This window comes from Staurois parvus, unplaced genomic scaffold (genome assembly GCF_062004578.1).
Source record: "Staurois parvus isolate SC_StPar_1 unplaced genomic scaffold, SC_StPar_1.0 ptg000090l, whole genome shotgun sequence".
Classification (NCBI taxonomy): domain Eukaryota; kingdom Metazoa; phylum Chordata; class Amphibia; order Anura; family Ranidae; genus Staurois; species Staurois parvus.
Window position 1 is genome coordinate 14,045,379 of NW_028317886.1, and position 72,089 is coordinate 14,117,467.

General features: G+C 39.7%; 3 protein-coding genes across 3 annotated transcripts in view; 2 read left to right on the forward strand and 1 right to left on the reverse strand.

Moving 5' to 3' along the window:
- Nucleotides 1–4,337: 4,337 nt before the first annotated feature.
- Nucleotides 4,338–22,477, forward strand: FGA (fibrinogen alpha chain). Its single transcript, XM_089670430.1, has 6 exons — nt 4,338–4,476; nt 15,150–15,269; nt 18,765–18,948; nt 19,837–19,982; nt 20,084–21,134; nt 21,652–22,477. The coding sequence occupies exons 1-6, from the start codon at nt 4,423–4,425 to the stop codon at nt 22,356–22,358; spliced, it is 2,262 nt and encodes a 753-aa protein (XP_089526556.1). The 5' UTR covers nt 4,338–4,422; the 3' UTR covers nt 22,359–22,477.
- Nucleotides 22,478–23,231: 754 nt separating this feature from the next.
- LOC149468269 (fibrinogen alpha chain-like) lies at nt 23,232–45,127 on the forward strand. The gene is made up of 4 exons (XM_089670523.1): nt 23,232–23,300; nt 23,590–23,773; nt 37,258–37,403; nt 41,603–45,127. The coding sequence occupies exons 1-4, from the start codon at nt 23,232–23,234 to the stop codon at nt 41,900–41,902; spliced, it is 699 nt and encodes a 232-aa protein (XP_089526649.1). The 3' UTR covers nt 41,903–45,127.
- A 15,924-nt stretch (nt 45,128–61,051) lies between these two features.
- The window catches only part of FGB (fibrinogen beta chain), an 11,547-nt gene continuing 509 nt past the window's right edge, over nt 61,052–72,089 (reverse strand). The window contains exons 3-9 of the mRNA XM_089670431.1: nt 67,807–68,013; nt 67,375–67,558; nt 66,771–66,998; nt 64,906–65,019; nt 63,724–63,846; nt 62,183–62,468; nt 61,052–61,792 (exon numbers count right to left, since the gene is read on the reverse strand). Coding sequence (XP_089526557.1) covers nt 61,567–61,792; nt 62,183–62,468; nt 63,724–63,846; nt 64,906–65,019; nt 66,771–66,998; nt 67,375–67,558; nt 67,807–68,013 — 1,368 coding nt within the window. The 3' untranslated portion in view covers nt 61,052–61,566. The remainder of the gene's footprint in view (nt 61,793–62,182; nt 62,469–63,723; nt 63,847–64,905; nt 65,020–66,770; nt 66,999–67,374; nt 67,559–67,806; nt 68,014–72,089) is intronic.

A 72,089-nucleotide genomic window follows, 5' to 3' on the forward strand; every position in this document is an offset into this window, starting at 1 on the left:
TAGTAAGGTTGGATGTCTCACTCACAGACTAGGAATTAAGGTATTGCAGCACTAAACCTGGTTAAATCAGTGCAAGGGAAAATAACATTTTATTACCAAACTCTTGTATGAGAATCCTTTCTAGTATGAGAATCCTTTTATTTCAGAAGAGACTCACTTAGGTTCTTAGACAATAAGTAAGTCAAATCTATGTTCAACACAGTTTTAGGTAAAAATTAAAAAAAATTTCTGGAAATCTACAGGTCCCAAGAATTATAGCTAGAAATTCCAGTATATTCAAATCTGATTTTTTAACCAGGGCACTGAAGTATAACCAAAACTTTTTTTTTTCATTTTGGATAGAGTAAGGTAGATAACCCATCAGTATTTGTTTTTTTTTATTTGGCCATCTGTGTCCTATTCGGGAGATTTACCTTCACTTCCTACCCCATAGCCAAACAGGAAGGAAGAGGAAATCCTTGCAAATGAAAGAAATACCTTGGGTACCCAAGTCACCAGAACTAGAGTCCCCATTGGAAGATTTCCCTTCTATTACTTTTCTTGGGACAACCCAAAATGTGGGATTTTCTTTTATTTTCACTATCAAAGATAATGGTAAACAGGAAAAATAGAGAGGGTGGCACTGACAGCAATAAAAACTGTCAGGTGTTCTAATCCCTCATCACATAATCCAAAAACTAAAAAAAAAGTTTTGGCTTTAGTTTGATACTTTAATACACACCATGTGACTTCTACAGTAAATGGCATCCCACTCCCACCCACCTCCTCCATGCCCATTAACCAGCTAAACACAATGAAGGTGGGATATTACATCTTGATTGATGGAGGCTTCACATCCCTGTTACTTTAAGACACATCCTGATGTTTGAGTCCCTGTGTGAAGAGAAAGCAAGGGGAGAAAAAAGGGGAAGTTCAGCTTTAAGGACTGGTCCCTGGCTCCCCATTAAGGATTGGCACCTTTTGGGGAGCAGAGGGCTGCTACCCGAAATTGACAGGCACTCGCTCCCACTTCCACTGGCGATCGGAAGTGGAAGTTTTCCTCCCCCCCTCCCTCCCCGTAGACGTCTGGGACACGTGACAGGTCTCAGAAGACTACAGGACCATTCAGGAAGCGCAGCGCTACTTGCGTATTTGCAGTGGGCATTCGGCTGTGAAGCTGCAAGCTGCCACAGCCGAGTGCCCACACTGAAGGTGTTGGCACCGGGAACACCGGACGGCTGGTGAAACGGGCTTTGGGGAGGACTCCATGGGATCGAGGGACAGGTGAGTGGCTGTTTTTTAAAAGTCAGCAGCTACAGTTTTTGTAGCTGATGTCTTTTATTTTTTCACAGTGCGACTGTGTTTTTTACCTTAATACAAGCAATGCATTATGGTAAAAAATGTTTTTAGGTGTAGTATCACTCTAAGCTCAATATTGTAAATGCATCAGTTCGGCTTATTTCCTTGAGCTGCCTATGTCTGTTGGTTGTCTATGACATTTGATAATATACAAAGAGCAGACTTGTTTCTCATATTACAGTATTCATACTTTAATGAGGATCCTAGCCAGGCACATACAGTATTTACTGACCAGAACGGATCACGTTTTTAAAAAAATATATGTACTTCAATGGTGATCTAAACCCTATCTGGACAAAATTCAGTTTTCTATAATGCTGCGTGTCATAAACAATTGCCATGTTTTTCTTTTTCATAAATATTGTTGTCACTTTTTTTTTCCATTTCAGTGTTGCTGATCTCCTTTTGCCTCCCTGAGCCATTTCCTGTCTATATGCACTTGTCTCAGCATTGGCTGTGCACCATTGCCCTGGACTGGTTTTCTGGTAGTGACAATGATGTACCATGCCTCCACAATGTGTGACTGCCAGGGGCAGACTGATCATTTGGAAACATCTCATGGGGTCAGTAGGGGACCCCATGAGATGCCCCTGGTACCTTTTTCATATGTTTTGTTGAGTTTGGGCAAGGACACAGGGGCCCCATGATCCCCTATTGCCCGGGGGCCCCATGAGTTGTCAGTCCGCCCCTGGTGACTGCACAAGTTATCACCCCATAACAGGAAGTGTCTAAACAAGGATTTTTATGGAAGAATAACTTCATTAAAATGTTATTTGCAGATTTAAAATGATTGAAAACAAATGATAAATCACATTGACATGTTAAACCTATGGAATTTTAGTGGTTTGGTTTACATACTGTTTAGAAGAAAAATCTAGGACTCAAACCCGGTTCACACTAATGTGGTGCAAACTTCATCCATTTTTGACTGTGAGGTTGGTGCCAATTCACAGTGCAATTTCTGTGTGTCAGGTGCAATTCTGATGCAAATTGTTCAGCAGTTCAGGTTCAATTCAGATGTGACTCTGATAAGCCTCCCATTGACCTCAATGTAAAATCGCATCCCATTGACTTCAAGGCAAAATTGGCTCCCATTAACTTCAAAGCAAAATCACCTCCCATTGGCTTCAATGCAAAATCACCTCCCATTGACTTCAATGCAAAATCGCCTTCCATTGACTTCAAACACCTGGATTTGCATTGATGTGAACACAGGATTGCAATTTCAATCTGGCCCCCCATTCAAGTCTATGGAGATGAATTTCGCACCGCATCGGACTAAACTCACACAGAGCCCTTTTTTTTTTAACTGGATCAGAATAGCACCCCATAGATGTGAATGGCCTTCATAGAAAACAGTGTTTTTTTTCAGATGACATGTGAATTTATGCCCCTCTGATCATATCAAACCCACATAGAATTTGCTTCAGTGTGAACCGGGCCTCAATGCTATTTCCAACCTAAAAACAAAATAGCACTGGTAGACATCATCCCTCTACCATAGCAAATGACCAGAAAACCTTGAAGGGAACATATGGGACTTTGAATATAACTTCCCAGTGCTATATATATATATATATATATATGGTTTGACAACAACATAGGGTTCAGCATAAAATAATTGTTATTGCTTACAAAATATAAAACCCGCTTTTCAAGGAACTTCCTGATAGGATAATAGGGCTAATGTGTCTAGAGTAAATTCATAACCCCTAAGCACAGGGTCATGTTTTTTACAGGGTTTTATATTTTGTATGTAATAAAACTGATTTTATGCTGAACCCTGTGTTGTTGTCAAACCATATGTGTGCATATCTATCTATCTATCTATCTATCTATCTATCTATCTATATATATATATATATATATATATATATATATACATATAGTGACAGTAGGCAGGTGACAATACATTTGTCCAAGGTTTAGACTCCATGGGGATTTGTATGGGGATTTGTTCCACTAGGAGGAAGTGCTGAGTCCTTCAGCACTGAGGTAATGAGCCCAGCTGAAGGTAGTGGGCTCCTTAAGGCCGTTATAAAACTTCCCAGCCTGCTTAGGGAGTTGCTCCAACCTGGAACCAGATCTCTGCCTGAACTGGCTGGGGAGCAACATACTATCTGAGTGCAGTGAGACAAAAGCCTGTGTGGCTAGCCTCCAACTAACAGGGACTAGGTATAGCACCAGCTTGTACCTAGTGGATAGCTAGGGAAGCTATTTTGTAGCCAAGTTGGCCAGGAGTTGATTTGATGTTTTCCTGTAAATATTGTAAATAAACTGCACCTTTTTGTTTTTCACCTCCACTGTTGTTGTGCTGTGCCTGTGTTTCTGTGTTGTGCACCCATTCTGGGGTGACACACACCCGCTGCCGAGCGAACCCCCGTTGCAATATATATATATATATATATATATATATATATGTGTGTTTAGCACTAGCAATATTTAACGCCCCATGTACTTTATTTCAGTATTTTGTGTCTTAATTGAAAATAGCAACCAATATCAAATTACAGGCTTACAGTATGCTTTTTACACATTAGCCTCTGTGCTGTAATAGTGCCATGTTTAGTTATAGTATTTTCTGCTGTACCTGTACTTTTCCAACGCTGTCTTTTTTTTTTATTATTATTTGACTATTAATTTTGGCTTAATGGTTTATATTGTTTAATGTTGTAATCTGTTGTTTCATCATCGTACAAGATGCATGACTACATTTCATTACCAGAAGTGCCATGAATCTGCAATACTGAGTACATTGTAATGTGTAGGAAGACTTTACCGTAAAATACCCTGGACTTTAATGTTCTTGTTTTCCCACTTGTTTGTCTCCATCCTCCCACACAGCACATCTTAGTGTTTTCACCATCTGAGAACATCAGGTCATCTCATTGAACCTTGGATACATTTACTCAGTGGCTTGAGCAATACTGCCCTGGGCAGTGACATTAGGCTGGTGCATAGGTCTTATTAGCTCTGTAAATAAAACATGGTCTAATGATTGATCTTACACTAGTGGCCAGGCTTAAAAAGCACATCTAGTGACTTTATCCTCACTATTGCCTTCACTCAGCCAAAGAAAAAAAGATGCTGAGAGCAACACTTGTAACCTTGTTCCTCTGCCTCGTGAGCACTGTATGGGTATGAAACATTCCATTATCTACTTTCTACAAAGAATTCTTTTCCTGTCTATATTTTCTAAAAGCTTCTTCACTGTATGTTTTACTTGGCTCACAAACGTATATTGATATATAAGCTAACATAGGCACGTACTTTTATTGGTAATTACAGTTCTATTATACTTACATTATGAATTAGTTGAAGTGTTTCCTCTCCCCTCCTCTTGTCTATCCTGCATACCCTGTATAAAAAGTATGTGTTCTTGCTTATTTTTAATCCGGTCTGGTCTGATCACATGATTCTGCAGCTCTAGCTCCCCTGTGTCAGTAAGTGGCTGCTACAGGGGAGTGGAGGGAGCGCTGACAACAGCTGGCTCACAGGAGCCTATGGGTGACGTCATGACTCCTGGAATTCACAACCCTTGTCAAGGGCTCCCTTACACAGTGGAGACAGAGCTACAGGATTACAAGTCCAGACTTGACTGGACCGGACAGGGCAAAAAAGGGTACATATACTGATTTTTTTTTATACAGGGTATGTAGGATAGATAGGAGAAGTGGAAAGGGAATGTTTTTAAGATTAGTTAGTCTTAGGATTTACAACCAGTTTAGGTCATTGTACTGTCTAGCTATCTATGTATTTATCTGTATGTGAATATGAATACACCAGAACAATAAACCTGTATTAACCCATAGGAGAGCCACACTGATAGAATTACTGAGAATGCCATTGCTGATCTCCTTTATTACTAAGCTGAAGTCAAAACCTCTGCATACTTGCTCCCGGTCACTTATTATTAAAGTCATAGGATTGGCAAGACAGCCAGACAATTAGTATATTTGCAAAGCAAGGTCACCATTGAGAGCGTAGGTCTTTTAGTCTGCACGGGCTTCCTTTAACAGCAGTTAATTGGCATTTTTAGATTCCATAGCCCTTTTGCTTCTCACGCAGATGACATATACATGGGCAATTGTATTCCTATAGTGACTACGGGGTGTTGGGCCATTAATAAAAATAGAAAAAATGGCCTTAAGGTGATGTTTACTTTATTCATAAACATGTTGATTTAGTAAAGGCTAATATACTGTTCACTTTGCAAGGGATTGTGTAACAATCAAGGGTAAAGAGATACTCCTGGAAGAAAGTTTCAAATGGGACCATGCAGCTTAATACAAAATGGCTTTACTGAAAAACAGTAACAAATTATGTACAAAAGTGAGCTAAATATTAAAAAGATAACGATGTCTTGTCACCCAAGCAGCTGCTCACTCGGCCACATTCATACATGGTAGGTGGTATATTGTATTATAAAGTTTGATAAAGCTACTGGAGGCCTCAGAGGATAATATGGTCAATAGTGGATATCATCCAGAGTGGTTATATAAGGTGTATCACTTATACCGTATCCTGGATATATGAATTGCTGATACATCACATCAGCACACCATGATTTATGGGCATATAAAGTAATGCAATAAAAATTACTAAGTAACTTGTGAGCCACTGAGGTATACTAACAAATATATATTAGATCGCTGGTTAATTTGCCCACTCTCATAAAATGTGCGTTTAACAACAATCAAATAATTAAATAATTACCGCGCTCTAATACTAACAAAAAGTGCAAAGTGAAAATAAATATATAATATATGATGTCTGATATAAATAAATAATAAAAATTCAAAATAAATTAATATAGTGATGACCTAATAACAAATCATTAATGTGCAATCCTCATGCAAATGTGCAAATGTTCCATATATAAACCACAGAGAAATTCATAATGAGATTACTAAAAAATATAAATATAATTCATAATGTGATTAATAAAAATATAAATAATTAATATAAATAATATATAATGTGGAAATGCAACGATACTGTCCCCAATGTGACTGTACAAATGGATATCCAGCCAAGGTAGATGTACTCTCCTTCAGTATAAAGATAAGACCTTTGCAATAATGCTGTGAGCCTGTGTAGCTGCAGGGCTGTGAGGGAACTCCCTCCTTTAATCCACTCCTTAGTCCTCTGTCTTTAGGAATATAAAGACAGAGGACTAAGGAGTGGATTAAAGGAGGGAGTTCCCTCACAGCCCTGCAGCTACACAGGCTCACAGCATTATTGCAAAGGTCTTATCGTTATACTGAAGGAGAGTACATCTACCTTGGCTGGATATCCATTTGTACAGTCACATTGGGGACAGTATCGTTGCATTTCCACATTATATATTATTTATATTAATTATTTATATTTTTTATTAATCACATTATGAATTATATTTATATTTTTTAGTAATCTCATTATGAATTTCTCTGTGGTTTATATATGGAACATTTGCACATTTGCATGAGGATTGCACATTTAGTGATTTGTTATTAGGTCATCACTATATTAATTTATTTTTAATTTTTATTATTTATTTATATCAGACATCATATATTATATATTTATTTTCACTTTGCACTTTTTGTTAGTATTAGAGCGCGGTAATTATTTAATTATTTGATTGATATAAAGTAATGCAGTCACAGATAATGCCTAAATGTATGGCCCTCCTAAATATTCTTGTTGAAAAGAAAGTTTGTTGGAATAAACAGCAATCTGAATTCAGAATGGTATTGGAGTATTGATAGCACGCAATAGATTACCACAAAGAAGATATACAATGCCAAGGGAATTTTCCCTAGAGATTAGTGAAGGAGGCAAAGTTCTGCTGACTTCTATCATCCAATCATGTGAAAGCAAAAATGCATTTTTTAATATTTTCTTTGCGCAGGATTGGGCATTCTTTGCAAAGTGTATTTTCGCCACGTTTACTAAGCTCTTGCAAATGTACCTTCCTTTACAAAATGAACAGCCTATTTGCTTTTAGTAAATCAACTTCATTGAATCTGCAAGACACATCTTATTGCTTTGTGTGTAAATTACTGGTTCTTAGATTCAGTATTGTATCAATAAATGTGGGAGTGGGGGCAATCATTTTGTCATAATAATCATTACCTGAAGTTGTACACTTCCCTGTGCAGACCTCAATATCTCATAGTAGATAAGCATGCCTAAACCATAGATGACAGTCTGGCCTGAGATATACCTGTGGGACTGTGCACAAGCAGGGCCCAACTACATATGGGAAGTAGACAAGAAACTGAAGTTGCACCTTGTTGAGTACCTCACTTTCCCACTCTTCATAGTACACCTAATGGGCATGGATGTCACTGACTTGGTTATACACATTACAATATCCTTTAGATTTACCAATTGTGTAGTGTGAATACCTTCTTAACCACTTCAGTAGCGGGCACTTTTATCCCTTCCTTCCCAGGCAAATTTTCAGGTTTCAGCACTCTCACACTTTGAATGACAATTGCGCGGTCATGCAACACTGTGCCCAAACTAAAATTTTATAATTTTGTTCACACAACTAGAGCTTTTGTTTGGTGGTATTTAATCACCACTGGGGGTTTTATTTTTTGCTAAATTAACAAAAAAAAGACCAAAAAATGTAAAAAAAAAAACACGTTTCTTTGTTTCTGTTAGAAAAATTTGCAAATAAATAATTGTTCTTCATAAATTTAGGCCAAGATGTATTCTTCTACATTTCTTTGGTGAAAATAACCCAAATCAGTATTTATTATTTAGCCTGTAGGAAAGTTATAGAGTTCACAAACTATGGGATATATCTGAAAATTGATCAATCTAATTTCTTGAGGCCCAAAAATGTCAGAACAGTATAGATATCCCCCAAATGACCCCTTTTTGCAAAGTAGATAGTCCGATGTATTTCATAAGAGGCATGACGAGGTTTTTGAAATTTGTAATTTTTTTTGCCATAATTTTTCGGAAAATGAGGAAATGAAAAAAATTATTTTCACTATTTTTTTTGCATCCTGTCACCAGTGCAGTACAGCATCATCATATAACTGGTGTGGCGGTGATCAGGGACTCTGACTGGTGACAGTATGGAAAAAAATTGATAATTTTTTTACAATTTTTTTTTTCTTTTTTTAAGATTTTTTTTCATATTACGCTATGACCAAAGTAGTATAATGTTACCATAGTAACATTGTACTACTTTGGGGAAGTGATCAGTATTTTTTTTTCCTTTTTTTTTTTTACACAATTTGATTTCTTTGCTATAAGCAAGCATTTACAGTTGCAAGAAAAAATATGTGAACCCCTTGGGATTACGTGGAGTTTTGCATGAATTGGGCATAAAATGTGCTCTGAACGTCATCTAAGTCACAACAATAGAAGAACACAGTCTGCTGAACATAATACTACACAAACATTAGATGTTGCCATGGTTGAATTGCACATAACATGTAAACATTCACAGTGCAGGGAGGAAAAAGTATGTGAGGCCCTAGCTTAATGACTTCTCCCAGAGCTAATTGAAGCCAGGAGTGAGCCAACCTTGACTCCAATCAGTGTGATGATATTGGATGTGTTGCTGACAGCTGTCCTGCCCTTAAAAAACACACGCATGTTTTGAGTTTACTGGTTTCAAGAAGCACTGTCTGATGTGAACCATGCCTCGCAGAAAAGAGCTCTCAGAAGACCTACCATCAAGAATTGTTGACTTGCATGAAGCTGGAAAGGGTTACAAAAGTGTCTCCAAAAGCCTTGATGTTCATGTGTCCACGGTAAGACAGACTGTCTACAAATGGAGAAAGTTTAGCACTGTTGCTACTCTCCCTAGGCGTGGTCGTCCTGTAAAAATGACTGCAAGAGCACAGCGCAGAATGCTGCATGAGGTAAAGAAGAATCCCAGAGTGTCAGCTAAAGACCTACAGAAATCTCTGGCACATGCTAACTTTTTTGTTGACACATCTACAATAAGGAAAACATTAAACAAGAATGGAGTACATGGGAGGACACCACGGAGGAAGCCATTGCTGTCCAAAAAGAATATTGCAGCACGTTTGAAGTTTGCAAAAGAGCACCTGGATGTTCCACAGCACTACTGGCAAAATATACTGTGGACAGATGAAACCAAGATTGAGTTGTTTGGGAAGAACACACAACACTATGTGTGGAGAAAAAAAGGCACAGCACACCAACATCAAAACCTCATCCCCACTGTAAAACATGGCGGAGGGAGCATCATGGCTTGGGGCTGCTTTGCTGCCTCAGGGCCTGGACAAATTGTTGTCATTGATGGGAAAATGAATTCCAGAGTTTATCAAGACATTTTGCAGGAAAACGTATGACCATCTGTCTGCCAACTGAAGCTCCGCAGAGGATGGGTGATGCAACAGGACAATGACCCAAAGCATACAAGTAATTCAACAAAACAATGGCTGCAACAGCACAGAATACGCCTTCTGGAGTGGCCCAGTCAGAGTCCTGACCACAACCCGATTGAAATGCTGTGGCATGACCTTAAGAGAGCGATTCACACCAGACATCCCAAGAATATTGCTACACTGAAACAGTTTTGTGAAGAGGAGTGGTCCAAAATGACTCCAGATCGTTGTGCAGGTCTGATCTGCAACCACAGGAAACGTTTGGTTGAGGTTATTGCTGCCAAAGGAGGGTCAACCAGTTATTAAGTCCAAAGGTTCACATACTTTTTCCTCCCTGCACTGTGAATGTTTACATGTTATGTGCAATTAAACCATGCAACATCTAATGTTTGTGTAGTATTATGTTTAGCAGACTGTGTTCTTCTATTGTTGTGACTTAGATGACGTTCAGAGCACATTTTATGCCCAATTCATGCAAAACTCCACGTAATCCCAAGGGGTTCACATACTTTTTCTTGCAACTGTAACTGAATGAAATCAATTAATTCAGGTTTTTTTGTTGTGATTACACAGATGGGCTGTGACTGGCCCAGCCTGTGCATGTGATCACCGTGACCATTCACAGCTAGACACACTTGTATACAATGGATGGCATGAAAGGACGCCATCCAATGTATACAACTGTCATGTGACCTGCTGTGATAGGTCACACGGTACTGGCAACGGGGCCGGTACACAGATCTGTCATCGGCCGTGTCCGAGGTACACAATAGGTGACAGATCTTGCCACAGCGTGGCTCTGCGGGCACGCGCAAAGCACGATCTGGGAAGGACGTCATATGACACCCTCCCGGAGGGACGAGAGGTTCGCCCGGCTGTCATTTTACTATAGGCCTGGCAGGAAGTAGTTAAACAATACATTGAGTTTATATTCAATCAGATAGTCTCAACCAATACATATATTAATAAATCTAAATAGGTTGTATATTCAGATTGAAAAGTATGAGGCCAGCCAAAGTGCCTATATTATGTGTGAAGCAATAGAAACAGACTAGTTTAATTACCCAGAACCTATATAATTACATCATTCATCCCAATCATTTCATATCAGCAGATATCTATCATTCTCAAAAGTCAGTCCATAAACAGGTCAACTACCAACAGAAAAAGGCATAAGGATACCATGCTTTGATAATTAGGTAACACTTATTAGATTAAAGACTTAAAGTAGAACTAAAGGCAAATCTTTTTTCTTTCATTTTGGATGGATTAAAGGTGGATTATAACCCCTGTCAATTTTTTTTTTCATTATCTATGTTCCATTGTTGAGATTTCCCTTCTCTTCCTGTCCCATAACCAAACAGGAAGTGAGAGAAAATCCCATGAAATGTGAAAGAATCCCTGTTTGTCACCAGGACTAATGTCCCCACTGCAGGGGTTGAATGACAACTCATGGGGCCCCTGGGCAATAGGGGATCATGGGGCCCCTGTGTCCTTGCCCAAACTCAAAAAAGCCTATGAAAAAGGTACCAGGGGCATCTCATGGGGCCCCTTACTGACCCCGGGCCCTCGGGCAGTGCCCGAGTTTCCAAGTGGTCAGTCCGCCCCTGCCCCACTGGAAGATTCCCCCTCTATTCCTCCTCTGGGGACAACCCACAATTTGGGATTTTCTTTCACTTTTGGTGATAATGGTAAACATGACAAATAGAGGATGTGAATCTCCCTAACGGGGACACAGAGAGCAATAAAAACTTGGCAAGTGTTCAAATCCCTCTCCACTCTGTACAAAACTAAAAAAGCCTTTCCTTTTAGTACTACTTTAATGAAACAAGGTTGGACTGGAGAACCAGAAGACTTCTTTGCCATTTTTAAATTACACCTATATCTATGTTCATTACCCTTTGTTTAAAGTGTATGTCTATGTATATTGAAAAACTAGTTTTGAATAGAGTAGGGAAGGATAAAAACACCTGCCAATTTTTGGTTATCCTATTGGGAGATGCTTCCACTCCGTTTGCTCTGGGTATCCTTGACACTAGGATAAAAAGTGATGGTAAATGCAGATTATTACATTTGGCATCAGATCAAGAAGTGAGGGTAAATCTTCCAATTGCTACACCTGTTCTGGTCACAACTTTCACAGAGGTGATATGAAGGTCAACAGAAGGAACCAGTGAGAGCTTTAGGGGAACTGAGAAGATAGGCACTCCTGGAAGTATTGCATTCCCAGACATTGGAGGCAGCAGAAGAGCTGTTTATTTCTTCTCTTCTTTTAACCGCTTCCCGACCACCCTATAACAGTAATACTGCTACAGGGCGGCATATGAGCGCAAAATCACATATATATATATATATATATATATATATATATATATATATATACAGTCAGGTCCATAAATATTGGGACATCGACACAATTCTAACATTTTTGGCTCTATATACCACCACAATGGATTTTAAATGAACTGAACAAGATGTGCTTTAACTGCAGACTGTCAGCTTTAATTTGAGGGTATTTACATCCAAATCAGTTGAACGGTGTAGGAATTACAACAGTTTGCATATGTGCCTCCCACTTCTTAAGGGACCAAAAGTAATGGGACAGAATAATAATCATAAATCAAACTTTCACTTTTTAATACTTGGTTGCAAATCCTTTGCAGTCAATTACAGCCTGAAGTCTGCAACACATAGACATCACCAGACGCTGGGTTTCATCCCTGGTGATGCTCTGCCAGGCCTCTACTGCAACTGTCTTCAGTTCCTGCTTGTTCTTGGGGCATTTTCCCTTCAGTTTTGTCTTCAGCAAGTGAAATGCATGCTCAATCGGATTCAAGTCAGGTGATTGACTTGGCCATTGCATAACATTCCACTTCTTTCCCTTAAAAAACTCTTTGGTTGCTTTTGCAGTCTGCTTTGGGTCATTGTCCATCTGCACTGTGAAGCGGCGTCCAATGAGTTTTGAAGCATTTGGCTGAATATGAGCAGATAATATTGCCCGAAACACTTCAGAATTCATCCTGCTGCATTTGTCAGCAGTCACATCATCAATAAATACAAGAGAACCAGTTCCATTGGCAGCCATACATGCCCACACCATGACACTACCACCACCATGCTTCACTGATGAGGTGGTATGCTTAGGATCATGAGTAGTTCCTTTCCTTTTCCATACTCTTCTCTTCCCATCACTGTGGTACAAGTTGATCTTGGTCTCATCTGTCCATAGGATGTTGTTCCAGAACTGTGAAGGCTTTTTTAGATGTCGTTTGGCAAACTCTAATCTAGCCTTCCTGTTTTTGACGCTCACGAATGGTTTACAACTTGTGGTGAACCCTCTGTATTCACTCTGGTGAAGTCTTCTCTTGATTGTTGACTTTGACACACATACACCTACCTCCTGGAGAGTGTTCTTGATCTGGCCAACTGTTGTGAAGGGTGTTTTCTTCACCAGGGAAAGAATTCTTCAGTCATCCACCACAGTTGTTTTCCGTGGTCTTGTGGGTCTTTTGGTGTTGCTGAGCTCACCGGTGCGTTCCTTCTTTTGAAGAATGTTCCAAACAGTTGTTTTGCCCACGCCTAATGTTTTTGCTATCTCTCTGATGGGTTTGTTTTGTTTTTTCAGCCTAATGATGGCTTGATTCACTGATAGTGACAGCTCTTTGGATCTCATCTTGAGAGTTGACAGCAACAGATTCCAAATGCAAATAGCACACTTGAAATGAACTCTGGACCTTTTATCTGCTCATTGTAATTGATATAATGAGGGAATAACACACACCTGGCCATGGAACAGCTGAGAAGCCAATTGTCCCATTACTTTTGGTCGCTTAACAAGTGGGAGGCACATATGCAAACTGTTGTAATTCCTACGCCGTTCTCCTGATTTGGATGTAAATACCCTCAAATTAAAGCTGACAGTCTGCAGTTAAAATACATCTTGTTCAGTTCATTTAAAATCCATTGTGGTGGTATATAGAGCCAAAAATGTTAGAATTGTGTCGATGTCCCAATATTTATGGACCTGACTGTATATATATATATATATATATATATATGTGATTTTGCACATTTGGGTAGGGGGTGCACGTGAGGCATGTACGCCCTACCTGGCGCCGCCGCAACTGTAAATCACTGGGTCCCGGCCAGTGATTACGCGCTGGTATCCAATGATTACCGGGGATCTCCGACGGAGAGGAGAACTGTTTTTTTTACTAACAGTTCTCCTCCCTGTCAGCTCGGACACACTGCTTTGGATGGTTTACGCAGCACAGCCATCCAAAGCAGTGTGCTTACAGTGAAGCACACAGACAGCACCCCATAGTAAAACACACCCAGCACACAATTAACCCTTTGATCGCCCCTCATGTTAACCCTTTCCTGCCCAGTGCCATTAGTACAATGTCAGTGCTTTTTTTTAGCACTGATCACTGTATTTGTGTCACTGAGGATGTCAGTGACACCAAGTTAGTTCCCCCCAGTGTCAGAATGTCTGCCGCAGTCCTGCTGTAAGTTGCTTGTCACCACCATTACTAATAAAAATAAAAAATCCCAGTATATATACTAACATTTGTAAACGCTATAACTTTCATGTAAACCAATTAATTTATACGTGTTTGGATTGTTTTTAGCAAAGACATGTAGCAAAATACATTTTGGCCTAAATTTATGACAAAATTTGATTTTTACATTTTTTTTACTGGACATATTTAATAGCAAAAAGTCAAAAATATAGTTTATTCTCAAAATTGTTTGTCTTTTTATTTATAGCGCAAAAAATTTAAAAATGCACAGGCGATTAAATACCACCGAAAGAAAGCTCAGTTCATGGGAAAAAAAGGTTGTAAATTTAATTTGGGTGCAGCTTTGCATGACCACGCAATCATCAGTTAAAGTAATGCAGCGCCGTAACACAAAAAATGGCCTGGTCAGGAAGGGGGGTAAATCCTCAGGAGGGCAAGTGGTTAAAAGTACAGCTTGCCTTGAAAACTTTAGAATAGCAACCAGATTGCTTTGAAGGAAACGTTAGCTGAAAGAAATATGTAGGCTTACCTTCCTCTGCTATCTGCCTGTCTGTCACTGACTCGCAACAAGCATGCAGCTAGTAAACTCAAACAAAAGTCATATTTCTGACTCAAAAGAGGGAGATTTACTAAAGCTGGAAAGTGCAAAATCAGCTGCAGCTCTGCACACAAAACAATCAGTTCCAGGTTTTATTGTGAAAGCTTAATTGAATAAACTGAACTTAAAAGCTGTTGGCTACCATGCAGAGCTGCGCCAGATTCTGAGTGATCCAGTGTTCATAAATCTCCCCCAAAGGGTTGTGTACTCTTTAAATATAAATACAACTAATAAAACTGCTGTGGCTATGAAGGACTATAAGATTTTATTCAAAAATAATTTCTTAAAAATGTTTATTGATCTTTTTATTTGTTTAATAAATAGACAGCTGAGGATTTTGCAGAGGCTGGTGCTTCTGGTCGTGGCCCCAGGATTGTGGAACAGAAAGCTGATGCTGGCTGTAAGCAAGAGAAAAGCTGGCAAGTGTGTTCAGATGAGGATTGGGTAAGTGAGCACTGTTTTAAAGCAGAGCCTTTGTATCAGCAATTACCGTTTTTTTTGCTCCATAAGATGCACCTAACCATAGGATGCACCTACGATTTAGAGGAGGAAAAAAAATATTCTGAACAAAGACTACAGACATAGTACAGGAGATGACCAGAGACTGCAGACATGGTACAGGAGATGACCCAAGACTACAGATATAGTACAGGAGATGACCAGAGACTACAGATATAGTACAGAAGATGACCGGAGACTGCAGACATAGTACAGAAGATGACCGGAGAGTGCAGACATAGTACAGGAGATGACCAGAGACTACAGACATTCTACAAGAGATGACCAGAGACTGCAGTCATACTACAGGAGATGACCAGAGACTGCAGACATAGTACAGGAGATGGCCAGAGACTACGGACATACTACAGGAGATGACCAGAGACTGCTGACATAGTACAGGAGATGGTCAGAGACTGCTGACATAGTACAGGAGATGGTCAGAGACTGCAGACATAGTACAGGAGACGGTCAGAGACTGCTGACATGGTACAGGAGACGGTCAGAGAGTGCTGACATGGTACAGGAGACAGTCAGAGAGTGCTGACATGGTACAGGAGACGGTCAGAGACTGCAGACATGGTACAGGAGACGGTCAGAGACTGCAGACATGGTACAGGAGACGGTCAGAGACTGCAGACATGGTACAGGAGACGGTCAGAGACTGCAGACATGGTACAGGAGACGGTCAGAGACTGCAGACATGGTACAGGAGACGGTCAGAGACTGCAGACATGGTACAGGAGACGGTCAGAGACTGCAGACATGGTACAGGAGATGACCAGAGACTACATGATGACTGGTCAATATTCGCTCCATAAGAAGCACAGACATTTCCCCCCATTTTTTGGGGGGGAAAAAGTGCATCTTATGGAGCAAAAAACTTGGTACTATATTCCTACATAAACCTCATAATGCACCTTATTTCATTATGCTCAGATGGTGTCAGAGCTTACGCAGGGATAATGATTTCCTGACAGTGTCCATGCCTAGACATTGGCCATTCAGGTACAAATGCTACGACTTGGGAAGAAGGGTTGGAGATCACTTGCTGTCCATACTCGGAGGCATTGGCCATTTCCTGAGTACATCAAGCAAGCATAGGAAATGAGTATCAGTGGGTGCGGAGTTGGTATCATACAAAGAGCCTGTCAGTGTACCCTGAGTTGGCCCTTGAACCATTAAAATAGCAATGACCATGGTGGGGGCATGATTAATTGCTATGAGAAAAGGCCAACAGCCCTCAAGAATCTGGTGAAGAACAAGAGGCAAATTGCATTCAAGAGACCAAAAGCTAAGAAAAGATAGATCCAGGGCATATTTTTTCTATAGGGTACTCCTTTTTTTAACTTTGAGATTTGTGTTCTTTTTATTAATAAAAATGTTTATGACCAAGACGGGAACAGTATATTTATATTAGTACAAATACAGTGCGCTATGAGTTGTAGTGAACGTCCTTTCTTTTTTTAGGACCTGAGAATTTTCATGTGAATATGTGCAGCATGCTGACATCCATCCTGTATTAAAATGTCAATTTAGCTAGCCATATACTTCCCATGGATGGATTTAAATTCAGCCGGTTCAGCAGTGAGCGGTAAAATTTCGATCCATCTATGGCTAGTCCTGCTCTGCAGATGACAATCTAACGCTCTACTTCTGTCATATGGGACTTTTGTAAATCAGCACCTTGCAGCCAATTGACATCAGAATACAATGTCACAGCAGGAAGGATTCATGCATGAAAAATGAACTGTTTATTAGTCATCAAACAGGCATTAATGCCAAGAGATTTGCTGTACCTCCAAGCATTGCTCCAAAATTTTATGCTGATTTAGATGGCACTAAACTTTAGTGCAAATGAAAAAAGATAATTTTTTTACCTCATGTTCCAAGTTGTTGAAAAAGCTCTGCAGCAAATAACAAACTCTTCTAATGCTAATCTATGTAGTCAATGGCCATCTTTAAAAATTAAGTTTGAGATTTAAAAAAAAAAACCAAACAAACAAAAAAAAATGTATATTCTCCTAGGTTGATGCAGCATCGATCCATTACTGCATCTGTCCCCTGCTGCCTCTATACTAAGAACTGAGAGATCAAAGACTGCCAGTCACTCAGTTCTCGGTCTTCAGTGAGCAGAAAGAGGTGACTGTCAGTAACCAGGTCTCTGCTCTGCCCCTACAGTGCTCACTGAGAGGCTGATCCAGGCATCTTGGGGGATCCCGACGTGAAAGTTGAGATATCTCAATAGCCTGGAGCAGTTAAGTGACGTCAGTTGACAGTAAACTTTTTACACGTTCAAGGGGGAATACATTTTTTGTTGTGATAGTTGTAATGGCTCAAAGGCCGACATCAGCTATACTTTATACACAGTCTGACTGTTGCATCTATTCTTGTTGAAATCCAAGTCATTTTACAATGGGTGTCTATGGAAAACTGAAAAACTAGTGTTTAGGATTTGGTCGTTTAAAAGCACAATTAAAGTGTTACTAAACCCACAACAGTAAAATCAGTCTGTATATGCAGTAAAGCATGCTTGTTATACTCATTGTGGAACCTAACGGGTTAATCCTCCGCATTATGTAAAAAGGCTGTTTGATCCTGTGTTCTTTGATCCTCCCATTCTTCCACAGTCCCCAATCCATCTGCACATGCTCAGTTTGGTGTGTATTGCTAGAGAGGTTTTTTTTCTTGGGACAGTGTATGTGATCAGCACTGTCCAGACAGAGGGTCAGGGGCTATGCAGCCTCATAGGACAACCAGGGGAGAATGAAAACTCCCCCTACAAGCTTTAACCAGTACTCTGCTGGACACTTATAGAAGTCACAAGACTGCTCTAACTACTGATGAAAAAAGTATTTAGCAGTTTACATTTACTAAAATAATTGCATTTCTGTGTTCTGTGTACTGTGTGAGACCAGATATAGTGAATGCAGGGTCATGGGTTTAGGAAAATTTTAAGCGAAAGACAATGTGCAGAATTCAACTATAGCAACAAATCAGCAATCATTAGTATTGATGTTCTCATAGCAAGAGGATGTTACCAAATCAAATTTATCTACTAGCATTAGTTGCAGTAAAAAAATAGATCTAAAGATTTCTTGATGAATACACACAGCAAATGCCTTATGTGTGCATTTTATATCTGCATGGCTTTGATGTTTTTTATTTACTTTTGAGCCTACAGGAGGAGCCTTAGTCTCCTTTTAACTTTTTCCTTTTCCTCCTTTTTTTCCTACTTAAAAGTGTCTATTGCTTACAGAACTCAGTAACGCAGGCTGAAATTTACACACATAAGTGAGTTGTCACATCATAACTATTGATGTGCTCTCTTTAAAAAAAACAAAACAAACTCTACTACTGTCAAAACCCTTTGTCACATGTTAAAGTGAAAAGTGCTTGATGTTTATTCTATAATGTCAATATCTCATACGTTACCTGCAGGGTCCCAAATGTCCTTCTGGATGCAGGGTTCAAGGTCTAACTACCCAAACTGACAAAGAATTTAGCAAGAGAATTGATGCCATTAAACAGAAATTAAAGGATGGAGAAAGCAGTTATACTAGCATTGACATCAGAACCAAGGACACATATAAGTCTGTCAAAGACAAACTGGTGGCAGCACAACGTACGTATTAAATTTAGCATCGATCAGCTTACTGCAGGCATTGTGTTATACTGTAGCCAGGCCATGTTTTGTCAGTGTAGCTTTCTATTCAATATATACTGTACGTTATATCTATCTCTATCTATTTATCATTTTGTCTTTTTTTATTGACCACAGTATCATTTTTGTTTTTTAGCAATTTATTTTCTTGAACTTTTTCTCATTTATTTTAACATATGTTCTGCTTTTTCTTCCCCATCTACAAGAATAAGCTTTAAATACACAAACAACAGTGATATTATATTCTAGTTGATATACAGGATGCCTAATTTGAAACTATTCTAAATATAAAAATCTTTATTTTAGCAGACAGAAAGCAAAGATAGCCAGATCTACGATAACAAGGAATTCAGAGATTTTTTTTAAAGATGATCTGTCACAAATCAAAACACTTTCCATATCATGGAAGGATTTATTGTAAGCAGTCATCCTTTTATGCACAGGTTGTGCACTATTCAATACAAAGTGAAGTTGGGCTTATTTAGCTTCCGTTTCCTGGAACAGTGTGAGAGTAAAACCCTATTATTTTACCATAGGAGGTAGGGATAGAAGCATGACTGAGGTAACAACTGTCACATGGCCGTTGGGCCTGGGTGGGCCAGACCTCAACCTGATTTGAGAAAGTTGCCTTTTCTTTCCTAGTACAATACGTGAAGTATTGCCTTTCTAAGCGTATTTGCTAAAAAAGGTGGTCATGCTGAGGTTCTATTAGTTTGACATTTTTGTAATACCATTAGGAGTTTAACTATGTCCATCACTAAAGGCCTGATTTAAAAAGGCCCTTTTCTATGTTCAATCGAGGTTGCTGACAAATTACAGTAAATTTAATTTTCTGTTTGGCATCTTTAGAGACTGATGGCTCATATAACCAGGTGACTGAAACCCTCAGGCAAAAGATTGAGTTCTTGAAAACTAAAGTTACCACTCAGATTAACCGAATCAGATTGCTGCAAAGAGGCATCAGAGACCAGGTGGTAGAAATGAAGCGCCTTGAGGTAAGGAAACAGCTGTGCATTAAAGTCCTACAAGCAGGTTTATTTAATGTGTCTCATATAAGACACACTGCACACCTCTCTAATCGATTGCTCTTTTCCAGGTTGATATTGACATTAAACTTCGTTCTTGCAAAGGATCCTGTGCAAAGGGAGTTGACTATAATGTGGATTATGAAAGCTATGAAAATATCCAGAAACAGCTCTTGCAAGCTGAATCTACTGATCTCAGACCAAATCACAATGCTATACCTGTATTGAAGATGAGACCAATTAAAGATGCTCCCATGGTTGATTCACGTTTCAAGACACTTGCCCAAAATAAAGCTGAATATCCCACATTCTCTGACATTGAACAATATGCATTTGTACTAGAAGGGAAAAGTAAAGAGGTAAGTGGACAACCAGTGTCCACTTCAAGTGTCTCTCACGTCTCTGGTAGCATAAAAGAGCAACCCTCCCAAACTTCCACATTTGTTATTCATGGGGATAAAAGTACACAACCTATAAAAGTATCTGGGGGAGATAAGACAACTGTCACAACTGAAAGTCGAGTCATTACATGCACAAAAACTATTACTAAGAAAACAATTCATGGGCCAGATGGACCTAGGGAAGAAGTTTTTGAAACAATGAGTGGAGATGAGTGTCAGAAATTAGAAGAGCTAAAGAAAGAAGGAAAGGGCGAGCTTGATGCTGATGGCACATACACTCTGAAAGTAACTGGAAGTGGCAGTGCAGGAGGTGTCCACCTCCCAAGTTGGGAAGAATTTCTTAGTGGTAAACAGGTCAGTGGTGGCAGCTTTTCTACTGGCAGTTCAACCTCTAAAACTCAGAGTTCATCATCGAAAACGCAAACTTCATTAACCCTTGGAGAAGATGAATTTGATGATTTTAGCCATACAGACCTTGGTCCTCCTAGTTTCCAACCCGGAAAAGGTTCTTCTGGATCCACTACATATTCCAAGACTGTAGTAAGCAGCAGCAGTGGGACCACAAAGGATGGAACAGAGTGGGGTACTAAATACAAGAGTGGGCCAGTGTTTGAAGATCTCGGTCCAATACAAGTTGAAAACAGTGAAGAAGACGTGCCTGATTTTCATGCCCGCAGTGTGAAACCAGGAGTGAAAAAAACTTCATCTAGCGGTGGACAGGGTAAATAAAAGTAAAAGTTACAGTTCTGGGGTCTACCCTAATTAGGCCAAAAACACATAATTCAGCTTTCCAAACTACAAAACAATGACACCAGGTTAGCTGTAGGGGACACTGAAAGTATATAAACTCAAATTATCCGTGAATCAGACCCCAAATTCTGAGTTATATGAAACAAAGAGCACAGTTTATTACATATCACCTAAAAGTTACATTATCTTGCCCAGTATTGTCACATAGTGTAATTGAAATCATCAAATATAATATAGTAGTATGTAATATATTACATTTTGTTTTTGAAAAACTGTTCACATTCATACATACCTACATTTACTTATCAAAAAATTTAATTAGTACACAATTGCCTTGCAGTGCTTTCAGATAAATATTGTCAACCAGAAAATACGTTTAGGAGAACATAATTTCTTTAATCTTCCATCATCCTGGCAAACTTAGTAATGTGCAATAATATTCAAAATATGAATCCTAGCAAACAAGATAAAACTGCGTTTCTTTTTAGACTGTGCCGATATCCTCCAGAAGCACAGTTCTGGTGGCAAAAGTGGCATTTTCAAAATCAAGCCAGAGGGATCCCAAACAGAACTGTCAGTGTATTGTGACCAAGACACCCAGATAGGAGGATGGCTTTTGATTCAACAGAGAGAAGATGGATCTGTGAATTTTAACAGGACATGGCAAGACTACAAGCATGGATTTGGATCTGTGGATGCAAATGGAAAAGGAGAACTTTGGCTGGGAAATAAATACATACACATGCTGAGCCAGAACGAGACAGTTCTCAGGGTTGAGCTAGAGGACTGGTCTGGGAAGCAGGCTTATGCAGAATATATCTTTCATTTAGGGTCAGAATCAGAGGGTTATGCTCTTCATGTTAGTAATTATGAAGGTTCAGCAGGGGATGCTCTCACAGAAGGCTCCAAAGAAGACAGTGAAAACACCTCTCATGATAAAATGAAGTTTAGCACATATGATAGGGACAATGATAAATGGGAGGAGAACTGTGCAGAAATGTATGGAGGGGGGTGGTGGTACAATAACTGCCAAGCTGCCAATCTGAATGGGATTTACTACACTGGAGGTCAATATGATCCTAGGAATAATGCCCCCTATGAGATTGAGAATGGAGTTGTCTGGTTGTCTTTCAAGCCAGATGATTATTCTCTAAAAACTGTGAGAATGAAAATACGGCCTGTGGAAACTGCATAATAATATTTTGTAAAGCACTGCACTCCCCAAACTATCACTGTATTATGTGTTTTTTTTAATATACTTGGCTTAATGTATAGACACTGTAACTGAGAAGAAAACTAAATGACTTACAATGACTTGCCGTTGTTGTGTGTTTGTTATTACACTATGTAACACTAGTTCTTTTTACTGTAAGTAGTGCTTAACGGGTTTAAATAGTCCATTGTACAGCAGAATACACCCAATACACTGTGTCATACAAGGACAGCACTAGATCATTCAGGATATATACATAATCACAAATGATCTTGTTTATCACTGTCTGAAGAAAACTTGTTCATGTTTCACATAGCCCAACCTATCCTATTAGCCTTTAATTAATCTTATCAGACTCTATGGGGGAGATTTACTAAAAACTGGAGAGTGCAACATTTGGAAAAGTTCTGCACAGAAACCAATCAGCTTTCAGGTTGTATTGGCAAAACTTAATTGAACAAAGTTAGAAGCTGATTGGCTGCTATGCACTAGATTCTGAGAGCTCCAGTTTTAGTAAATACACCCCCAAGGGTGAATCACCCTTTCTTCAGATACATTGATAAACAAAGTGCAGTTGGGATTGCATATGAACAGCACCAGATAGAAAAACTGATATTGTCTATAGCAACTAATCAAATGACAGTTTTCTTTTTCTAGTGATGGCATTATTGTTATTATTATTACACAGGATTTATATATTGCCAACAGTTTGCTCAGCGCTTTACAATATAACGGGAGACAATACAGCAACGATACAGTTCAATACAAGAGGGATAGGAGGGCCCTGCTTCTTGGAGCTTACAATCTAGGAGATATAGATTTTTTTTCTATCTCATTTACTTACTGGCATAAACAATGCCAGCATTTTCCTTTGGGCTCATTTTCATGTACATGCCACATCTGTTTGGCTTACTTACAGCCAAAGTGGGGAACCTGTAAGGTTTCAGGTTACTGTAGATAAACCACTGCATGATAAGTGTTGATTGGTTGCTGTGCAATCATTTTGAATTAACAGAATAACCCTACATATGTGTTAGTACCTAGGAATCTTTTTTATTTTTCACAAACAGCCAATAAACAAGTAATAATGGAATAGTGAAAGCACAGCAGACAGTTGGATCAGTACATACATAACTCTACATTATTAATTACAGTATTAATAAGCCTCTTGTGAAAAAGGCAGAAAAGTGACCCAGACTCCTCTTATTAGCAGGTTACCAACTGCCCAAATGGGTGTAGGGTACAAGGCCTGATTACCAAATTTGAAAAAGAGTTTGTCATTCGAACGGAAACTGCAAAACAATCCTGGGTGACAAGTAACTCTCAACACATTATAACCTTTTCTGAAATAAAACATCTGCATGAAGTTGTACAGAGAAACATACTTAAGGATCAAGGCAAGTACACCATTAATCTGACTTCACAGAGATTAAAGTGATACTAAACCCACAACAGTAAAATCAGGTCTGTATATGCAGTAAAGCATGCTTGTTATACTCACTGTGGAACCTAAGGGGTTAATCCTCTGCATTGTGTAAAAACTGTGATCCTGACTTCTCTGATCCCCCCCTTCCTCCAGTGCTCCCCTCTTATCTCCTGATAAGACATATCTTGTGGACATGCTCAGTTTGGTGTTTATTGCTAGAGAGCTTTTTTTTTTCCTTGGGAGAGCACAGGACCAATCAGCACGGTCCAGACAGAGGTCATGGGTCCTGCATCCTCCTAGAAAAAACTCCTCCTACAAGCTTTAACCAGTGCTCTGCTGAACACTGATAGAAGTCACAAGAATGCTCTAACTGCTGATGAGAAAAGGTATATAGCAGTTTATATTTACTAAAATAATTGCACTTCCATGTTCTGTGTACTGTGGGAGACCAGACAATGTGTGGATTTACCAACAACTGTATTTGTAACACTTTAAATTGCTTTTAAATAGCTAAACGCTTATAAACAGAAACCATTAAAATAGTCACAAATGCTACAACCTGATTGTACAATCTCTGTACAATGTGTGGATTTACCAACAACTGTATTTGTAGTGTAAGGTCCTACCTTGAAGATCCAGTCAGTTTATTTTTAATCAGTTGGGCCCTCATACTGCATAGGTTTTGGTAAATCTAATAGATTAAATTATAGCATGCCTGAGATTTACAATTGCAGGCTATGGTTTTCTTGACCGAGTCAGTATTTTTATTTCAGGCACTTATATAGACCTGTCATTTTACGTAGCGCTTTACATATGTATTATACATTCACATTAGTCCCTGCTTTCAAGGAGCTTACAATCTAAGGTCCCTAACTCACATTCATACATACACATACTAGGGCCAATTTAGACGATCCAATTAACCTTCCAGCATGTCACTGGAGTGTGGGAGGAAACCAGAGTACCCAGAGGAAACCCACGCAGGCACAGGGAGAACATGCAAATTCCGAGTATTAAAAGAAATCAGAAAATGTATATATTATATTGTATTTTAGTCCGCAAAATGAAAACTGCCTACAATTATTGGGGAACTTCAAAAAACACAAGTACATGCAGGCCTGGACATGAGGGAAGTCTGTTAAGACCAGGTCCTAGGTCTGCAAAATTTAATGGAGTTTCAGATTGCCTATCTGCATTGTTGTTGAAATTATTTTTAATTTGTAAATGTATGTCAGGAAAAAGAAAATAAAACATGCAGTATACAGTATCTCTGCAATAGATGTACATTTAGCTGTTTATCCCTTTAAAGATCCTTCAAAGGAGAACAGAAAAACACCTACTGATCCTGGCAGGGATGGATTCAGCTTTCTGAACTGACAACACAGTGGAGTTGATTTACTAATAACAAATATACTCTGTTGACTTCCATCATCCAGTCATGTACAGGCAAAAATGCTGTTTTTGTTTTATTTTCCTTGCACGTAATTGGGTAGTCTTTGCACAGTGAAGCTTTACCTCATTTACTAAGCTCTGGAGAAAATGCACGTTGCAAAGTGCACAGTCTGTTTGCCTTTAACCCCAGTGCTTCTACTGGCCTGAAAAAGCAGGGAATAGTGTCAAGTCTGCCCAGTTGTCTTTTGCTGAACTACAAACACCTTCCCTTCTCTTCATCTCCAAAGCATATGGGGGGTGTTTTGTAGTGCAAGAGAAGAACTAGGAGGGCTGACTCTTAGAGATAACAGAACACAGAACAGTACAGGATTTTTGGCTAGATCAACACATTTTCTTTGCACTTATTGAACAGATAAAACATAACCCTTTCAGTGCTATGTTTGAGAAAACAAAAGGAATCAATTAAGAGAAGTGCATTGCTAGGGTTTACATACACTTTTAGGCTTCGTGCACACTGGATGTTTTAATAATACTGGTAACATTAGCTGTGTAAAGTCACATTAAAAACGTGCGTTTTTCAGCATTTTTTAGCGTTTTAGCATTAGCGTTTAGCGGCGTTTTATTTCGGAGTTTTTTAGCTTTTTTTGTTCAACAAAATATCCAAAAATGCCGGTTTGCCACGATTTAGTCCTCATGCACACTGGACGTTTTTACAGCGGCTGTTTTTTGGCTTTTGACAATTTTTTCTACCGCCAGTAAACCCCCCAGCATGTTATCCTATGTGTCCATGCACACATAGACTGTAATCAACGTTTTTTGGATGGGACGTTTTTGGCTGGAAAAAAAAACCCAGGACTAGTGGGTTTCTAGAGGAGTTTTTTAGCTGTAAAAACACTCTAACGCTGAAAAACGTGGCAAAGCGTGGTAAAACGGCGCAAACTGGCATTTTTTGACTTTTTAAAAACATTTTTTTGGTTAAAAAAAACCACTAAAAATTGCAAATGTTGGAAAACGCTGCAAAAGGTTGCTGAACACTAATGCAAAAACGCTAAAAAAGCTGAAAAACTCACGTTTTTAACATGGCTTTACACAGCTAATCCAAAAAAACAGATAATGTGATCCTCCTGCGCTTCTAATATATTAGTGATAAACCTCATATAAGCTGCTAACACACAAACCTAAACCTTATAGGTGTGAATGTAAAATTGTATAAATAAATTGGTGTAGTACTAATCAATATACCACATATGAATACACATACATAAAGACATATAAATTTAAAATAATAAATCCAAAGTGATCTGATCCAGTCGGGATCTAGTTGTGACACACATACACATGACACAGAAACGTGAAATAACAAATTGGTCCCAATAGGACCCAATAGAGTGAAAAAATCCAAATGACACCAACAAAAACCCAAATTGGGATCAATTTATTTATTTCAGGTACTTATATAGCACCGTCCATTTACGCAGCGCTTTACATATATATTGTACATTCACATCAGTCCCTAACCCTCAAGGAGCGTACTAAGGATCTAAGGTCCCTAACTCACATTCATACATACACATACTAGGGACAATTTAGACAGGATCCAATTAACCTACCAGCATGTCTTGGGAGTGTGGGAGGAAACCAGAATACCAGAGGAATCCCACACAGGCACAGGGAGAACATGCAAACTCCAGGCAGGTGCTGCCATCGTTGGGAATCAAACCTACGACCCTAGTACTGCCAGGCAGAAGTGCTAACCATTTAGCCACTATGCTACCAATAAATCAATGTAATATGAACTAGTGCAATCGACATTGAATCCCTAAAAAAAGGGGGATAATCCACCTAATTAAAGTGATAAGTGCTTAAAATACCCCCCCAAAAAAAATATAAAATCACTCAATCAAAGCCATATACAAATACAAAAAACAATGCTCCAATATGAATAAATACTATAAAGTGAAATATATGTCAAATATGAATAATGACAATAAATACACATAAAAAGTCCAAAAAATAGTGCAAATAGCCAAAAGTGATCCAATGAAACAAATTCATGCAGGTGATGTGGTGAACGTGCATTCAAGCCAACGGTGAAATCCTCAAATGGCTAGATTGCCCCCTCACCTCCTTACTGAGACCCACTGGGCCAGCGCGCCTTTAGGATCACACCAGGATCCTTCACAGGCAGTAACTCGTCACTGGATGGTATCCATAGGAAATCCCCATCAATGGTGGCACTCACACATCTCAGGTCCCCTTCAGATACAGGTACCACAATATAGCTCACTCTGTCATAAGGATCATGTGCAGGCTTCGTAGTCTATTGGTCCGTCTGTCTGACACTCCACTGCACCACATACGTGTTGATCCCAGCAGCGCCAGCCAGTGTGTTAATGAATTGAACCTGTGCAGATTACAGGTATTGTATACAAAATGCAAGGAACACAATCTGCGGACATAAGGGTACCAGAGTAAAACAGCCGAACACACGTAAAAATAACATGCTATGTGTTATCAACGTCTTCTGGCATAGGAGGACAATAGAGAAGTAAGATATTTCATCTATAAAATCTCTTAAATTAAACTGGCAAATAATTCCACTATTAGTAGTTATTAACATAAGATCCCACTCGCACTGGATGCAACTTGCATTCCAAGTCGCACCCTATTGTCCGCATTTACATTGGTCATATCAGTGCGATTCCGACTTAGTTGGAGCCGCACTGATTTCTAAAGTAATGCATGCACTACTTTTGGTGCGATTTGCATAGACATCTGTGTCAGATGTCTTGCAACTTGCACCTCAAATTGCAATGACATCCTGACTTTGAAATTGTGCCACTTATTTATTTATTTCAGGTACTTACATAGCGCCATCAATTTATGCAGTGCTTTATATATATATTGTACATTCACATCAGTCCCTAACCCTTAACCTCCTTGGCGGTATTCCCGAGTGTAGCTCGGGGTAACATTTCAGTACCAAAAGCGGTAACCCCGAGCTACACTCGGGCTTACCCTGCGGCACTGCTCCAGCATGTATTCTTCACTTACCTTACCCTGCGCTCCCACGATGTGTCCCCTGCAGCGTCCCCGGCCATCTCCTCCGGCCGATGCCGGCATCCGGCTTCTGTGTCCTGTCCCTGTGACGTCGGGACGTACGGGCGCCGCCGCCGCCGCCGGCGGCGGGAAATTTAAAAATTTAAAAAAATGTCTTTTTTTTTTTTTTACATTTTACATAGTAAAACATTGCTGTCTCAACCAATTTCACATACATATTGTCCCTAATGCTTTGTCCTGCGCCCTGCCTGCATTTTGTCTGTTCTTTCTGCCTGGAAACTGAGAAATGTCCATGGCGTCCAAAAAGTGTCCCTTTAGGTCAAAAGCGGTTTAGACCAGCTAGAGAACAGTGATAGTAAATCAGAACCACTTGCAGAATTGAGTGATAATGATTCGTGGGGGAAATTCGTCATCAGACACTGAAAACGATTTTGCGACTGAGCTCAGCAATGTGCGAACTTGGCGCTATATTTCACATTTCAGTGTTTTTGGTTTGATTATATTATTGAATTAAATTTTTTATTATTTTTATATTATTTTTATGATTATTTATTAAATTATAATTTATGATTTTGTGTTTCAAATTTTATCATACCCGGGATGTTTACTAGACTCTTGTTCGGACAGATTTCAGTGAGTTTTTCCTAAAAATTACAGCCTACAATAAAAAAAATACATATTTCCATGCAAAAAAATGGTACCGATTTCAGCACCAAAAATCTGAAATAATCATACCGCCAGGGAGGTTAAGGAGTGTACAATCTAAGGTTATATCGTATAAAGATAAAGACGATTATAAGTCAGAATCTGATCGATTAAAAACATATATGGAACATTTAGAAAATGAACAAAGGGTTAAAAAACGAAAGAAGTATGCTAGGGATGTAAAAGATTATCAGGAGGATTATGTTTTTAGATGGCAAAAGGATGAGGTTAATACACCTGTTCCACCCACACCTCTTGCTACTCCTTTAAACAAACCTTCTAAATTTCCTCGCAACAACAGAGGTTATCCACCTAAAAATAATAAAAGTAATAATAATTACTATGAGACACCTGTAAAACAGCGCATTGAATTCAATGTACCTACATCAAATAGGTATGATACTCTGAATCCTATGGCTGATTATAACATAGGCTCACGAAGCAATAATTGGCACCCTAATTGGCAACAGCAAAGGGATAATTATTATCCAAGGCCGCACTACTACAATGGTGATAATAATGATAACTATTATCAACACCATTATAAACCTTACATCCCAAGGAATAAAAGAAAAAATGGTCGTAATTTCAAAAAACCTGGTTTCAGACCTTATTATGAGCAATCTAGAACCCCACAAACTGGCCCCTCCCATTCCGGTAACCAACATAACGAGGGTAAACAGACACAGCAGCCTTTTTTAGGCCCAGGACGGGCACAAAAAAGGAGCGCTCACGGAGAGGAAAAAGAGGAGGCCAGAGGGTCAATAAATCCCAAAAAAAGAAAGATGTAAATGAATTGGGCATTTTTAATCTCAGTAACACGGAATTATCACCAGATGAACTCAACCTTCTTGGTAAAGGCCTTAAATATGCACCCACAGCATCTTTAAGTAAATTTCAAACTTACATCGACATTAGGAAATATGTCAGAAAATTAACTCTTAAAAAGTATTTTTTGACCAATCCTATTGTACGTAATGACCCTCCAAACACTAGCATTCATTCTCATTTGAGAAATGCTTCGTTGTTTAATCCTCCCGTACAATCATTGACTTATATCAATGCCTTCCGTGACACTGTCTTAAAGGACCTTGGCACACTGGAAGTAAAGAAAGCGAGAACCAATGTAGCCTGTAAAAAAGCCATGGACACCCTGTTGGAAAACAAAGATTTGGTGATTAGACCAGCAGATAAGGGGGGAGGTGTCGTGGTCTTATCCAAAACTGATTATATTAATGAGGTTAATAATATTTTAAGTGATAATGATACCTATTCTCTTTTGTCTAAAAACCCACTTTATTTATATAAAAAATTATTGAAAACTATTCTAAATAAAGGTTATGATAATAAGGTCATAAATAAAAAAGAGAAAGATTTTTTATGCCCCTCTGCACCGAAGTTACCCATACTCTACATTTTACCTAAAATACATAAGAGTATGACCAATCCTCCGGGAAGACCGATTATCAGTGGCATCGGTTCACTGGGTTCTAGAGCGGGTGAATACATCGATCATTTTTTACAACCTCTAGTCACTGGTACCCCCTCATATTTACGCGATACAAAACAGGTTTTACAGGATATTAATAACATCAGCATCAAATGTGATACTTTTTTAGTGACTGCTGATGTTACATCATTGTACACTAATATTGACCATTTAGATGGTATGGAAGCAGTGAAGTTTTATCTTGAGGATTTTAATGGGATGTCGAGTTTACAGAAAGATTTCATTCTTGAGTTGTTGCAATTCACAATGACCAAGAACTACTTTTGGTTTAATAACCAGTTTTATTTACAGACTAAGGGGGTTGCAATGGGAGCGAAGTTTGCTCCCAGCCTGGCCAATCTCTTCATGTCTAGGTGGGAGGAAGACATGATATATGGAAGAGATTGGCCAGAGCTTTTGTTTTATAGACGATATATCGACGATATATTTTTAATTTGGAACGGTGAGGAACAAGCGTTATTGAACTTTTTCAACACTTTGAATTTTAACACACTTAATATTAAGCTCACATTTGAGTATAGCACAACTAGCATCCATTTTTTAGATTTAACCTTGGTTAATTATGAAGGGAGGATTGTCACTGAAACCTTTTTCAAGGTTACTGACAGAAATAGCTACATCCCCCTCGACAGTTGCCACCATCCCATGTGGTTGAGCAACATACCCAAAAGTCAATTCCTGAGGATCAGGAGAAATTGCACTGATCAAAATACTTTTCTCCATCAAGCTTCTATCCTCAAGGAACGTTTCTTGGAAAAGGGTTATGATGGGAACAAACTGGATGACACTATTAAGGAGGTTACTCATTTAGAGAGAGACTCCATTCTATATGGGACTAATAAGCAGAGACAACAGAAAGTATGCCCATTTATAACTGGCTTTTCCATTCAACATAAGGCTGTCTCCAAAATAATTAAGGCTAACTGGAAAATATTAAAAGCCGACCCTGTTTTAGCAGATTTTTTGCCTGATAAGCCTGAAATAACATTCAGAAAGGCACCAACACTGCGAGACAAGTTAGCCCCTAATGTGGTTAATCCCCCCACTAGTGTTTCCTTTTTCTCGGAGCTTAAAGGATTCTTTCCATGTAACAAGTGTATCATCTGTAGGTGTAACGGAATTAGAAAAAGGAGTACCAGCACTTTCAATTCAGCAGTTACAGGAAGAAACTATAATATTGATGGCTTCATTACATGCAATAGTAGATTTGTGGTCTACTTATTACAGTGCCCGTGTAATAAACAATATATTGGGAGAACTACGAGGAAATTAAAGGATCGTTTGAGAGAGCATGTCAGTAATGTTAAGAAGGGGAATAAGGAACATTCCTTGTCTAAACATTTTCGTTTATTCCATAATAATGACCCCACTTTATTGACTTTTGCTGGTATAGATATTGTTACAACTCATTGGAGGGGAACTAATAGAAAGAGAACAGTCTCACAAAAAGAATCAAAGTGGATTTATGAATTGGACACTTTTTATCCCAAAGGACATAATGTTGAGTTTGATATCAACAGTTTTATCGATAACAGCTGACTTTGGTTGATTATTTGTATGTGCTATTAATTGTTAGTTTTTTACATTTTTATATATTATTATCTGATGGGCTAGTTATTTTATGTTGCTATTTGTGTGATTGCACATAATTATGCTTGATACCTCTACGCTTTTATCAAGTATTTTAATATTTATTATTAATCTGTAGATACAATGCAACCTTGTGTCTACTTTGGTTTTTAATAACATTTTTATACATTATTGTCTAATTACACATTATGTGTACATCATGTTGTGGTTCTTGGTCATTGCGAATATATGTTTAATCATGTTTATATGGATATTGTTTATTCTTATTTTTATGTATATCCATTTTTGAATTTTATTTGTATAATTTTTGTAATTTGTGTAATTGCATTTATTGTATATTTATACTGGAGACATATTATTTTAACTTAATGTTTTAACAGATTATGGTATATGGATGTGCATCTATATACATGCGTTTATAACATTCAGTTAGGTGTTCTCATTGCATTTCTTGTGTGTTGTTTCCAGCCCTGTATGTATTGACAAACAGCCGCTCACTGCTGATAATATACCCACTGCACAGCTGTGTTTGTCTCTGGCATCGTAGTTGTTGGTAATGCAGACCACAACAAAATGGCGCTGGACTAAGATGCGGACATCATAGCGATGTCTGCTTTGCGCATGCGCAGGGACGCCGGCAAAATGGCGGACGCGCTTATACGATTGCCAGATACTACATATACAGGGTTTGGAGTAGATGTCTGGTTAGCTGACACACTCCCTATGAATATGTGCACATGGCACGAAACGCGTCAGGGTAAGAGCAGCATATCCCAGACATTATACCACCGCATGGAGCGGTGGTTATCTTTATGCAAATTTATGGTCAGTCTATTTATGCAGTCCTTGTCTATCTATTTTTTGGATCAATAAATCTTTATTTTAAACGGTATCACACCATCCTGGCTTTTTTCTTGGGACCCTGCTGAGTTTAATACTTGCAGAGTCTCTTAGGGGACAGCTGAGGTGTGTCCTAGTGTGGCAACACACGATTCATAAGAGGATTCTTTGGATGGACTGCTGTGCTTAGATGATGACCAGATCCGTTTAGGAGATAACTGCGTATGGATATCGGGATACCATCTATATGCATATTTGAATTATGCATCTGGTGAGTGCATGATTCAGTTACTCTGATCACCGGAAGACGCACGTTTTTTCAGTCACCATTTGATGTTTAAAGGACTATCATTATTCTTATGCACAGTTTTTGGCACTTTGTCACCATTTTATATGTATATGGTTTAATTATATTGTGTTCTAGCGCTGCGCCCTTCTCTTTTATATAATCTAAGGTCCCTAACTCACATTCATGCATACACATACTAGGGACAATTTAGACAGGATCCAATTCACCTACCAGCATGTCTTTGGAGTGTGGGAGGAAGCTGGAGTATACAGAGGAAACCCACGCAGGCACAGGGAGAACAAGCAAACTCCAGGCAGGTGGTGCCATGGTTGGGATTTGAACCAATGACCCTAGTACTGCCAGGTGGAAGTGCTAACCATTTAGCCACTGTGCTGCCCTGCCGTTCACTTACAGTGAAGTCGCACGATTTCGAAGTCAGGATCGATGTGACCGGGGTGTAAAGGCATGTTCATCCACTGCACTCTCTTTTTCTTGTTTATTCACATACTCATATAAAATGGTGATGAGTATGTTAGGGAAAAAGCAATATATTTATGCAAAATAAATAAAAGCATACAGTGTCTTACTCAATAGGACAAGGACTGAAGTGCCAGGTGCAGTAAATAATAACAGCCAATCACATTGATTTATGTTATGCCTAACTGAAAGAGAATGGCCACTATAGGTTACTGCACTTGCACATATTAGTAATACCTTATGTTGGTATCTTATCGAATGGGCGTAATAGTTTTCAAAGTAAAAAAAATCCAGCCTTAAAGGGAACCCCCAGCCTCCTTTGAAAAAAATAAAAGTCAGCAGCTACAAAAACTGTAGCTGCTGACTTTTAAAAACCAGCCACTCACCTGTCCCATCCTCTGTCCCCGGCATATCAACTGTGGGCACCCGGCTGTGACAGCTTGCTGCTTCACATGTGTAAGCAGCGCTGTGCATTGTGAATGGTCCTGCAGTCTTCTGGGACCTGTCACGTGTCTCATAAAACTGCGAGAGGTAAAGGGAGGTTAGAGAAGAACTTTTGCTTCTGATCGCCTAGGCCAGGGGTGTCAAGTTGGCAGCCCTCCAGCTGTTGCAAAACTACAAGTCCCATCATGCCTCTGCCTTTGGGAGTCATGCTTGTAACTGAGGAACTTGCAATGCCTCATGGGACTTGTAGTTTGGCAAAAGCTGGAGGGCCGCCAGTTTGACACCCCTGGCTTAGGCAGTCGGTGTGGAAGTGGGAGTGGATAACTGTCAAAATAAAATACCTGCTCCCCAATGGTGCCAATTCTTAATGGGGAGTGGGGGACGAGTCCTTAAAGCAGAACTTCCCCTTTTGGGTGGAGCTCCTTAAGCATAGTACGTTTTCCACTCTAATAATGCCAAAGTAATGAAGTGATTAACCCGGAAAATCTGACTAAATGGAAAAATGGCAGTTGTACAAGCTCGTGGATGTTGTTCTGACCTTGTCTTTACTGCCTAGTGAGTCACTTAATTAAAAGAAGCATATAAGAAATTTCTTCAGACTAAAGCTGGTCATAGATGGATCATTTTATTTTGGAGGTGGGAATCCCCTCCTCCCCACTGCGCTATTGTATTCTGGCAGTGGAACTCCTCCACTGCCAGAGTACACAGATCAGCGCTGCAGCTGATTGGCTGTAGTGCTGATCAAGCAAATATATACTACCAGTCCCATTCAGGAGTTGATCACTAGATCAGCTCTTCTTGGATGATCTCAGACATACCGTAGATGGATTTAAATTTGACCAGTCCCTGCTGAATGTATGGCCAGCTTAAACTGGCTGCATGCTTGTCCAGGTTTAAGATTTGCAAGCTAGTGAAGCCAGAATTAAGATAGCATCCCTGGAGCCTACACATTTAAGAGGTCATCATGTCTCAGCAATGGCAGCTCCTATATTTCTTTTCTCACTTTAAATTGGCTAGTGTTCTTCTGCACTGCTGGCTTAAAGTACTGGTGTCCCTGGAATAGAGCTGCTACAAATAAATACTGTATATTTCCCACTGGAAAATTAATTCATATACCATATTCATATGCCAATTTATATATGTACAGTATATATTCCGTTCATGAACATTCAGACAAGGGAGTTCCAAACCTTTTAGATTTTTTAAGGTTAGACAAAGAACAAAATATCAGTAAGACTTTAAAGCTACCAAATATATTTAAGTTTTTATTCATGACAAATGTTATATATATAAGTATTGTGTAGGTCAGTGCAGATACATAATTGCCATCTTAACATACAACTGTTATTCTCTCAAAATTCTCTCAACATTCGTGCACAAATAATATAGTTTATATGAAACAGTAATTGGAAACACTATAAATTACTCAATAGACCTGAAGAGATTGTGATTTTGTAGCATGCAAAATTAACCTCCTACATTTTACAATCAGATTGTGCACAGCCAAGTTTAGGAACAGAGAGTATCCATAATGCCATTGCCTCCTCATATTCCAAATTGAACACAAGTCATCAGCTAGAAGTTCATCACCTTTCTGCCTACCTTTATTCCCCCGGTAAGTGCAGGGTATAGGGTTAATCAGCTACCAAATGAAAGGGTAAAAGCAAATCTAAACCTTAAAACAGGTTTAGGCTCTTTTTCCCACCTGGTAATCCTGATGTTTACACACTTTCTGTTCTAGGTTGACAACTCGAACTCACGTTACTGTATCTGGGAAAGCAAAAATATTGTGTTGTCACCCTGTGTGTATGTTAGGACTACAGAATGCCTCCACTCTCTTCAACTTTTGAGAGCAATGCACCTGATAAGAATTCAGCACAAGCCGAGAGTACAGAAAATTATCAACCCACATGATTTCCAGCATGTAAGGAGTCTTGGCGCCAAAGAGTACATGTTCCTGCCCTGCTTCTTCTTAGATGGAACAGCAACCCACCTGCTTGTAGCCCTCTACCTCTGCCATCTTCTGCCAAACTCCTTGCCAGAGGTCTTCCCCAACATTCTAGGCCCTTAGTCTTTATATTTCAAAGAAATTAATGTCCACACAAAAGTAGTACTTTTGATGCACTTCACTGGTTTCACTTTAGAAGATGATAATTACAGTCACATCACATAAAGAAGTACTTTGTCAATCACATATAGTGGATGAATCACAGCAGTCACATGTGAGAGCAGCACACAATACTTCACCCTTCAGCCATTTTCCTTTTTACAGCCTCTCTACTTCCCAGGGTCATTAGTACTCCCTCTGGTTAGCCTTAGGCTTTTTGTGTCTAGCTCATGACTCCTTGCTTGTCTATCCAGAGACATGATCAATGCAGTTGTACCTCTCAGGTACACTTCCCCTGGGTCCTCCATGGGGATAGACTCACTTCAGAGAGCACTTGGCCTGGCCTGAAAGGGCTTTTGCAACCCTTCTAGCCTCCACCACCATTACTACAGCCGGCTTTTCAGGGTGCAGAACTTTCTCACCCTGTCCAGGGCCCCCACATCTGTGCATTGTGGGTTATCTAGCTCCCATGCCTCGACTGCACTAAGGCTCCTCCCAACCTGTCTTCTATATGAGCAATGACCCATCACACCACTACTGGAGGGCTCCAACTAAAAGGGACCTAGCACCTGATTACGTTATTCTCTGCCATCACACACCATTCTTGGACAAAGCCACCTAGTGGCAGACTAGCTAACTGCCCCTGCTTACAGTATATGTTTGCACTTATTGAACAAATATAACAAAACTCTATCAAAGGTATTTTTTACAAACCGAAAGGGAGCAAATCCTAGACATTTGTTGTTATGGTGTTATGGTTTACATAGAGTTTAATTACTGGTTCAAGACATTGCTGTTAAGCATTAGTCCACTATAACATATTGTAAGCAATACTGTATATACAGCAAAGATGTCTGGAGGTTATTTACAGACCAGTAAAACTGACTAGACTAATAAACACAAAAGTTTTGTCATATGATGTTCCTTTGCTTCCCAGATTTAAATAATTCTGTATATCATACAACATAAAAAACAACAACATAGTGGTATTTTGGTAGTTCCCTATTCATTTTGTGATCAACATACACAATTATATTTTAGACACACTGAAAACATTTGCTCATGACGAAAATAAGTTCAGGAGGAAACTGATGTCACTGAAACTGAAGGTGAAGGAGCAAGCAGTAAAAATCGAACATTTACTGAGTGAGCTTCAGGATCAGCTTGCAGAGATGAAGAGGCTGGAAGTAAGTGTTTTCATTTCTAAAAATACATTATTATTGACATTTTTAAACGCTTGGAGATAATTATTCAGTTTTAAATGACAGGCTTATTTCATAGGACAATATGACATATGACAGCAGTGTGACAAGAATAATGTTTATAAGACCTGTGCTATCATATTGCAAGCAATCAGACTTCAGATTAGGCTCATTTATGCAGGCCATAGATGGGTCGAAAATCGGCCGATTTTTCTTTTAAAAAAACGAACAATCGGTCGTTCAAGTGGCCGACGTTACCACCAATGGTAAAAAAAATCGTCCGATTTTCATCCCTTCTACAGCCGGCAAAAAGTGTCCCTGCAGAGAGCTCCACTATTTCTGACAGTTCTCTGACAGTTCCTTCACATTTACAGCGGTTGAAACATTGTATCTATTTGTTTCCATTTAGGATACAGATGTTTTTATTCGGAAACAAATAGATACATTGTTGCAACCGCTGTAAATGTCAAAGAACTGTCAGAGAACTGTCAGAAATAGCGGAGCTCTCTGCAGAGACACTTTTTGCTGGACTGGAATTCTTCTTATTTTCATCCTACTTCTTCTTCTTCTTCTTCTTCATCCTCATCCTCTTCTTATTCTTCTTCCTCCTCATCCTCCTCTTCTTCTTCATCCTCCTCCTCCTCCTCTTCTTCTTCTTCTTCATCCTCATCCTCTTCTTCTTCTTCTTCATCCTCATCCTCTTCTTCTTCATCATCCTCATCCTCTTCCTCTTCTTCTTCTTCCTCATCCTCATCCTCTTCTTCTTCCTCCTCATCCTCATCCTCTTCTTCTTCTTCCTCATCCTCATCCTCCTCTTCTTCTTCATCCTCATCCTCCTCCTCCTCCTCTTCTTCTTCTTCTTCTTCTTCTTCTTCATCCTCCTCCTCTTCTTCTTCTTCTTCTTCTTCTTCTTCTTCATCCTCATCCTCTTCTTCTTCTTCTTCTTCATCCTCATCCTCTTCTTCTTCTTCTTCTTCCTCATCCTCCTCCTCTTCTTCTTCTTCTTCATCCTCATCCTCCTCTTCTTCTTCTTCTTCTTCTTCTTCATCCTCATCCTCTTCTTCTTCCTCATCCTCATCCTCTTCTTCTTCCTCATCCTCTTCTTCTTCTTCATCCTCTTCTTCTTCTTCTTCTTCACCCTCATCCTCTTCTTCTTCTTCATCCTCATCCTCTTCTTCTTCTTCTTCATCCTCTTCTTCATCCTCATCCTCTTCTTCTTCTTCATCCTCATCCTCTTCTTCTTCTTCTTCATCCTCTTCTTCTTCCTCTTCATCCTCTTCTTCATCCTCTTCCTCTTCTTCTTTTTCATCTTTTTGTCTTCCTCTTGCAGGTCACTCCTCATGTGCAGATTTGTTATCGGTAAAAAATCGGCCGATTTGCCCACTAATTGCCGCGAAAATCGGCCGATTGGCAAAATCGGCCGATTTTTTTCCAACTTTACCGAAAAACAAAAACGGCCAAAATACCGAAAAACGGCCGACCAAATCGCCCACTAACGATCCGAAAATCGGCCGATTTTATTTTCGGCCGAAAAATCGGCCGATTTTCGACCCATCTATGGCCTGCATTATGTATGATGTATTCTGATTGGTTTCTAAAGGGTACTGCACTTTGTAAAAACTAATCCTAATGTTAAAGGACTACTAACACCTAACAATAACATACGTGGATACAGAATGTAATGATAGATTTTTTTTTACACACCACACATTTTATTTATAAAAAAAAGTTTAAAGTTCCATCCATGTTAAAGGTCAGACCATCAATAATTTATTATTGATCATGATTTATTATTTTCTTCAAGGTGGAAACAAGCATTTCACTAAAACTTTGGGTGAAATAACATTTACTCTTAGATTGTAAGCTCCCAGAATCAGGCCCTGCTAACCCTCTTGTATTGAACTCTATTGTTGCTGTATTGTCTCCCGTTATATTGTAAAGTGCTGAGCAAACTGTTGGCGCTATATAAATCCTGTATAATAATTTACTAAAAGGTACCAGTGACATAAGATGGCGGTTTTATTTTCAGGCAGGAACAATCCAGCAACCATTGGCAAGACTGGCTGTCAGTTGTGCTATAAACATTGAACAAGCTTAGGTCCATAGAAAGGAGCAGACAGGGAGGGGAGTCTCAGGAGGAACAGCTGTAACTAGATATGTTCTTCAACACAGACTTATCTTTCCACTACACTAACCACATGTTAAGCTGCCAATACATGGATCAAAAGTCAGCCGATTCAGCAGTGATCGGGCAAATTTTGAATGAGCACTGCGGTTGTACAGAAGTCAGTCTACCGATCGATTTCTGTACAACCACCCTGCTGGAAAATTTCCTCTTGATTGGCATGCAGCACTGATCAGTGTATTTTGATGGTGAGGAAGTCTCCCCACTGTCGGAATACAATGACACAGCGGGAGGGTTCCCCATCCACCTCGAATGTGTGGATGGTGGAATTGTGTCATTTTTTCATTTAACCTGCTGGTTGAATTAAAAACAAAAAAGACTCAGCTATGGCCAGCTTTAGTGTGGGCTATTTGTTGAAATCATAGACATTAAATAGTTGTCTGAGCTAGTTATTTTAAGATGTCTCATGCTCCTAACTATTCCTCATTAAGTGGGACTGGAACCAAATGCTCTGGCCTTCTTTCCTTCTAATTTATCCCATGTTTTGGCATTTTGTATGGAACTCTATAAAATTCACTATTGAATGACCTAAGGGGGTTGATTTACTAAAACTGGAGAGTTCAAAACCTGGTGCAGCTCTGCATAGAAACCAACCAGATTTCAGTTTTCTTTGTCAAAGCTTGAAGAAGCTGAAGTTAGAAATATATTGGCTACTATGCACAGCTGCACTAGATTCTATTCAAATCCTATCACCCCCCCCCCCCCCCAACATTCAATCTCCATTTTTCTATGTTTGTTTTATTTTTTCTTCTGGCCTTGCCCCCTGCCACCATTCTGACCTAGGTAAGAATAATATGTTCCTGGTCTTGTAGCCTCATGTCACAAGTCTTTGATGTAATTTTACAGATCTAAATATCAGACATAAAAAACAGCTACAAAATCATCTGGGTACAAAAAAGTAATGTCTCCCCAAACGAGGGATAACTTGAAAAGCAACTCCATATAATTTTTTTACACTGGAACCTGTAAAGCATTGCACCCACTATCAGCAGTTTGTAGGTGCAATGCCAGGCTCCTGCAGATGCTTAGTACACTGTCCGTACTTTGTATTTGCAGGCTGTTACTGAATTGCAGGAAGGATCAATGAACTATGAGAGCGCTCACCAGGGCCCTTGCAGTTCATTCAGAACTACAAGCCATTGACTGTGGTAGGCAACTGCAACTGTAGTTCATTCATTCACAGAACTCTGTGAATAAATGATCTGGCCATGTGGGTAGAGCCTTGCACTGCAGCGCTGTTGTTAAATTGTGACAATTGGTATGGGGGAGGCAGGAGCTGGAACATGTTTTATGTTCCACACTAAATACGTGTGGAACATGTAACATGTTCCAAATGTAAACTTAGCCTTTACAAAAAATCCCTTTTTTTTGTTAATGTTGATTAAAATAGTGTTCCTACATGACATTTGCAAGAGAAAAATCTCTTTGTTCCTACTCAGCTTTCAAGCATTGCCACAGTAGTCAGTGAAGGTTCAGTGATGGCACAAGGGCACATTGCTGCCATGGATTCATGCCATTTAAAAGAGCAATATAAGAAGCTGTTGTCCCCCTTCTAACAGAAACTGTACTGGGAAAAATCAATGGGTGACTTTCTGGAGCACCGAATAGAGGGTGGGCAAGAGCCAAGCTACTAAAAAGTAGCGTGCCATATCCACTTTTTTGGGAAACCTCTTCAGGGAATTATTACAGGGAAAGCCACGTCGTACAGAGAGCTATTTAGAGTCAGTTTAGCATCTATTGATAAATTACCATGAAGTCTTCCTAGAACTGAAAAGACCTCTGAGTAGTGAAAAGTATTTAAGATAGTAACTTTAGTTGCCTTCTGACTTACCACTACTACATACCACTACTACATATCCCATGGCCTGAAGGAGTAAAAACCATGCACAAGTCTAGATAGCTCAGAAGACAACAGAGCTTGAACTTACTATGATTATGCCTACTGCAAACCAGTTTAAAATTCACATATATTCATGTGTGCTTTGCATTTATATTTTAGGTAGACATTGACATCAAGGTACGTTCCTGCAAAGGATCATGTAGAGATGTTCAATTGAACATAATAAATCTGGAAGACTATGAAAGTTGGAGCAAACTTTTGAATACGGTGAAGAATTTTCATTTAGCTGAAGATAAAAGCATGGGTTTTGTTAATCTAACTTTAGCAAATGTCAATGTTACTAGCTTCAATGAACTGTTTCCTCTAATGCAAGGAAAGGGTTTGAGCCTCTTTGAACATATAACCCACTATATGCTAAAAGTAGAAGATGATTACAAAGAGAATGAAAATGCACGGTAGCGATCAGTCTATTTATTTACTTTAGAGTGAACCTGTACTTTCCCCATACTAATTTAAGTAAGAGACTTGCTTTACAGAAGGGAGTGTCAACTGCCTTTACTTCTCTTCCATTCACTTCTCCACTGGTCCAAACTGGTGCCTAAATGCAGTGAAGTTCTCTATGAGTTTCTATTGAGTCAAATACTATTATGTTTAAACCCTCTGCTCTCACATGACTACACTCGGGCACGATGCTTGAGCACTCAGGCACCTAGCACTGCATTGAGGGTAGGCACATGGAGTGTCACCTGTTCCCATTCTGATGAGTGATGGTGGAATGGAGCAGGGGCGCAAGTGGGAGGAAAGTTAAAGCTTCCGAGAAAGCCCTCTTCAAAGCAAAGCTGTAATTTACCTATTGTAGGCAAAGTACAGGTTAAATTGTAATAGCTTCTTTATTTAAATCCAAGATTAGAGTGCAACTAAAGGCTCCTGTATGAGAGTCTAAACAATGACCAAATCCAGTTACAGAGTCATAAACGTCTTATACATTTCCTGACCAAGCCAAATCAAAGCAGGTTAAAGTGGTGGTGGTGGTGGTGGTTGTGGTGAAGGGGTGGTTGGCAACAAAATCAACACTGTCAGTTCAGAAAAAAGCGGACAGGACTTGGTGTGACCAGGTGCTGATTGATAAGCTACAGATTTGTGATGCACAATGACACTTCTGATAGCCATGCCCCCATCCCAATATGTTTTCATCCCATTGCAGCACAAACAGACACAGCCTGCATGACAGATTGGCAACTCTGCTTTTAATTCAGGAGCAGTGCAGAATCATTGCCACGCCATCACAGGAAGATGCATTGGGTGGACTTCACTGGCAGGCTCAGAAGGGACTCTAAGTGCAGATATACTTACAATTAAGTGGTACAGCACATATATTTTTATTGAGAGGCTATAGTTTACTTTAAGTTTGTGCATCTTGATTCTTGAAGCATATACATAGGCACTGTGTTTTCTCTATTTCTAATCACCATATACACGCCAAATATTTGTTAATGAAGGATCTTAGGGTCCATACTCATGGAGATTCCCAGGGGCCACAGATACAATATATATTTCTGGGAACAGGATTGTCAAGCTGTGATAACACTGACTTGTTCCTTTTTTTACTGGTAACATCTGAGATGCCTTCACTAGCAGTTGGCAATGAAAACTAGCATTTGCATTCCCTGGAATTATGTATTGGATCACTGTAGGATGCGTTTGGACCATGCCTTTATCACCTTTTAGCACATACTTGTTCCAATGTCTCTGAATTCTGCTGAAAATATCCATTAGCAAAGCATCATAGTAGAGCCATTCTTGAAATGGGGCATGATAGAAAATAGCCCTAAGGTGGCCCCTGCTAGGAGTGGAATGCTACAAATGTCTCATCTTGCCTGCTGGCCTTACATTTTGACTGGCAAATACAGAATGATTTGATACTGTGCAGTATCTGTTTCCTCAACCACAGTGAGGATGTGAAGGTTGTTGGGGTCTGACTTATCATTAAGGTTTAGGGCAAGCATGTCAAACTGTTGTTTTTTTGGGCCATATGCAGCTCTCTCATTTATCCTTTGCGGCCCTCAGCCAGTGCCAGGATTTAAAATTAAAGAGGCTCCAACTGTTCTCTGGTTACTAAAAGCTACATTCAGGCCCAGACTGGCCATAGGGCACACTGGCCATTTGTCTGGTGGACGGGGGCTGCCGGGCCGCATATCCTAACAAGAGCTAACTGGCAAGGAGGAGCAGCTGGGGTGGCATATAGAGGAACCGATTTATCCATTTCCCTCCTGCCACCACTGAATGCCCACTTCTCCTCTCCCTCTTGCAGGCATTCAGCGGTTGCAGGAAATGAATGGGTCAGTTCCTCTATATGCTGCCCACCCCCCCCCCTCCTATTTATCTTCTTTCTTTTGCCCCCAGTCCCCTGTCCTCTCTCCTGGTCCCCCTGTGCTCTCTCTGGGCTACTGTGTGCTCTTTCCTGGCCCCTCTCCTACCCCTCAGTGTTGCCGGGTTCCCCCCTCCCCTCTCCTGCCAGCTGCTGTGGGGCAGGATGAAGAGTGGGGAAGGGGCCAGTAAATATGTAATTTCCCGGTCCCTTCCTTTGTCTGAATGAACAGTCAATGATCAGTACTGATTTGTGCATTCATAACTGAGACATAGTAAATTGTATTTACTATACTTTAGTTTTTTACTGAACGTGAAGCTCAGTACAGAGCTATTCCTGTCCATTCATTCTGTGCTGCTGAGGCTGCAGAGATGGAGATTGAGGGCTGTGTCCTCAATCTCCTCTCTCTGTCTCAAAGGTGAGATGTCAGGGGTCTGTTTAGACCCCTGATATCTCACCAAAACCCCCCAATGGGGCTCCTAATACAAAATTGTAAAAAATATTAAAATATGAAATTGTCAAAAAAAAAATAAAATGGTAAAAAATAATAAAAAAATTAAAATAAAAAGCTACGGACACCAGTGGTGGAACTACCAAGTTCGCAAAAGTTGCACTTGCCACCAGGCCCTAGCATTCTGCCACCGCGCTTTACGGGAAGGGCCCCAGGCTCAGGGCTGCTCAGTCTATAAGGCTCAGCTTTTTTGTCCCAGTCTGGACCTGACTACATTTACTTACCTTATCTGTAAAAACCTGAAAGGGACTCTAATCCTTCCTCACTCAAACAAAAAAAAAAAAAAACTTTGGGTTACATTTTTTAGACATGCCAGTGTTGTAGCACTCCAACGTCAACACTTAGTTAACTGAACACCATATTTTTTACTGCTACACAAAGCACTGTCTTGCAATAGTAAACATATGGGTCAAGTGTAGAAACTGTTGTTCTTACGTTAGCCTCCTTTGAACTGGAGGCCCTGACTTACCTCATACAGAGAATCTAGTTAATCAAACAACTATAATGAACACATTTTCAAAGCAATACTTCTAAGTGAACAATATATCCAAAGATAATACAGCTTTCAGATAAAAACTATCTCCTGCTCCACAGGTACGAACCAAATCCAGATACCTTGATAGTTGAGGATCACTATTACTTTCAGACTTAGAAATACTGATTTGTACATTTGACATTATTATCTCTGTTTACAAATTGGTGCTGTTAATCTTCCTAGAGATGGCGCAGTATTTCTGTCATCCTATGATGCTGTCTATTTATTCTTCAAAGATATGCAATAAAAATTATTTTATATGGTTTATAATCATGTGTCTTTTCTTTTGTAAAGAGAAGTGTCATTAACTTATTAACTCATTAAGTTCTGAGTAAATGTATAATACAAATAAAGAAACGTAAAAATAAAGGAGAATCCGCAAATTTGCAAAATATCCACAAAACATACAAACTTGCATAACCTTAGTTAATATTGAAAGGCGTTGACAAGCATGGTGAGATGCACTGGAATGCAGTAAGGGTGCACTGGAAACAGCAAGCATGCACACATACTGTATGTACAGCTACACCAAATAATACCATTGACATTGTGCATAACATAAGAACAAATGTAAAGAATGAGATCTTAGATAACCAATGTAATCATGTATGCTCATGGAAAAAGTAAACAAAGGAAAGAACAAATCCTGTTGTCTGCATTGTTGTTTACCCAAGAGTTCAGTGGACCATGCGTAGGCTGAATCTGCTAAAAAGTGTCCTTGAAACAAGATGGTTTATTTGGTTTGATTGTGTAAGGAACAAGATATGACAATATCTGCACTCAAAAAGCAGAGCAGTTATATGTAATGGAAAATTTGGGGTAAGAGAAATGTGTAAGTTATATTGCTGGATAGAAACAATATAACAAACATATAACACATAACAAACATATAACATATAGCAAAATACTTCTTTGAAGTGATATTAAACTTTTAGCACATTGACCACAATGAAATAAACATTCCCCAGAAAACTATTTGTTAAAGTGTTTGTAAAGTTGTTCACCTTTATGCATCCCCCCCCCCCCCCAATACTCACCTAAGCTCCCTCTCGATCCAGCGGTGCACTGGAGTCTCGGGACTCCCTCTCCTCATTGGCTGAGACAGCAGCGGGAGCCAAGGGCTGTCAATCACAGCCAGTGAGCCAATGAGAAGAGAGAGTGGGCGGGGCCAGGCCACGGTTCTGTGTGTGAATGGATACACGGAACAGCGGGTGCCCTCATAGCAAGTTGCTTGCTGTGGGGGCATTTGACAGGAGGGAGGGGCCAGGAACGCCAGCGGGGGAGGATCCGGGCTGCTCTGTGCAAAACCATTGCACACAGAAGATAAGTATAGACATGTTTGTTATTTTTAGATAAAAAAAGTTAAGCCTTTAGGATCGCTTTAAATTTCTTACCCCAGCACTTATAGTTTATACCATTCAATGTTGCTGGCTCCTGCTCTCTCAGTGGTGCTTCCCTGAACTTCTGGTTAACAGTGTACAGTTCAGTCTCCAGTCAGTTTATGAGCTTGGAGAAGGGAGGGGTAGGGGCAGGGAAGTGACTTGCCATCCTAGGCTACTGGGCTGTTTGTTTCTTTTAATGCACATAATGTGGGGAGTCACAGCTCTAGTTTCTGCATGCAAGGATGGCTGGGACAGGATGTTGGGAGGAAGGGGGGGGCAGAAGGGGCGCATGCCCTAGGCGCAGCTTCTCTCTGTAGAGGCAGGGGTGGGCTGGGGGCTCCAGCAGCTCGCTTCTCCCCTCCTCACTGAAAGGAGTGACTGCAGAGTCTCTCGTGTCAGAAGAGCTTGTTTTCATTCCAAGTGCAACAGTACTCAGTACAGCCACCCCAGCAGAATGGGTAAGTAACTGGGAGTGGGGTGGGTGGAAGACCTCTGTACTAGGAGGGGAGAGATCTTTGTAGTAGGGAGGGGAGGGGGGTTGGGAGAAGAGCTCTGTACTGGGGGGAGGGGAGTATTTTGTAGTGGGGGGGAGGGGTTAGGGGAAAAGCTCTACACTGAGAGAAGGGGGGGGGGTGAAGCTTTGTGGTGGTGCTTCTTATGCCACTTTTCCTTTCAGTGACACCACCGACTCAAGGACATTTTCCCTTTCAGTGGCACCACTGAATTAGGGACATTTTTTCTTTTCAGTGAGATCACTGACTCAGGGACATTTTTTTCATTCCAGTCATACTAACGACTCAGGGACTTTATTTTCATTTCAATGACACCACTAATGATGGAAAATTTTTGTCTTCAGTGACACCACCATCCAAAGGATATTTTGATCACCCCAGATGTTAACCCCTTCATGCCCAGTGTCATTAGTACAGTGTCAATGCTTTTTATTAGCATTGATCACTCTATTAGTGTCACTGGAGATGTGAGGGGCTGTTAGTCAGGTCCCACCCGGTGTTAGTGTCAGAATGCCGCAGTCCTGCAGTCCCACTATAAGTCGCTGATTGCCGACATTACTAGTATAAAATCAATCAATCAGTAAAACGTCCAGTATATATACAGTTGCAAGAAAAAGTATGTGAACCCCTTGGGATTACGTGGAGTTTTGCATGAATTGGGCATAAAATGTGCTCTGAACGTCATCTAAGTCACAACAATAGAAGAACACAGTCTGCTGAACATAATACTACACAAACATTAGATGTTGCCATGGTTTAATTGCACATAACATGCAAACATTCACAGTGCAGGGAGGAAAAAGTATGTGAACCTTTGGACTTAATAACTGGTTGACCCTCCTTTGGCAGCAATAACCTCAACCAAACGTTTCCTGTAGTTGCAGATCAGACCTGCACAATGATCTGGAGTAATTTTGCACCACTCCTCTTCACAAAACCGTTTCAGTGTAGCAATATTCTTGGGATGTCTGGTGTGAATCGCTCTCTTAAGGTCATGCCACAGCATTTCAATCGGGTTGAGGTCAGGACTCTGACTGGCCCACTCCAGAAGGCGTATTCTGTGCTGTTGCAGCCATTGTTTTGTTGAATTACTTGTATTGTTTGGGTCATTGTCCTGTTGCATCACCTATCCTCTGCGGAGCTTCAGTTGGCGGACAGATGGTCGTACGTTTTCCTGCAAAATGTTTTGATAAACTCTGGAATTCATTTTCCCATCAATGACAACAATCCGTCCAGGCCCTGAGGCAGCAAAGCAGCCCCAAAGCATGATGCTCCCTCCGCCATGTTTTACAGTGGGCATGAGGTTTTGATGTTGGTGTGCTGTGCCTTTTTTTCTCCACAAATAGTGTTGTGTGTTCTTCCCAAACAACTCAATCTTGGTTTCATCTGTCCACAGTATATTTTACGAGTAGTGCTGTGGAACATCCAGGTGCTCTTTTGTAGACTTCAAACGTGCTGCAATATTCTTTTTGGACAGCAATGGCTTCCTCCGTGGTGTCCTCCCATGTACTCCATTCTTGTTTAATGTTTTCCTTATTGTAGATGTGTCAACAATAATGTTAGCATGTGCCAGAGATTTCTGTAGGTTTTTAGCTGACACTCTGGGTTTCTTCTTTACCTCATGTAGCATTCTGCGCTGTGCTCTTGCAGTCATTTTTACAGAACGACCAAGCCTAGGGAGAGTAGCAACAGTGCTAAACTTTCTCCATTTGTAGACAGTCTGTCTTACCATGGACACATGAACATCAAGGCTTTTGGAGATACTTTTGTAACCCTTTCCAGCTTCATGCAAGTCAACAATTCTTGATCGTAGGTCTTCTGAGAGCTCTTTTCTGCGAGGCATGGTTCACATCAGACAGTGCTTCTTGAAACCAGTAAACCCAAAACAGGTGTGTGTTTTTTAAGGGCAGGACAGCTGTCAGCAACACATCCAATATCATCACACTGATTGGAGTCAAGGTTGGCTCACTCCTGGCTCCAATTAGCTCTGGTAGAAGTCATTAAGCTAGGGCCTCACATACTTTTTCCTCCCTGCACTGTGAATGTTTACATGTTATGTGCAATTAAACCATGGCAACATCTAATGTTTGTGTAGTATTATGTTCAGCAGACTGTGTTCTTCTATTGTTGTGACTTAGATGACGTTCAGAGCACATTTTATGCCCAATTCATGCAAAACTCCACATAATCCCAAGGGGTTCACATAATTTTTCTTGCGACTGTACCACCATTTGTAGACACTATAACTTTCACTCAAACCAATTAATAGACACTTATTGGGATATTTTTAACCAAAGATATGTAGCAGAATACATTTTGGCCTAAATTTATTAAGAAAGTTTACTTTTTATGGGGTATTATATTTTTTGACAATTTTGGGGTAAATATATTTTTTGACATTTTCACTCTTATTTCATTTATAGCGAAAAAAAATAAAAAACCCACTGATGATCAAATACCACCAAAAGATTTGTGTGAAACAAATTATAAAAGTTCAATTTGTGTACAGTGTTGCATGACTGCGCAGTTGTCAGTTAAAATAGCACAGCACTGTATAGCAAACAATGACTTGGTCACGTAGGGGGGCAAATCTTCCGGAGGTCAAGTGGTTAAAGAATATGTAAACCCAACATATCATATTCCTGATATGTGCCTGCTGTACATATACATGTGTGAAAAAGTATCCTTTTCTCGTATTGTTTCCTTTGTGTGAATTCCCTGGTGTTCCTGTCAATCCCTTGGCTTTCCTATAAAAAAAAAACTGTCTACACTAGGCAGCAGAACACAATGTGGTCAGACCTCTAGTTGTGCTGGGAACTCAGTGTGCTCTCCTCCAATGATCAGCCTTGTTCTGACATTTCGACTCTGCACAGCCATTCAATGGGAAGATTAGTGTGCTGCTCTTTCTCTTCCCCTAGCTCTTATGCAGCTGAAAGCAGAGGGTGATAACTTATAAAAAAGGGGAAAGTATTTATACTGTTAATAATATACATAAATGTTTTGCCGTTCATTTCTATTTGAAACTAAATGCGTTGTTTTATAAGGGGAGGGTGTACAATCTTTAAAATGGTGTTACAATCCTCCAGTTAATTACTTGTAATGAAGAATAAGCAAATAATTAAGGAATCTTGCTGACACAAAAGGTATGGCTTTTGGGACGGGGATGGATACAGGCAGGATCATAGATAGGGGGAAGGATAGGAGGGTCCAACCCCCACTTTTCCAGACCGTCTTGCCTTGTGCTCTTGCACCACTCAGCAATAGGAAGTGAAATAAAATTGTCCACCAGTCAGGGCAGCAAGCAGAGTGATGTTCAGCCAGGCACTAATGTAACATTCAAAAATTTAAGGGAAAAAATGGGGGAGAGGTTGCAAATGGACTTTAAAGGCACAGAAATTCCAAACACATATTAGTAAAATCATTTGTACTTTATTATGACAATAATTCATGGAAAAAACATCTTGCAGTTTAAAAGATCATAGTTATACTGTCCCCGCAGACAATGTCCCACAGCCCACCATATACAAGGAACACCTTAATGATTGGAGACATAATAACCACCAGATGACTCCCATGGGGGGGGGAGGGGAGGACAGTAAGCCGCAGGACAATGGCCCAACATGTTTCGTGACAATGATCGCTTCTTCAGGGCTTAGCAATAAAATATATGATATCAATATGCACCATGCAGCAGCAAAACCCTCCGTGTGCAAGGGGTAGGCCTCCTCTGTATGTTCCACAAGGCAAGAGGCCGCTCAACAGGCCAGATACGGGATCGCAAAAATGGCTGACAGTTCAAAACCTCAATGTTCTTTAATAGAAGTATTTGCATCACAAATCAAGCCTTTCCACGGGAAAAAGGTCCTCTCCTCCCACGAAGCAACCATTGCCAAAGAGAAAAGGAGGGAAAGATACCCTCAAACATTGAAAAGCAGCTAAGAGAAGATGACTCCCAGTCACGATAGTGCGACAGGATAATACACCTGGGCCAGCCCGTCAAATACTACTTGGGGGTATCAAGAAAGTAGGCCCAGCCTTTCATTGAAAGGCAGGTCAAAAAATGTTAATATTATGCTCAGTTTTATTCGAAGAGGAGACGACCACAACCACAGAGGGCACGGAAAAAGGTTTGCGCCTCAAGGCTAATAAATCTGATAACCTGCAGGGCTTCACCGCCCTAAAAGAATGGCCACTAATGTACCATGACCAGGTGCCTGTGCTGTCTATCTTAGGACCCATTCACACATGAATGTAGTATGGGAGAGCTGAGTTTCCATGCGACCTCCCACACATTCCGATCGTAAGGTCTTTGCGATCTGCTATGGAGGTCAGTTAAAAGTTAACGACCCCAACTGCAGGTCGCAAATGCACTGTGTTTGCCTGCACTGTCCCGCACGGTACAAAAGTACTATGTGAACTGGTTTCCCTGCGTTTAAAAAAAGTGCTGCACTACTTTCAGTGCAATGCTGTGCAATTTCAGTCCATTCAAAATAAATGGCCTGAAATTGCACTGCACAGAACTGCATGTGAATCGCACAGGAATCATAGAGCTTTCCTGTGAAATTCACAAGCAGTTCCTAGTGTGAATGGGCCCTTAAAGAGGATCTTTTCTGTAGAAAAAATTTTAAAAGATACTTTAGCTGCTGACTTTTAAAAAAACACACATTTACCTGTCCCAGGATCCAACCATGTCCTCACCCAAGCCAGCTCTTTGCTGGTCTTGAGGTTGTCGGCGCCAGCATCCTAATTGGGGGGGCAGCAAACTGTAACTTCTTGTGGCTGTCCACTGCGCATGCATAAGCCACACTAAGCCCTGTGACTGGTCTCTTGCCACCTGTGATGTGTCCCTAGAGATTGTGGGCAGAGGAGGTGGGAGGTGAGCTTCTGCTTCGATCACCTAGGTGGTCGGAGTGGAAGTGGGTACCTGTCAAAATCAGGTACCCGCTCACTTCTGAAAAGGGAAATTTTAACTATGACAGAGGAGGGGGCGCAGGAGAAAGAAAAGTGGAACTTCCCCCTTTGGCTGAAGTTCTGCTTTAACCACTTGCCCTCCAGAGGATTTACCCCTCTTCCTTACCAGGTCATTTTTTTGATACAACGCTGCATTACTTTAACTGACAATTGCACGGTCATGCAACACTACATCCAAATGAAATTTATGTTCTTTTTTCCCGCAAATGGAGCTTTCTTTCGCTGGTACATATTTGATCGCCTCTGCATTTTTATTTTTTTGTGCTATAAACAAAAAAAGACCTACAATTTTGAGAAAAAAAAAATATTTTTGATATTTGATATTAAGCATGTCCAGTAAAAAAATTTAAAAAATAAAATTTTGTCACAAATGTAAGCTAAAATGTATTCTGCTACATGTCTTTACTATAATTTACCATGTCTTTACTAAAAAAATCCCAATATGTTTAAATTAATTGGTTTATGTGAAAGTTATAGTGTTTACAAATGGCGGTATATATACTGGAATTGTTTTTTGTATATACTAGTTATGGCAGAAATCAGCGACTTATAGCAGGATTGCGGGACTGCAGAGAGCATTCTGACACTGGGGATCAAAGGGTTAACTGTGTGCTGTGTACTGTTGTAAACCGTGTACCGGGGTGGGCTCCCCAGGATACAGTGAAGTCACGAACGAGGAAAGCAACCCCAACACCAGCTTTTGCCACAACAGAATTTTACTTAGATGTGGCAAATAAACACAACCACAAATGCTGGAAACATACAATAAATTTACATACACCCAGCCCAAAGGCTGAGACCCTTGTGCTGCACAGCACGGCGCCTTCTGATGGATGAAGGTAGAAAGTGAAGTAATTTACCTACTGGCGGGCACAACTAAGCTGCCACACCTTACCTGTTATTACCCTAAAAGAGCAGGAATCAGTGTATAGGTGTATGGTATGGGCTAGCCTGCGGTACAGCACAACAGCTTACAATCTTACACAAATCTACAGTATTCGCTCTCCCAAAACTGGTCCTGTAGCACGTGCCTGAGTATTCCTTCTGAGCAAAACGCCAGTCTGGCTTGAGTTTGTAGGATTTTATCAGCTCTCCAATGTGAAATGTCACTTTAAGTGGTGGAGTCCTTCCAATAATCAGTAACAACACTTGTGGCCTGACACAAACAGAGAACCTAACTAACTAACTATAGGCCTGGACTCAGTCTCAAGGCACCAACACTGAAATGAGGTGCGTGCACGATCTTACCGACCCAGGTCTGCTTTTCATCCGCTGGTGACTCTGAACAGAACAAATGTCTCTCCAACAATCATGCGGTCTTGCCGTATATGTTGCTTAGTTCCTCTGCTCTCGTCAGCTTCCTGGCAGCAATCTCATCAGCTTCACTCAGCTGCAGCTCTGGTTAGAGAGGGACACATTCACCCCTGGATGTCATCGGATTCTCAGCTCACACAGCCCCTTCATTCAGCATCGTCCAAAACATGGCTGCAGTCCCCTCTTCCTGTTCACTAAACTTCAACTCTCAGCGAAAAACCCCACCACTTCATGAATATACAAATATTTATGGAGTCTGAGCCTGTGTTAGAAAAACAGTGACATCTTGTGGCTAAACCGCAGAATGTCAGTCAAAACATTAATTTACTTCCACACAAACAGTGTTCAAACAATGAGAGCTGTTTCCCCATCTCACACTGTTTTACTGTGTGCTGTGTGTGTGTTTCCCTGTGTCAGCACATTGCTTTGTATTGCTCTGCTATGCAGAGCAATACAAAGCAATGTGCAGGAGCTGATAGGGGAGAGATCTGTATTGTTTACATACAGGTCTCTCCCCCCACCTGTCAGTGATACTCGGTGATCACCGGGTGAATCACCGGCTGGGACCCAGTGATCTACAGCTGAGGCCGCCAATGGCGGCGAGGGTAGGGCATGTGCGCTCCCTACCCGGAAATGCGAAATCTCGTATATATACGTGATTTTGCACAGCCCTGCTACCCTGTAGCGGTATTTCTCCACTTGGCACTTTGTAGTTGTACACATCTGCTCCCTGAGCAGGTGCAAGGAGCACCAAATTGTGGATGCTGTGGCTTTTAGTATACAGTTGGTTTACATTTTTTATTCTAAATGTATGTTTAAAAAAAGCTGTGAATGCCCTGCTTATCTTATTATTGTGCCTTTCACACCAGGTGCAGTAGGACTGCGTTGGGCAGCTCATCCTCAAAACAAAGCAAAATGCCTTGATTCTTACCTGGTGCAGTCCCACCACAAAACAAAGTAAAATGCCTTCTTTCTTATTCAGGGGCGTCCCTAGGGTTGGTGTCTCCCGATGCGGTAACACTTGGTGCCACCCCTCCGACGATCCCCGCAGGATGGATCAGATCTGTGGATTAAGCATAATGGATCAGTCAGATCCGTTATGCTCCCCAATCCGCAGATCCGATCCATCTTGCGGGGATCGTCAACTTGCAACCTATACAGGATTAACTGATCTTTCAACACCGGTCCGGTCTGCACATGCTCGAGAAGTGATGTCAGATGGAGGAGGTTTCTGCTATCGCGGCCACATTTCCTGGTTACAGACAAGTCCCGGATCTTGCACAGCCTTACCTAGATCAGTTAATCCCGTATAGGTTGCAAGCCGACGATACCCACAAGATGGATCGGATCTGCGGATTGGGGAGCATAATGGATCGGACTCCTATCCATTACGCTCAATCCGCAGATCCAATCCATCTTGCTGGGATCATCGGCTTGCTTTAAAAGTTTCCTTTTCATGGAGCTCGTGGAGAGGGTCCGGTGTCACCCCGTGCGATAGGTGTCACCCGGTACGGCGCGCACCCCCTCTACCCGACTAGGGACGCCACTGCTCTTGCTGTACCTGGCCAGTTCACACTACTATGCTGTGGCAGTGTGCGCTGAGAAAAGGTGCAGAATGCAGTACTTTTTTTCAGTGCAGCGCAGCGCAGTGAGACAGCACACCTTACACCACACTGCGGCCAAAAGAACTTTATGAAATGCCACTCCAGAGCTTCTGTACCATTAGGGACAGATGTCTGCCCTTGGACATAACCTATCTGCATCCAGGGTCAGATATTTGTCCCTAATGGTAAAGTATTCACAGCTCTAGTATTCACTAGCCACACTATGGCCATTTAGGATGTATTATAAGTTTTTTTTAAATAATTTTTTTCTTTAGAGTGTTAAAGAAAAAAATCAGCTTGGATGCAAGTACAAAATTACTTCAGGAAATAACTGACATAGATTTTCAAACTTTAGGATGTCGGCTATACATAAACTCTTAGAATTTGAAAGCTAAACACCCGCTAGGAAAAAAATTATCTATGGCCCTGGATACGTAAACTAATATTTTGAAACTTATCATGGTGAGATATAGGAAGCCAACAGGTGATGCAATCCCAACTGCCTAACCAAAGATAAAGTTTCACTTTTGCCCGGAATTGGCCTTCATGTTGCCTATCTACAGTAATATGCATTTATTATACAGTATGAACATGTAAAAGTCAGTATATACACACAACAGTATCATAGAGATGTGATAGACAGAACAGATATTGCTTATCATATGATTTGAAGAGCAGCTGTATTAAATTACCATCTGAGTGTATAACGATTTCAATGATATTTCCAACTTAAAAGCTCACAGTAAACATATCACAAAGTTTTCCAGTACTGGTTTAAATTAATTATGTTTCACTAAATAGTCATGACTATTATGCAAATGTTAAGAAATGAATGGAACAGAATATGTTTCAAGCTAGAATGCTATAATGGAAAGCATATGGCAGCACAGTGGCTAAATGGTTAGCACTTCTGCCTGGTAGTACTAGGCTTGTCGGCTCAAATCCCAACCACGGCACCACCTGCCTGGAGTTTGCATGTTCTCCCTGTGCCTGCGTGTGTTTCCTCTGGGTATTTTGGTTTCCTCCCACACTCCAAGGACATGCTGGTAGGTTCATTGGCTCCTGTGTAAATTGTCCCTAGTATGTGTATGTATGAATGTGAGTTAGGGACCTTAGATTTTATGCCCCTTGAGGGTTAGGGACTCATGTGAATGTACAAAAATATATGTAAAGCGCTGCGTAAATTGATGGTGCAATATAAGTAGGAAAAATAAGAATATAAGGGAGAGTGACTTTTTTCTACACGCAGCTGAATTCATGTCCTTTAGCCCCATTAATTAAATTGGATCCAAAGCAAAACATTTATTTTAGTTTATATAGAGTGGTAAGGGGTTTGTGACCTTGTCAGATTTGCTTTGCTATCTGTGTCTCCATTGGGTAGATGTACTCATTTTATTTGTTTTGGTGTCCACCATCACCTGGTGTTGCCACAAAAACCAGAATAGAGAGGAAATATTCCAATGGGGACACTTCTTTTGGTGTTTCAGATGGGAATTCAACCACATTAGAGAGATTTCCTCTCACTTCCTGTTGTTTCTAGTGGACAGGAAGTGAAGGTACATTTTTGCAATAGGACACAGATGGAAAATAAAAAAAATGACACGAATTTTCAACACTCCATGCTATATTCAAAATTAAAAACAACTTTTATTTTTAGGTTTACTTTGATACTAATAACTGTCATCAAATTGCCCTCTTTTTGCATGCAGGCTTAAATAGATAACATTTCATATCTTTTTTTTTTCTTTGCTTTTGAGTCCTAACCCTTAAAATAGACCAATGGACTGCAAACCGTGGCCTGTGGGCTGGATGCAGCCCTTTGCTTGCCTTTATCCAGCTCTTAGGGCAATATTCATTATTATTATTATACAGGATTTATATAGCGCCAACAGTTTGCGCATCGCTTTACAATATAAAGGGAGACAGTACAATTACAATACATGCCACTTATACAAGGCACTATTCCTCCCATTGACACCAACAATGAGACACCATTTATTTTGCCAACACCAACAGTGAGGCACTATTCCTCCCACTGACACCAACAAGGGGACACCATTTCTTTTGCCGACACCAGCAGTGAGGCACTATTCCTCCCACTGACACCAACAAGGAGACACCATTTATTTTGCCAACACCAGCAGTAAGGCACTATTCCTCCCACTGACACCAACAATGAGACACCATTTATTTTGCCGACACCAGCAGTGAGTCACTATTCCTCCCACTGACACCAACAAGGAGACACCATTTCTTTTGCCGACACCAGCAGTGAGGCACTATTCCTCCCACTGACACCAACAAGGAGACACCATTTATTTTACCGACACCAGCAGTGAGTCACTATTCCTCTCACTGACACCAACAAGGAGACACCATTTATTTTGCCGACACCAGCAGTGAGGCACTATTTCTCTCACTGACACCAACAAGGAGACACCATTTATGTTGCCGACACCAGCAGTGAGGCACTATTCCTCCCACTGACACCAACAATGAGACACCATTTATTTTGCCGACACCAGCAGTGAGGCACTATTCCTCCCACTGACACCAACAAGGAGACACCATTTCTTTTGCCGACACCAGCAGTGAGGCACTATTCCTCCCACTGACACCAACAAGGAGACACCATTTCTTTTGCCGACACCAGCAGTGAGGCACTATTCCTCCCACTGACACCAACAAGGAGACACCATTTATTTCACCGACACCAGCAGTGAGGCACTATTTCTCTCACTGACACCAACAAGGAGACACCATTTATGTTGCCGACACCAGCAGTGAGGCACTATTTCTCTCACTGACACCAACAAGGAGACACCATTTATGTTGCCGACGCCAGCAGTGAGGCACTATTCCTCTCACTGACACCAACAAGGAGACACCATTTATTTTGCCGACGCCAGCAGTGAGGCACTATTCCTCTCACTGACACCAACAATGAGAGACCATTTATTTTGCCGACGCCAGCAGTGAGGCACTATTCCTCTCACTGACACCAACAATGAGACACCATTTATTTTGCCGACGCCAGCAGTGAGGCACTATTCCTCCCACTAACACCAACAAGGAGACACCATTTCTTTTGCCGACACCAGCAGTGAGGCACTATTCCTCCCACTAACACCAACAAGGAGAAACCATTTCTTTTGCCGACACCAGCAGTGAGGCACTATTCCTCTCACTGACACCAACAATGAGACACCATTTCTTTTGCCGACACCAGCAGTGAGGCACTATTCCTCCAACTGACACCAACAAGGAGACACCATTTCTTTTGCTGACTCTAGTAGTAGAACACTATTCCTCCCACTAATACCAAGGATGGGGCACTATTCCTCATCCTACTGACCATAGGTGTTATATAATATTTTTTAGTCTCACTGAGCACCAAGCCTGAGTATTTGATTACTTCCAATGATGCTGGAACATTTTCAACTGCCACGGGCCACAATCCTGCCCCACTAATGTCTGAAGAACAATAAACAGACCCTTTGTTTAGAAAGTCTCTTTCAAAAACACATGCACTCATGCAACACCGGAGGGTGTCTGTTGATGTGACATTACTTGTGACCAATATTAAAGTTACATAAAAAGGACATCTGTGTCATAGATTAAAGAATTAAATATTAATAGAAGCTCAGATGGTACAGAGTAAAGGTCCCATATTCTACTTCATGTGGTGTTGAAATATGGTTAAAGGGGTATTAAACCCAGAAACAAACATTTGCCATATTGCAGCTCACCAATTCTTAGATGTTGGCGGCATTAGTTTTATTTTTTAGGTTTTCCTTCCTTTATTTTCACCTGGTCATCCAGCCAGTAAGTATGTTGTTTTTCAAAAGATCATGCTGTCCTACAGATGTATCAGTTACAGGGATGAGACAACCTATTTAACACTGACAACAGTGCTTTTAATGATCAGTTTTTATTTATTTATGTAAAACCTTTGCCCCAAAAGGAAACAAAACCTGTTTGCTAACTGCTTATAAAGTATTAGTTTGGCTTCATTTTGTTAGTGTACCTAAATCTGTTAGTGAATCTAACACTATCACACCCTCTCATTCCCCATACTGACAGTTCAGCTATTCAAAGGTGCCCCCTGTGCTCCTTCACCCAGAGTGGAAGCACTCTAATACAGAAAGTGTGTTACTGGCCATATCACAAGGTGAAAACAGGAAAAAAGCCTAAAAAAAGGAAATGAATGTGTAACCACATCTGATTATTGGTAACCTGCAATTTTTAGTTTGGGGTTTAGTACTGCTTTAAGACAACTTTAAAACATTATCTTCACTTATCCTAAAATGTTCAAACCTTTGGTTCTTTCTACAGCTGTTATATATATCCTCTAAATGAAAAAAATAGCAATGGGAGGTAGCCAGAGAGTATGATTTAGGAGAAAGGGAAGGAGCTTTGATGCTGGTGTTGAAAAGCACACTGAGAAGAAGAACATACCAGAAGTGGTCATGCAATGGTTGAAGGATAGTGGACCCATATTCCTATTCAGTCCTTCTGCAGGCACTTACTATTGTACAATGTGATCACAGCTAAATGTATTTAATACATGTATATGTTTACAAAAGTGAAGTAGGAACTCTGTTAATCCCCATATATGTTCATTTTCAAAACTGCATTGTGAAACTAGAGTTGGAAGGAAAATTGCTGCTGTCAGGAAACACAGAGACTTATCCCAAAAGCTATGAAAAACACCAAATAATGTACACATATGCAATCAGCACAAAAAAGCTTTACATATTCTTGAGATACAGTGATACCTCAGATCACAAACGCTTCTGTTCACTAACAACTCAGATTGCGAACAGAAGAGTTCACAAAAATTAGCTTCGGTTTGCGAACTCCACTTCGGTTGATGAACACGAGCCGCAGCCATCTTCCCTGCTCTGACACGTGGTCGTTACTTCCGGTAGGCAATATCACGGTCACAGACACTGAAAGTGTACTGTGAAGACACTTACAGTACTGAGAAGCTTTTTGGTGTGCTTTTTAGCATATACTGTGCAGTACTGTATTGTACATCCCTGTGCACAATTGCTGTAAACCTTTTTTTTGTGCTTTTTAGCACATACTGTAAGTGTGGAACGGTAATGAAGGTGACAAGAATGTGCAGAGTGGTATTGAAGGTGACAAGAATGTGCAGAGCAAGCATGGCAGTAAAAAGAAAGTGCAAAGCGGTAATGAAGGAGAAAAGAATGTGCAAAGCGGTAATGAAGGAGACAAGAATTTGCAGAGCGGTAATGAAGGTGACAAGAACGTGCAGAGAGGTAATGAACGTGACAAGAATGTGCAGAGTGGTAATGAAGGTGACAAGAACGTGCAGATCGGTAATGAAGGTGACAAGAACGTGCAGATCAGTAATGAAGGTGACAAGAATGTGCAGAGTGGTAATGAAGGTGACAAGAATGTGCAGACCAAGCATGGCAGTAAAAAGAAAGTGCAAGGCGGTAATGAAGGAGAAAAGAATGTGCAAAGCAGTAATGAAGGAGACAAGAATTTGCAGAGCAGTAATGAAGGTGACAAGAACGTGCAGATCGGTAATGAAGGTGACAAGAACGTGCAGAACGGTAATGAAGGTGACAAGAACGTGCAGATCGGTAATGAAGGTGACAAGAACGTGCAGATCTGTAATGAAGGTGACAGGAACGTGCAGATCGGTAATGAAGGTAACAAGAACGTGCAGATCGGTAATGAAGGTGACAAGAACGTGCAGATCTGTAATGAAGGTGACAAGAATGTGCAGAGCGGTAATGAAGGTGACAAGAAAGTGCAACCCATTATGGAGAAATGGAATGCGTGCCATGATTTTTTTGAGAAGTACCACCCCAACATAAGTGTAGCGAACAGAGTATTGAATCTGATGAACGATAATGTGGTTTCTCATTTCTGGAGAGTTATGCAGCGCAGGAAAAGACAAGTGACATTGGACAGATTTTTCACCAAAACTGCAAGAGACAAAGAAGAAAGGGAACCCCTGCAGGAGATCTCTCCAATGTCCTTATGGAGGGGAATTCTCCCTCTGATCAATAACTGCCTCCTACCCACCTCCCTGTCCTACATGCCAGAAGTCGTCTCAAGCAAGGTTAGTGTTCTCTCTCTTCATACTGTACTATACTGTACTTTGTTTCATATTTTTGTGGTTCAAAAACAACAAAGAAAAAAAGTTCAGAATGGACAACCTTATTTACATTGAACCTTATGGGAAAATTTGATTCCGTTGAAGACCAAATTTGGTTCACGACCACGTTCGTAGGGGTCAAAACAGATTAACCTGATTTACATTGACCCTATGGGAATGAATTAAGTTCATGAACCGATGTATCACTCTACATGATTTTACAAATAACTGACTACATAATATTTTTTTTTTAACAAACGTAATGGATTCAGAGATTTCTTCAGTGGCTTTATTGTTATGCAGTTCAATATTGACATCAACATAACAGCATGTTTTATAAAGTTTAGTCACAATGATGGATTTACGATGGAGTATGTTATTTCATTTTCATGCAACACTCAGAGGCAGATTAACAAAAACTAGCAAAAAGTGGAGCAGCCATGGGTAGCAACTAGTCAGCTTTTACCTCTCGATGTAGCAAGTTATTTGACTGGTCATTGTGGATAATTACTCCAAATTTGCAACAGCATTCTTTGCTCCGTTTTTTTTAATTGTTCCCACAGTATTGTATACAGTATATAAGACTATTGCACTTTCATAAATATATATCATAGTAACCTGCTATGCATGTCTCTTGAAGGTAACAAAGATGCCTTGTGTTCACTTTAGGTTTTCACTGCAATGCTGCGTATATTATTATCAACAGTGTAAGCCACTTGAAGTTGATCCATGAGTTTTTGAAGCACATTGGTAATTCTTAGGCTTTATTTCTTCCCACTTAGGACTTCTATTAACTGAAGAATGGTCTGATCTTCATGCTCATCCTCTTCATTGAGTACCAAGAACCCAACCAGTTCATCCATACCACACCATCATCTGTTCCATGTTTTGTCATATCAAATGTGTAATGACCACCCCAGTAATATCTGCCATTGGGGTTAGCGGAGTGGCATCTATTGTACCACCATCCACCACCATCTTCTTTAGAACACTGTTTGTTGGGATCTGCAGTTAACCTAGAGATAAAAAAGTATAGATTACTAACAGTTAAATACAACTATCTGAACAAGATTTAAAGACATTAGAGTTGTCACGGAGGCCAATACTGTTTAGCATTGTGGCCTTGCAAAAATGGAGGTCATTAGTTATATTCACATCATTGATTCTCTTTGTATTGCTGTTCTATTCAGGTACCAAATCCCAAAAAATAATGTAACGATTTCTTTCTCCTGACCAGACTGGCCCTAGAGTGTATTTAGTTCTGTTTATATTAGGGTGAAAATAAACTGTAAGCTCAATGTACAGGCTGATATGATTGGTCCAACATAGTCTGTAAAGCAATGCATTACATGTCAGAGCCATATAAATATACACAAACTGTAAAAGAAAAAGAACTTGATATATACCATCCATCGTTGTCTCTGTCATATGTGCTGAAGTACATGCCATTGTGTATTGTCATGGTTTTGTTTTCTCCTTTCAGTTGTGATGCCCCTTCTAGAAGTGCATTGCCTGCATTTCCTTTGTAGCCACTGACAGAAAGCTGATATTTATTTGCCTCATTTTGTACAGTGAAAGCGGTGTATTGAGCAAATACTTTTTGGCCTTTCCAGTCTTCCATTTCAATTAAAGCTTCAGTGGGTCCAATATTAGTAAGCTGGCTAATCTTGTCATTACCCAGCCAGAATTCACCTAAGAAAGCAAAAAAGGTTTAGTATGAATATAAACAGTACCCAATGCAGTGTTCTGGTGTAGCTTAAATAAACAAACTTAATCTTAAAGGGGTTTAGACGGATCTGCTACTCATAGCTCCAAAAAGTTCATAACTGTGCATAAATGAAAAAAAATATTCTCAACTTTAGTAAATCATCCTTAGTTCATCTCGATATTTATTTGTCAATAATTGAGGCATGCATAAATCTTTTGTTTTTGTATGTTTGCATATACAGTATATCTACATGTAAATGTCCTTGTATTCAACAGTACTTATTCACTAATGTGTAAATTAGAATTAATTATCACACAAAAGAGAGTATGTATTCAATGGGGTAACACTAAAAAAGGTGAGTGTTCCATGAGTCCAGAGTCACTCAGTACAAAAGCTACAATCATGGATTCCAAAAAGAATCCCTACTTAAGGTTACTAATATAGACTAATAAAAAGGAAAATCTCTGTGCTTGATTATAAGGTTTGTAAGCTGCTGACACAAAAACTTGTGATACCAAATTCAATCAAACTCTCTTAGAAAATGCGCAGTGCCAAAAATATATATACTAATATAGATGCTTTTGTATTCCCACAGGCTTGTTTTGGGGGGGGGTAGAGTATAGTTTTGATGTAAACAGTAGGCCATTGGCACAAGCCCTTGTCACAGATATAGTCATAAAATATGTAAAGATACAGTACATGTTTACAAATAATATACTCAGGTGGTGTTATATAGATTCAAAATCCAAGAGATCTATTATCAGGATAACAATAATTAATCACCACGCTAATGACCACACTAATCTCCACACTAATCAACCCTGGGTAAACAAAAATCCAAGTCTATTGTCTAAGAAGCCTGAAATCAGTATAAATCAATCACTGCAACACTGTGATTGAAGGCTTTGCTAGCAATAGGGGGAACTCCAACAGTGGTGCATTTCGTAAGATGTCAAAGCACACAGCCTTTCGAGGTGTGCTATGCCATCATTGGCATAAATGCCCATATTTAGACCTATATTAAGTTCTTTTTTTGAGTGGTAGTCCAAATATTCTAAATAAAGCATAGTTAGATTAGAAAATATCACAAAATATTCACAAAAAGTTGTCTCTATTTAATTGTTCAGCTGCAATTCCGTTTGGGTCGATTGATTGCTTATCCCAAGCTGTGCATATTGAGAGTAAAATAGATGTCCTCAGTTTTTGGAAAAACTTGAAATGTATCTAAATGAAGCATACCTGGCATGTCACAGATTCCTTTTCCGCCATCACGAGCAATATTTCCAAATCCACTCTTGTAGACATCCCATGTTCTACCAAAACCAACACTGCCATCTTGTCTATTCTGGATCATAGTCCATCCTAAAATATTGCATAAATTAAATTTATTGAGCATTTAATATATGACACACTTGTGGCTTTTCTACGTGCTTCCAATAATCTACAGAACATGTATTGAGATATACTAGGAACAGGATAACACTGATATTAAAAAGTGGTTCAAGTGACTTAAAGTGAATCCACGCATTGCCTATACATGGCAAGGCAAGAAATTCACTTATCTTCCCTCCCTGCAGTATATACTCACTCCCTTGGTTCTCCATTTAGTCACTTAGAGAGAAGGGACAAAACACTGTGTAAGGTCCAAGCAGTGAGTAGGAGAATATACAGGGCTGATGAATCCCCCCCATTCCCATGTGACAGTGCTGTGACAATCACCAAGCTCTAGCACTGTCATGTGGGTTGAAAGGGGAATGAGTTCCAGAAAGCCAATCACATATAAGCAGTGGACAGAGAGCATGGGCTGTTGGGAAATTTACAGTGTGTGAAAACCCAAAAGTTAAATTTAATATATGCATGCCTCCCTTCCGCTAAACCTTTTGATGCCCTTGTTTTTTAATATATAGTAGAGTCTTTGTGTTTAATTATATCTGGTTATTCTGCCAGGCAAAAACCTTCATCAACATGTTCTTTTGTAGGCATGAGCCTCTCATTGTAGGAGTGGTGTTGTTCTTCTCTGTAGCTCTCCAGAGAAGAACTACAGGTTGACATGCTGATACATAGTGTGCTGGCATACCCAAGTTGTGTCCCAACAAAAGAAACCAGTCTACTCATCACAGATTGAATGCAGGCCCTTGCTGCATAATGGGACATATAGACCCATGGTATCTAAGACGTGCTGTGCACTCGTGGCTATAGCGCGTACTTACATACCAGAACCTGCGTGCCATATCTGCTGTGATCATGCTTTACTGTGTAGTAGTCCATAATAATTTGTAGTGCAAGGCTTTATATGTACTATAAACTAATTTGTTCGTTTTCCCTTGTGGTCTGTTGCAGCTTTATGTACATAATAACAAACTACAAACTTTGTATTAAATATGCCATTATAGTACAACCAATACACCTTTAGCTTCTTACCTCCATCTTGTGTGGTCATGTCACAATAAACCTTGAATGGTCGGAACATTCCATCTGGTTGAATGAGGTACATCTCTGATGTCTCTCCACCCTTTCTGTAGATTTCTTCGCACTCTGCAATAATATATGTACATTTAGTTTGTTATTGAGAGAAGAACAGCAAAGGAAGCAAATACTAACTAAGCCTAAATCTACTCCCACCCCATTCTAAGCCTATTCTAACTACCCTATAAAGGAAAGAAGTCTAAACTTACCTATGCTGAGGGTGCTCCAGTCCATTCACATGATCTCTCCAGTGGCCAGATTCAGTGAAGAGGAGAGATTGCTGACAATGGTTGCAGAGCCTGGGCGATGACATCACCCATAGACTATCTATGGGGCATCTGTTGTTGGCTGTCCCTCCTCTACACTGAAGCTGGCACTGGAACCCAATCATGAGACTGGACCAGAGTGCCCTCAGAATAGGTAAGTGTAAACTTATTTCCTTTACAGAATAGATAGAATAGGCACATAATGAGAGTGGGAGTAGGTTTAAGCCTTGTACACATGATGAGAATATTAGACAAAAAACTAGCTTTCAGAACAATCGTCCGATAATCTGATCATTGGTACACAGCTTTCGAGAGCCGATCATGACAGTTCAAGTGAAAATATCTGAAGGGACAAGCATGAAAATGTTTCTTGTATAATAACAGAATTAACTATTTTTGTTTAATCAGTACAGTATTCGTCCGTAAAAAATTGAGTGACCAAGACCACACATGCTCAGAAACGAAAGAATACATTACAGTACAATACAATCAGGGGCGGACTGACCATTTGGGAACTCGGGCACTGCCCGAGGGCCCAGGGTCAGAAGGGGGCCCCATGAAATGCCCCTGGTACCTTTTCATAGGCTTTTTTGGGTGTGGTTTGAGTGTGGGCAAGGACACAGGGGCCCCCATGGTCCCCTATTGCCCGGGGGCCCCATGAGTTGTCAGTCCGCCCCTGAATACAATACATTACATCACTTATGAAGTTGTAGTCTGTCTTAGCAGTCTTTTTGGAACTTTAGTAACTTATTCATTTTTGATATGAGACTGGCATGCAATAAAAATGGACAATCATTCATCTGATATTTTCATTGTGCGTTTGAAGCTTTAGGCTTAGTTAGTATTTGACTGGAATTCTGTTTTATTACTGCATTGGAAGCATTTTGTTATATCTGTTTGATCAGTGCAAAAAAAAAAAAAAATAGTTGACAGTAATTCAGAGCTGTCACGTATCCTCTCTACTCTTCCTTTGTTATCTCAAAGAGCCCTCCTAATTATTATCTTGGACTACAGAATAATTAGCCTTTGTGTTGTGGAGATCTGAAGGTATGTAGGGTTGACAAAAAAAGCTATATGTTGTCAGCCCAAAACAGGACTTAGAAGCTGAGTGCATTTCTGGCAGATAAAAAGGCTTTTTTTGTACTTGCAGTGCCTTTAATAGGATTAAACATGGGAAATGTGCATATATTGCAGATATGTACAGCAATTTTATTTGTTTACCTTGATATATGCTATAAAAGCATTTCATTATGCGCATCACTAATTTGCAGGTATACTTTAAATTATCTAAGAAAAAATAATTGGTCATGAAATCTAAAACCTTAAAGAGGAGCTGCTGACTTAAAAAAAAAAACACTTGCCTGTCCTACGATCCAGTGGTGTTCTCACCGCAGCTCAGTTCACTGGCCATCCTGTGTCCCTGGCAACAGAACTTCCCCTTTTTGGTGGGGCTCCGATTTTAAAAAACTAAATGCTATTACCTCTACATTCACTTTACTAATCTCCTCAGATATTCTGCAGTAGGATAACATTATGTGAAGAAATAGGCTATACCTTTGCCAGATACCACTGGAATATTGCATGATGAAGCACATGGAGACTTGCAGTTTTCAACCTGGGTGGATATAGTGGCTTCCAGTTTCTGGATTTTAGAACGCAGGTTTTCCAACACCTGGCGGAGAATACGAAGGTTGGATGGGAGGTTGTTGTCCAGATTTTCTTTGATGTAAGTGTACTGCTCCTCAAGATCTACACTGTATTCATTTATAACATTCTGATTATCTGAAAAAGAAAGATGCCACTGTTAAACTATCAATGATAAAAAAACATTCTAGCTCAAACTAAAATTTTAGCATATTTGTGGTTGTCTATTATTTTTCCCATTGCTTGTGTAAAAAATACTAAGATTCATATTTAAAGCTTTTTAAATAATTTCCAGGCATTGCTATGTTTTTCATGCAAATGTATGCATTTTAGTGAATTCAGACACAAACATGGAAGAAAAATCTGCAATGATATAATATTTAAAAAAGGGAAACTACAAAAATATAAAAGCTCAATAAATAAAAAAAAACTCATTTTACAAAAAGCCACACATTTGCTTTGTGTTTCAATCTTGCAGTGGCACAAACAAAGAATTATGTGCAATGTGAATTACTTTGATTGTTCTCCTGTCTTTCCTTCACTTTGTCTCCAAGTAGTGAAGCATACTTGTAGATATTTGTTGAAGAGTGTGAAAGTGATTCCACTTTGGGACGTACTGCAGTCAGGGCATCTTTCACTGTCTTCTCTTGTTTCAGAATTGCATTCCGAAGTTCACAACCAGTTGGACATAATACTCCCTGTAGACCAAAGATATAACAGACCATTACGTATAAAGGAAAAGTTGCCAAACTACCTAACTATAGGCTCCCCCTTGGTGACTTACTCCGTAGAACTGTTGTCTTGTTATCAGATATAGCTCCCCCTTCCCATTATAAGGATAATTATTTTTGAAAGATTGTTGTGTTTTTTTAAGGATCCTATAACAGTTAGCTTTTCATTCATCTTTATATTTCTTTGTAAGCTCTGATGCATAATACATTCTTACCAATTCTTCATAAGCATGTTTACAGCCTCCTTCATCAGGATATACGATGGCTTCCTTCTTCTGTCCTTTTGCTGGAGGCTTGGTGGGACGTGGTCTGTAGCCACCTCCACTTACAGGAGGTGGAGGAGGTCTTCGGGTGGGAGCTGCTTTTTGCCCAGGTTGAAGTGGACGATGTCCTCTGGCATCGACTTCTGATCCTAAGTCCTCCTAAAATGTGCCAATATATATAATCATTAAATCCGTTAAATTCTTTCCTTCTAAACTTTGCTACTATCTCCCTCACACAATGTAGAATTTGCACTGCGCTGGATACACAGGAATCGCGATACATTTATTTTCCCTTTTTAGGCTTATTTATGTATTTGTACAATAAGTCAATGATAAGCAGTATCTTTTCTATCTTCTTTGAGAGCCCAATTCTCAATATACCTTTTTTCAGTCATGAAACTCCACCAAACATGACATGAATAAAAATTACAGCACAGGCACCTTTAGAAACGTTTAGTAATGGCAATCTACAAATGGATACTTATAGACAGGGTGGATTTGATTTAAATCAAACTGATTTAAATCACGATATAAATCACGATTTAAATCACTAGTCAGTAAGGCTTGATTTAAATCATAGTTTTCTACATAGACTAATTCTTGCTGGTATAACTTTAATATGCAAGTAGATGAAGATTTTTAGAATAACAACTTTTCATATTAGTTTTTTTATCCCCAGTTTAATAGGTTAATCATTCATATTTGGACAACTTTTCTGTTGTACTTAGGAAGGAGAAAAATAATCATTACCTTAATAATAACAATTTAAATAGATTTATTCAACTGAAACAATAACATTACAGCATATGTTTTTTGCTGAAACAAACATCCATGTTTGGTAACTAATTTGGCTAAACAAAATATATATATTTTAAGAAACTTAGACTGTCAGCCCCTTCCTCCTCACACTTAGTTTCAGTTCCTTCTTGTGCAGATCTATTCCACTCCAAACAATCAGAAAACTATTGTTCCTATTCTATTCACTGAACTTCTTGAAACTTAGCACTGAAGGGGTTGATTCTGTATTCATAGGTTTGTAGAAGTTAGGATTAAGGTCTTTTTCTTAACTCTGTTCATGTTATAACATTTTTGCTGTGAAGAAGAGGCATGTGATCTCCGCTGAGTCAAATTCAGTTTTGAGAACTGCAAAAGTAAACCAAGCATCTGTGATAATATCTTGTAGGCAGAGAAACTGCCCAATAATCTTACAAAAACCTCTGGAAGAGCATGACATTGTGAATGGATTAATGGAATTTATTTACCCAAAAAATTAAACATATACAGCCTTATTCTACATAATTAAAAAACTAATCTTTATTTCATGATGGAATAACCTTTGGATGGTAATATATTTTCCTCAAAAAGCATTTTATTTAAAAAAATCTGATTTAAATCAAAAAAATCCGATTTAAATTAAAAAAATCTGATTTTTTTGATTTTTTAAAAAAAAAATTTTGATTTTTATCCACCCTGCTTATAGATAATTACTGGCTTTTTATTCTTTGCATACCTTATTTTTCTTTTCCTTACCATTCTTCTTACAGTGGCCATTGTTACTGTCTGCCTTTATGAGTTACATCACCAGTGCCTCACTCAACCAGAAAGTGGAAAAAAAACAAAAATGTTTGCTTAACTAATTAATGGAAGATGATTTCATATCAGCATGCAGAGCTGTATGCTGATGTGATTTTTTAGTGAAAGGGGTAAATGGTCCACTTTGACTTTTTGGAAATTCTGCACAGTTTTAATAAAGAAGCTTGACGATGACCATGTGGTACTGTTGTATATCACTGGCTAGTTTTTGTTGGATAACTGATATCTCGACACTCACCCTTATGCCTGGTACACAGATTCATTTTTTTTTTCATTCAACCAAGTGGACTAAGAGATTTCTGTACTAAATAAGTGATGTTAGTGCAGCGATCTCTCCTGCTGTGCCTTTGTGTTTTGATTGGAGGACCCCCCTAGAATACACTAATCAGCACTGCGAGCGCTGATTGAATGCTGGTTTTCCAGCATGTCTCTTCGGCAAAAGCCAGCCCTTAGATCGGCTTCTGTCGGAAGGACAGTTGTACACGTGGTCCAAATGTTGGCTAATTCCTGCTAAACTGGCTTATTAGCCTGTATACCCAGTTTTATAGATAGTTAAGCCCTGGTTCACCCTAATGCGACTTGTCATGCGATTTGACAGTTTCAAGTCACACCCTATTTATGCCTATGGAACCATTCAAATTGGTGCTCTGACTTTGCGGTGCGACACTGACTTTGAAAAAAGATTCCTTCGCTATTTTTGACGATTTCATGTGCGACTAGAAAAGACACCTGTGCATGAAGTTGCACAGATGTCAGGTAAGCTGCCCAAGAAATTTCACTGAACAGTGGCTTTGAAATCGCTCTACTTCAAGTCAAGTTCCCTGATTTCAAAGCCGCATTCAGTGTGAACCAGGGCTTATTGTCAAAGCTTAATTGAACAAGCTGAAGTTAGGAGCTGATTGGTTACTATGCACAGCTGCACCAGATTCTGGGTGCTCCAGTTTTAGTAAATCTCCCCCCCCCGTATGTCCTAAAGAAAAATTAATACAGTGGACATATTAACAATTTCACACCTCGCATAACACCATGTGCACTTAAATGTTATCTGTCAGGTTAGGAAATGGGAACAGCCATTGAAGAGGCGAAGCTCTGTTAACTTCCATCATCCAATCATGTGCAGGCAAAAATGTTGCTTTTTTTTGTTCTTGCATGTGATTGGGTATTCTTTGCACAGTTAAACTTTACTTAATTTACTAAGCTCTGGAGCATCTGGACTTGCAAAGTGCACTGTCTTCTAGCCTTTAGTAAATCAATCACATAGGGTACCTTTTTGAGAGATATCCCTACACTTCCTGACCTGAGAGGGTTAATTATGTACAAATTTAAGGGACATTCCAAACTCTGACAGTTATCATTGGAACAAGACTTCCCACTGGAAGATATCTCCTCTATCCTATTCTGGTGATAATGGGGTTGCCAACTCTTCCCCTTAAAACTGAGCACATATTAATTACACAGGTTCTGAGGCTACATTAATGCAGATAAGGCACTAAGTGAGTTTAATTACCACCCTAATCAGCCACAGAACCTGTGTAATTAATATGTGTTCGGTTTTAAAGGGATGAGGTGGCAGCCCTAGGCATTACCATAACATTCTGGATGCTCCCTTAAAATTAGTAAGGTTAGAAATCCCCAACAGGATCACAGGCAGCAATAAAAACCTGAAAGGGGCTCCAATGCTTCCCCAATCTATTCTAAACTAGTAAGGCTGTGTATGTCTAAACATTTGGAGGATATGAAATACAATTGTTCAAAGGCTGCTTTAATCATTCATTAGGACGACATGTGGTTCCAATATCCCAGGTTAAGTGTATTGGTAGTGTGGTTTCACCAGTGGGCTTAAATTAGGCATTGCAAATTAAAATGATGATGATCATCATAGTAACTAATCCAATTTCAACTTTTATCCTATTAGAGTGATGATTGCTGTTTGATTGCTACAGGTTAGTGAAATTTGACCTCCTGCATTTCCACCTATTCACAATGTGCACTAGATGCCTTTAAAGGGCAGATGAGGAAAGAGCTGACAGATTTTCTCAAACAATACTATACATAAAACTCAATCTACAGAGTTTACTTTAAGTGCAACACACCCACCCTACACTATACTTACAATTTTACTTTCAACTAAAACATTTGTGCAAAAATAAAACAATATGAAAATCTAAAATTCTTCAAAAGAAATTTGATTGATTGATTGATCTGATTTCTTTGAAGAATGTTGTTACAATGTTAATGTGTAATACAAATGGTTAAATATACTTGTAATATTTGAAATTACCTCATTTACATAATTCAAATTATATATATTATATTTTTATATTTAGGTTAGGAAGGAGCAGAAAACTTTCTCTTCACAGATAAAATAATAAAATAAATAAATAACTACATACATACATATATTATTAAAAAGTTATATATATATATATATATATATATATATATATATGTGTGTGTGTGTATATATGTGTGTGTATATAAAATGTCAATTATTATGCTTTAGCTTGATTGTTTGGTTCATGTCATGTAACTAAAGTTGATTTAATAGAGTCATTTTTACCCTTCTAATACCCAGATACAGATAACTATGTATATTAGCGGACAGGAAGTTATTTAAATATAAAAAGAATATATATATATAT

Coding starts and splice junctions, on each gene's coding strand:
- FGA (XM_089670430.1), top strand. CDS start 4,423: ATGCTGAGAGCAACACTTGTAACCTTGTTCCTCTGCCTCGTGAGCACT. Junction 15,270..18,764: donor TGTGTTCAGATGAGGATTGG/GTAAGTGAGCAC, acceptor CGTTACCTGCAG/GGTCCCAAATGTCCTTCTGG. Junction 21,135..21,651: donor TTCATCTAGCGGTGGACAGG/GTAAATAAAAGT, acceptor GTTTCTTTTTAG/ACTGTGCCGATATCCTCCAG.
- LOC149468269 (XM_089670523.1), top strand. CDS start 23,232: ATGCCAGCATTTTCCTTTGGGCTCATTTTCATGTACATGCCACATCTG. Junction 23,301..23,589: donor TTGGCTTACTTACAGCCAAA/GTGGGGAACCTG, acceptor TCTTATTAGCAG/GTTACCAACTGCCCAAATGG. Junction 23,774..37,257: donor AAACATACTTAAGGATCAAG/GCAAGTACACCA, acceptor ATTATATTTTAG/ACACACTGAAAACATTTGCT.